Source organism: Arachis stenosperma, chromosome 6, assembly GCF_014773155.1.
Source record: "Arachis stenosperma cultivar V10309 chromosome 6, arast.V10309.gnm1.PFL2, whole genome shotgun sequence".
Taxonomy (NCBI): domain Eukaryota; kingdom Viridiplantae; phylum Streptophyta; class Magnoliopsida; order Fabales; family Fabaceae; genus Arachis; species Arachis stenosperma.
The window spans coordinates 20,192,285-20,264,373 of record NC_080382.1 but is presented as its reverse complement, the minus strand read 5'-3'; the positions used below and the strand labels follow the sequence as shown (position 1 = coordinate 20,264,373).

The following is a 72,089-nucleotide window of genomic DNA, read 5'->3' as shown; positions in this document are numbered from 1 at the left end:
ATGTTAGGAAATTATTTAATTTTCTAATTTATTTGTGGTGTAATACATATATTAATTACAATCACAAATTATACCATTTTAAATTAAATGACTTATATAATGGTGATCTCATTTATTGTTATAAATGCTAAATTGAATAAGTCATAATTACTTTTGATTTAGAATTAAATAAGAATAAAACAAGATATTATCTTTTGGACTTTAGATGTATTATCTTTTGGATTTTAGATATATTATTTTTTGGACTTTAGATACTATTTTATTTGGGTTTTAGGGTTTAATAGATGCCATACTCAAATATAAATAGTGCCTTCAGGGTTTCGGTCTGCAACACACTAAAGTTGCTTTTGTCGCCCTTTTCCCATAAAAGAAAAAAAAATCACAATTAAGCCCTATTAGGGATAAAGAAGGCTTTGATTGAGGAAGATCGAAAGAATCACAAGATCCAAACTCTTCCAATCATGATTCATATTTATGAATTCAGGTACGCTTCCGCATTCAAATACTTTATTTCTTAATGATTTAACATGGATAATCTTTGAGTTAAGGAATTCTGAGAAAACTCCAACAAGTGGTATCAGAGCCAATATTATTCGAATTATAAAAGAGACTGACTTTATTATTTTTGAACGAACAAAAAATAACCTGATTTGTCCAAACGAAAAACAGAAACTTAATTCCGTCAAAATGACGGTACATAAAATGTGTCTAATAAATCCAAGTAAAATTCACTTGTGGAACATAATCTAAAGATTCCTATAGCTTTGACTGCAACTATATTGCCGTCTGCCACATAGATGTATCTTTCAGCATCATTTGGCGGTCGACTCCACATGCAATCCTGCATAGTAACACTTACATGAGTAGTAGCAGCAGAATCTACCCATCAAGTATCAATAGGTGCATAACTTAAACTAGCCTAAGAACAAACAAAAGTAAGAATCATACCCTTCTTTACACGCTAAGTGGCATATTTGGTACAATCCTTCTTCATGCGTCTCACCTTTTTACAGAAGAAATAGATTAAAACTTGATCCTGTTTCTTAGCCTTTTTCTGCTGAGAAGGCGCATCCGCAGTAGTATCACGCTTTCTTTTATACTGAGGAGATGAAACCATGTGAGTACTTTCAGTCTTATATTGCTGCAACCTCTCTTTTTCTTGCACACAGTGAGATATAAGCTCATTTAGGGACCAAGTATCCTTTAGAATCACTTTGAATTGCCCAAAGTGTGCAGGAAGATAGATCAAAATGAAATACACGAGTAAATTTTCAGACAACTCTAGTTTTAGTGCTTTCAATTTAGAAGCAAGATGAGACATTTCTATAATGTACTCCCTTAAGTTCCCTTTACCTTTATACCTTATGGAGACAAGCTTGCTCAAAAAGCTACTTGCCTCCGCCTTTTCATTCTTAGCAAAGAATTTTTCAACATCTTTTAGGAACTCTTTGGCATCTTTACCCACATTAATTGAGTCTTGAAATGCCTTAGGAATTGAGTGTTTCATAATCATAATGCTCATTCGATTAGATCTCTCCCACTTCTCTATTTTAACCTCATTGAGATTTTTTGGAGTGGAAGTGGGTTTCTCCTCTCGAAGAGCTATATCTAGATTCATACAAGCGAGGAAAATTTTTATGGTATCCTTCCAAACCTTAACGTTTAAACCATTAAGCATATGAATACTTCTAATTTGTAAAGAAACATTGGAAGCTGAAAGGGGTTAAGTACTTTTTTCGTCCCTAAGGTCTGAGGTCAAAATCAAAATTGTTCCCGACCTTTTTTTCTTATTAAAATCATCCTCAACATTACAAAACGTTATAAAATCATTCTTTTTTACTTTAATTCAATTTTATTGACCAAATTATCCTTAATAATTAATAAAAATAATATTAAAAAACAAAACCCCCTTCACCCCCCATACCTACCCTCACCCCGTCCCTGTATCTCTTCACTTTCTTCCCTCCCATCCCCTTCTTCCTACCCTTCTCTTCGGAACCCTCCTGCTCAACCACAACCCCAATTCTTCTCTCTCTTTCCACCACCGTACCATCTCCGCCCCCACCTCCTTCTCCACATTCTTCTCCCTCTCCATCACGAACCTCAACCCTTCCTCCATTGACGTTGGCCTCACCTTCTCCCACGACGACCACTTTCTAGACGATTCCGACCTCTCCTTAGCCCTCAACAGAGTCATTTCAGCTCTGGCCGCCGCCATCACGTCATTCTCCATCACTGTCGTTCCTATCCTCAACCACGATGGCGACGGACGGCAGCAACACCACCCCTCTTCTCTCTTCTCTCTATTCTCTCTTCTCTCTTTTCTGCATTGTTCTCTCTTAAATTTTCTGTCTTGAATTTGAATTGGTGTTATTGTTGTTGATTCTGTGTTAGTTTTGCTTGATTTTTTTAAATTAAAAAAATAGTTGTTGCTATTGAAGATTTGGATGAAATTTGAATATACTATTGTTGATGTTACGTTATTCTGTGTTAGCTTTGCTTGATTTTTTTGAAATTAAAAAAACATAGCTGTTGCTGTTGAAGATTTGGGTGGAATCTGAATATATTGTTGTTGATGTTGCGTTAGCTTTGATTAATTTTTTGAAATTAAAAAAATAGTTGTTGTTGTTGAAGATTTGGTTGGAGAAAGTGGAGCAAGGAAGAGGGAGGAGCCAAAGAGGGAAGCTGAGGAGCTAAACAGAGGAGAGTAAAGGGGAGAGATGATGATAAAGGGTAATTTAGTTTAAAAATTTGAAATGGGATGATTTTAAAATGTTTAGTAACGTTAAGGATGATTTTAATAACGAAAAAAGGTCGGGGACGATTTTTATTTTCACCCAAGATATTAAGGACGAAAAAAATATTTAACCCTAGTTATTACTACCTACAAGAAGACATTAATATAAACGCCAACAATGAGCTAAATGGTAAGGAAATAAGGACCAATATATATAGAAAAAATATAAGAACCAAGTGTTTAATCAGCTAAGAAATAAACAACTCAATTAATTATAATTATTTTAATTTATTTTATTAAATTATAATTTTAATAATTGACATTAATGATTTGTTTGAAAATTTAGGTTTTGTAAAACAACCCCCATAATCCTGTATTCTTCTCTCCTACATTGCGATAATGCTCTGCGATCGTGTCCCACCCTACTCGAACTACTCTCGCCATCACCATCCCTTGGGAGTGCAATCTTCCCTCGTTATTTACACCGCCGCCAAACACCACAGCGCCTCCCTTGCGATTTGCAAAGCTGTCCACCACCGCAGTGCCGTTCTTGTCGCGATTCACAACGCCGCAGACCACTACAGCGCCCTCCTCGTCGCGATTTGTCACCACCGCATTGCTGTTCTCATCGCGATTCGCACTGCCACCACCACCGCCACAGCCCTTCCCCTCATGATTCGTAGATTGTATGTTCCATTGAGACCTCTAAAGTTGAATAGTCCTTGATCATCAACACAACCATGGCTATGAGACAAGCACTCTTGTTTAAGACAAAGTAATCTTTTTCTATCTTCAATAACATCACCTTCTGCATTCACCAAGTGGGAATTCTCCCTACTCATAGACATTTTCCAGAATCCCCAAAGCATTATGCCATCTACTGAAGGGCGTGTCATGGCTTCTCTCATCATACTTCCAAATTATTAGCTCTAACATACTCATTTCTTGAAGAAACATCAAGATCAAGTAAACCATATTGGTAAACCAAGAGTCCCTAATTTATCAAGTGCAGAACAAAAATAGGCCCCACAGGACTCTCCATATATCCTTGAATTCCAATTCCACCAACTGGTGCACCCTGATGTTGCAAATCAAGAATCTATTGAATGTATTTCTCTGGTGTTTATCTTGTGTCATTTTCATCTTCATTGTGATAATCATTCACAAAGAGAGTAGCTGATGAGTTTAATTGGTGTGCTATCTTGAACATGTTTGATCTTATGTCCCTACCAAGCCTGTCTTGATAAAATGAACCATGCAATATTTCACTGTTAACATCCTAGTGCCTGAACTTGCCCTTGTACCGATTCAAGAGGTTGCTTAACCAAATTTGGACCGCTTTCATCAAATCATCTTTATTTCAGAGATTTGATCCACTGTTGAACTGTGTCTTCTACTTCCCAGAAGATGCAGTGGCCGCGGGTTTCTATCTTGTTCTTGAGGCATAAGTCTAATATTTCATCGGCATCTTTGTAGTTGATATTCCCCTGTTGTGGTTCCGTCCAATACGACTTCAACTCATTCTCAAACACAACTTAGTTAAACGCAGATCACTGCCGCAGCCCCTCCTCCCCTTGTGGTTTGCAATCACCGCCACAACCCTCATTCCCTCTCGATTGCATATTTGTCGATCCACAATGTTATATATGCAGGACTATGTCTGAATCCCCAGTACCGTCAACAACTTGAAGAAATGCTAATAGTTATTGAAATATATGGATGTTTTTTGGTATAAATTTTTCTTAGGTGAATTTCTACACAAATATACCAAGCATTCCTCGCATGGGAAGTGCATCAAATTGGGCGGATACTGCTATAATCAATGGATAATAAAAGCTTTGATCATTTGTCAAACCAATGTCTTTAACACATGTGATGACATCACCGTTTGAGACACTTTTGATATATTTTAAGATTTTTCTTGAGTTACAGTTGTGGATTTTTATAATACTTTAAGAATTAGATGTATTTTATTTTGGTCCTACTTAGTATATTTCTTCTTATAGGCAACTTGAATGTTTATGCAAAAATTTACGTCACATGTTTCTTTTGTTAAACAAATAGATGTTTCTTTTCATACTAAATGGATGATTCTTCTTGTATTACTTTTGGTCATGATGAATTTCTGTATCTATAGTGTTGTAAATTATATGGATAAGTTGAATGAATATTATGCTTCCTTTCACTGCATCTTAGCATGATGACAAATTTATAGTTACTTATGTATAAGCTTTTTTTATTTTTTATTCACATGGCTTCTATTAAAATAACATCTATTTAGTATGAAAAAGAAACATCTTGATGCTTGACAAAAGTAACATCCACTTAGATCTTTGTAAAAATAATTAGGTATCTAACATAAGTTACTTGTATTTATTCTTTATTGCAGAGATAATTCAGTTGATAGTGAATACAAGTATCACATAAGAAGAAAAAAAATTTTGTATTCATCCTGTTGCTTGTTTAACAAAATTTAAAGAAGAAGAAAAAAGAATAAGAAAAAGAACAATAACAATATCTGATTTTCAGACTTAAAGATATATTATACCAAACATTAGTACCTTAAATAAACAGAGTAATTTAGAACCTCCACACAAATAGCATTCTAATTTTGCATTTCTTGTTTGAACATCTTAAATTTTTCCGGGTTCAGAAAGTCCTTCTTTTGAGTTTTGAAATTATCATCCAAATCAAGAAAATAAAAGCCAAAAGATTGACTAAAATCAAAAGAAAAAAGAAATGATTTCTTCATGCTATACTTGGCTTCTAGTATCTAAATAAAAAGGTTTTCTTTATTCTTTATCTTTCCTCTTGAACTCAATGAAAAATACAATCACTTCCATTGGCGTGGCTTTAACACTAAAAGGTATGCAGTCCAGTCTACAATTGTTCAAACACATACATAGAGATACAACAATAATTGAAACTCAAAGCCAACATGCACAAGCCCAAAAAAAATAAAACCCGAAAAGGGTAGAAACTTAAACCACTATTGCCAATTTCAAAATCAAATGCATTTTCAACCCTCAATCAAAGCATAAACGTAGAAAGAAAGAAAGAAAAAAGAAACTCTTTTTTTCCTCCCTTTTATACACCCCATCTTTGTATTCGAAGAAGGCGCCGAGGAAGTAGTCTGTTGCAGTTGATTTTGTACTCAGTTTTCTATTCAGAGTTGTATTCAATATTGTATCTTATATTTAGATGATTCTGTTTATCATTATTATTATTATTATTATTATTATTATTATTATTATTATTATTATTATTATTATCATCATCATCATCAAGCATTGTTCTCGTATAACTCTGTTTGAGATTATCATATTGCACTTTTGTAACGAAATATTAATTTATTAAAAAGTTACATAACGAGGTTAAAAACTTTATTTATTATAAATTGTTAACTAGGTTAACAAAAATGACGAGGTTACATAAAAAGTTACATATAATTGTGAAGTAGGTCATAACAAGGTTACATTGAAAAGGTTAATCACTAATGACCTCCGGCGGTCGATATACCTGCGCGTTAAGGACATCGGCTGTGACTATGTCCCTCGCGTCCACAAACAGTACACCGGCAAGGACCACGCATATCCCGCGAATCCATATCATTCAAGTAGCGGGTTGACTTCGATCTTCCTTTTGCCACGCGCCTCAATGTCTAGTTGGCAATCACCTTCGCTCCTTCATATCTATCCCACGTAGATGGGTCACCCATCGGAATAAACTCGCCTCTGTACACCTTGCAAATTTCAAACATCTTGTACATGTCGTGCACATATACTTGCCAATCAAGACGCTGGTTAGCGCAATACGCAAGAACGTGGCAACATGGGAGTCGCTCGACCTGAAAATGGCCACAGTCGCAGTGTCGTTGCGCAAGGTTAACAGTGTAAACGGAACCATCTTGCATTTAGCGAACCTCAAACATCTTATTGCGCCTGTTGAACCAGTTGACCATAATATTTTTCTGCACGTTGAAAGCTTTCTTCAACTCTCTTTATTGCAAATTCTGAATACGTGAATCTGTTACGGACACGCTCATGAGCCTCGGCGCTCTTCCAAGTAAACAATTCATTCACCCGATAGAAAGTAGACCTAACAATAGCAGTCACAGAAAGGTTGCGTGCACCCTTCAGGACAGAATTTATGCACTCTACCAAGTTTGTCATCATATGTCCCCAACGATGACCCCTATCGAATGCCAACACCGATGTCATCGCACCATTGAGTATATGCTCACACCGCTCTTCAAGCCTCTGATATTTTTTGTTGTATTTTTGTCCCATCCTAGAATAGCCTGTTGAACAATTCATTTAATCGTAAGCAGATACCACTATGAATAGGACCATAATAGCGAAATGAAATACGTGTTAACCACCAGTTTATGCAAATACAGAGCCTTAAACCTCCTTAAGAAGTTGGACTCGATGTGCCTGATGCAGTATATGTGCCACGCTCTTGGTGGTGACCATGCACCGTTACTGCGAGCTACTGCAGCGTCGATAGAGGTATGACGGTCAGAAATAATGCCCAAGCCATCAATGGTAACAACATATCTCCGCAAATTAGTCAGGAAAAACTCCTACGCGTCTGCCGTCTCACCCTCGACTATCGCAAATGCAATGGGCACAATGTTTTGGTTCCCATCCTGTGCAACCACAACCAAAAGGGCACCTTTATATTTACCATACACCTGCGTGCCATCAACCTGTACCAGTGGCTTGCAGTATCTAAATGCTACAATACATGGATAGAAGCTCTAAAAAATGCGGTGCAGTACTCTTACACCTTGAACCTCCTCACTCTTACGGTAAACAGGGATCGTTTTAATTTGCACACGAGATCTTGGCATCTTCACAGTCATTGCTTTCAACTATATTGGCAGAGTCTGGTAAGAAACTTTCCAATCACCGAAAACTTTTACGACAAATTTCTACTTTGCCAACCAAGCCTTGCGGTAACTTGCAGTGTAATTGAACCTGGATTGAACTTTTGCAATAATAGACTTCACCTTTATCGACGGGTCTGTTTGCCATTGTATCTTCTGATCTCCCAACAAGCTTTCTTTTGAATCAAGCTAATTCGGATAAGCCATTCACAACCTGCACCATAACCCTTGCATTTCGCATAGAATGTCTGCAGCTCAAACTGATACACAGTGTAATTAACTCCTCTAGAGATAGTGTAACTTTTGATTGCAGATATCACCGACTCTATCGAACCAAATTCCATTCCAACACTAAACTCACCATCTTCCACCGCAGCGTTGCCTTCACCTACGACATGCGCACCACCATCAGTCAGACAAGGCAAATAAAATAAACACCGTAGGTAACTCGAATTAATAATCATAACATACCCATGTTCACATACTCAGAAAATTTCGGGACATGCATGGCTTCGAGATCTAGAGTCCGCATAAAAGATGGAACACCAAATGGGTGCTGCCTTACAATTCCATCCGCTTCATTCTGCACCGCTGGATTGCCTGCCAGATCTTCGTCATCGTTTTCGTCATCGACTTCATAGTTGGTTTCGAACTCCTCTTTACTGTCGTTGTTAGCTTCTTCCCAATATATATATCCCCGAGCTCGTTAACGTTGATCTTCTCGTCAAACGCGTCCAGCCCCGTATGTTGTTCGAACTCAACGTACAGCTCTATCAGCGGCACGTGAAATCGGGTTTGTCGATAAATATAGAACATCTGTTGCATGCTTGCTTCGTCAGTGATGGAGATTATTTGAAACTGTATCAACCCACCAAATACTTGTACAGGATTCCTGTACAAAATGTTGCTCACCCTTTTCGAAATGTGACTTTGTATGTTCACACAAAGACCATTTTGCAACTCTACAAAACTCGTGGTGTATGGAATAGAAAATAAAAACAAACATTCACAAACAAAAGCCACTCCTTCATGTGTGTTCGGTATAATCTCACCGTTATAATACACTCGTATATTTGTAATATCTTCCATATTCTCACTTTTTTTTACCCTTCTAATAGCCAAAAATCTCACAAGCATGAGATACATGAAAGAAAGGAGAATGGGAGTACAAGTGATGGAGCAGAAGTGAGGTGCAAGTTGAAATTAGTTGTGTTAGCAATTTATAAGCAAGGCTCTTTATTAAAATATTATTTCGCATATAAAACGTAAGTTGTGTTTTGGAAATTTCAAAATTTTTTTTTGGCCCAAATAAAACGCAACCTGCGTTTTTCTTCGTCCAAAAAAATTTAAATAAACCCATCTAACAATTTCAACTTACGTTTAAGTTTTAAAAAAAATAAAAAATTTCCTCTGACAAACGCAACCTGCGTTCTTGCTTTTCTCAAAAACAAAAAAAAAAATTCAAATGCTACAGGCTAAAAAATGCAAGTTGCATTTTGTTTAATTTCAAAAACAAAAAAAAGATAGAAAATGGTGAAAAATGAAAAACGTAAGTTGTGTTTTTTTGCTAACACCCATAGCAGTGAATATTTTTGCCAAGCTTTTATTTCATGGTGTTACATCATGCTTTTTTCCATTTGCAAAAACTGAGCCTTTTTATTTAGCTTTGAAACGTGATGACATCAAATTATAAATTTTTTGTTCATAAAATTCTTCGTATCATATTATTAAATTATTTATCTCAAAAACTTAAAATAATAAAAAAAATACATATATAAATAATTATATTTAAAAAAATTATATTTATTTTCTTAAAATATACAATTTTCTTTTGTCAAGTTTAGTAAAGTAAAAAAGAGAATGCCAATGAGTTTTAATTCAAATGGCATAGTCTTCCCATATTTAATTAAAAGGTTGCGGGTTCGAGTCTCCTATTTTTGATAAAAAAAAAAAAGAAAATTTTGAACACACAATTTCAAACTCAAATAAGATATAAAATATTTAATTTCTAAAATGTATTTTAATAGTTCTCTAAAAATATTTAATTTAAATGTTTCTTTAATTTCTACTTACTAAATAAAAAATGAATTAATAAGTATTTTATTTGAGATTTCAAAACGTTGATTTATCTATTTTTCATTTGATATTTAGGAAGTATATTTAGAAAGAACAACTTGGTTATTAGCATGCATGGCTTTAATTTTTTCGCATTACCAACAACTTGATATATATATAGTGCTTCATATATATGTTGTATTGTATGCTCCTATTTACTAATTTACATAAAGAAACGGATGAACCATATATGATATAGTACTTAGTATATAAATAATGACATTAGATTAGATAGATACTTAAGCTATATATATACCAAGTAATAATAACTACGAAAGTGAAAGAGTGATTTTTGTTTCTCATTTTCTTTTATATGTTGTTTTTGAATTAAAATCCACACTAAATACTTATTCCTCTGATTTTTAAAATTTTTTTTGTAACATGTGCTTATGACTTTTTCTTTGTAACATAAAAAGGCGAGTGTATATATATGTTTATACCCTGATCCAATAGTGTGGCATAGGTTCAAGTAAGACAAAAATGTTTAATCTAAAGGTTGGCCTTTACTATCTACCCGTCTTCTACAAAAAGGTCGGGTGCAATATAAGCTTCTTCCCAAAGAGGTCAAACTCGACAGTAACTGGTAGATAAACACTTATTCAAATAAGTAACTGCTCTCTAAAATTTCTCATCCACTTCTAGAAGAAATATCTGAACAACCCTAAGATAAAGGGACGGTTATCCACCTTCAAAAGTGGAACTACTCCAACGGTGGTTATTGGATCATCACCTATAAATACACTGATACACTCAGGTAAAGTTAAGTTCCAATACTCTTAAACCTGGTTACTCCCTTGCTAACTTAGGCATCAGAGTGTCTTTGCAGGTATCACCCCCCATTCCTTCAAGCATACAACACGGACGGTGGCTCCCGAACGTGAACAAGTCAGAGACCACCTTCCACTAACATTTGGGCCAATCCTTCAAGCCCAATCCACCTATCTCAGGTTATCCACGTAACATTGGCGCCGTTGTTGGGGATCTGGGAAAACAACCCACAATGGCAGATGACCAGAATGAGGACGGACACACTGTATCAGAGTCTAAGCAAGAGCAGCAAGATACAGTTAACAATGACAGGGCGATAATCTCTCTGCAGGAGTAGACAGACAACACAGAGAAGGTCCCTCAGGCATGCAAGATTCAAGAAGAATCCCTCTGAAGTGCACGAACCAAAGAAGGAGGGGCAACCTCACGCTTCTGATCTTATGGGACTACTTCACAGCCACCAAGGACGGCTAGAACAATTGGAACAAGAACTGGAACATCAACAAGCTTGAAGAAAAGCTCTTAAGATTAGAATCCAACCTCCGAGGTAGGGGATCTTGCGCTGACCAAGAAGATACCCCATTGAGGGGAGAAGACTCGTTCAGTGAAGACATCATGAGGGCAAAAATTCCAAGGAACTTCAAAATCCCTTATATGGATCTGTACGACGGGACTACTAACCCAAAGCATCACTTCAACAACTTCAAAAGTCGAATGTACCTAGCCGACGCCTCTGATGCTACCCACTGCAAAGCTTTTCCAATGACTTTGACAAAGAAAATGATGAAATGGTTTGATAGCCTCCCCCAAGGTCGGTCACTAGCTTCGACGACCTCGCGTGTAAGTTCCTTATGTGATTTTCAATTCAAAAGGACAAAGTCAAGCATGCGCCTAGTCTCCTGGGAGTAAAACAGGAGATCAGAGAACTCCTGAGAGACTGCAAGAAAAGATTATACAAGGCGTGCCTAGAAACTCAAGACTTGCCTACAGAAGCAGTAATAATGGGTCTCGTTAATGGACTTTGAGAAGGACCTTTCTCGCAGTCCATCTCTAAAAGACACCCGACTTCTTTGAGTGATGTACAAGAAATGAGCTGAAAAGTACATCAACATGGAGGAAAATTCCAGGCTATGAGAACCGAGCTGGCAACTTGGGCACTTTCACCCATCAAAGGAAAAGGAGAGGGAGCCCAAGAAAAAAGAAGAAGTCGGGTCTGAAAGGCCCAGTAGATATCACTCTTATACTCCTCTGCGGGTTTTCCTAGTCGACATCTATAGAGAAATTTGTGACACTGAAAAGCTACTTCCTCCTCGACCCATCAAGAACAAAAAAAAGGGAAAGTCGTAGCGAATACTGCGAGTACCATAAGTTGTTTGGCCATTCTACCAATGATTGTTACGACCTAAAAAATGTGAAAGAAAAGCTGGCCAGGAAAGGTCGGCTTGACAAATATCTCATGAAAAGGTCAGATAATCATGGAAAAAAGAAACGAGATGAAGAAAATTGGAGAGATCCACCACCACGAACCCCGGAGCGACATATACATATGATCTCGGGAGGGTTTGCTGGAGGAGGACTCACAAAATCATCTCGTAAAAGATACCTGAAGGAAGTTTACCAGGTCGGGGACGAACTACTCGACCTCCCTACCATCTGTTTCACCAAAGAAAACGAGCAGGGTATTATCCCCAGACATGATGATCCGGTGGTAATTACCATAATTCTCGCCAATGCTCACCTACACAGAACCTTGGTGGATTAGGGAAGCTCAGCAGACATCCTGTTCAAACCAGCGTTTGACAAGCTGGGATTGGATGAAAAGGAGTTAAGGAGATACCATGACACCCTCTTCGGACTGGGGGGATACACCAACAAAACCACTGGGATTCATACCCCTACATACCACTTTTGGAAAGGGAATGAAATCCAAAACTCTAAGCATCGACTTCATTTTCGTTGATGTGGGTTCGGCCTAAAATGCCTTGATAGGAAGAACGACCCTAAATCAACTTGGAGCAGTGGTATCTACCCCCATCTTTGTATGAAATTTCCAACACCAGAGGGAATCACAACCATAAGAGGAGATCAGAAGATGGCAAGAAAGTGTTACAATGAAAGCCTAAACCTGAGGGGGTAAAGGCAAGGAAGTAAACACTATAGAGCTCGAAGGCATCCGAGTTAAAGAAGAGTTGCGACCACAGCCCAGAAGAAAGACCGAAGAAGTTCAGATCAGGCAAGAGGACGAAAAATACCAACATAAGAGCTAACTTGAAAGGAGATTTAAAGCAGAAGCTGATAAGGCTCCTACAAAAAAATTCTGTCCTCTTTGCTTGAAAAGCCTTCGACATGCCTGGGATAGATCCCGAGCTCATGGCGCACAAATTGTCAGTATACCCAGGATCTCGACCTATTCAACAGAGAAGGCGAAAACTCAGTCCTGAACAGGCTCAAGTGGTCGAAGAACAAGTACAAGCCCTTTTAGAGGTCGGCTTCATCAGAGACATCAAATATCCGGTCTGGCTGGAAAACGTAGTGCTAGTCAAGAAGCAAAACTACAAGTGGAGGATGTGCGTCGACTACACTAACTTGAATAAGGCGTGTCCAAAGGACCCATATCCTCTTCCAAATATTGATACCTTGGTAGATTCCAGCTCGAGATATCAATACTTGTCATTCATGGATGCGTACTCGGGATATAATCAAATCCCGATGTATAGGCCAGATCGAGAAAAAAACATCTTTCATCACGCCTAGAGCGAATTACTGCTATGTGGTCATGCCCTTTGGGTTAAAAAATGCAGGGGCCACATACCAAAGGCTGATGAACAAGGTGTTTGCACCTCACCTTGGGAGTTTAATGGAAGTATATGTGGACGACATGTTAATAAAAACAAAAAATGAGGCCGACCTCTTAACCGACCTCTCACAAGTCTTCAGCACCATAAGGACGCACGGAATGAGATTGAATCCTGCAAAGTGCACCTTTGCAGTGGAGGCTGAAAAATTTCTAGGGTTTATGCTAACACAAAGGGGGATTGAAGCTAATCCCGATAAGTGTAAAGCAGTCATGGAAATGAAAAACCCGACCTGTTTAAGGTAGGTCCAGCAGCTGAACAGCCGACTTGCAGCTCTCTCCAGATTTTTAGCAGGATCAGCATTGAGATCCCTACCACTTTTTTCTCTACTAAGAGAAGGATGCCAGATCGAATGGACTCTTGAATGAGAAGAAGCTTTCCAGGAGTTCAAAAGGTTTTTGAGCCAACCTCCCATTCTGACCCGACCTAAAATCGGGGAAGAACTCGTCCTGTATTTGTCTGTAGCCGAAAAAGCTGTGGCATCAGCACTAATACGGGAGGATGAGGTCGGACAGTGTTCATACCCTGGACCGAGCTGTACGGTCCGGGTTGGACGAGGACAAAGCGGTCGACCTCTTGTAAGGCGTGACACCAGTCTCTTCCCAAAGAGTTCGGCCAAATCACCATAGAGGCCCAAACAGGCCCAAAGCAGAAGATCACAACCGACTTGAAGGCGGCTGGTCAAAAGATAAGTGATCTTATCCACAAAAGATAAGATAAAGATAACTAACTTATCTCAAGGAAGGTCACTTTACACTAATATAAATACATTGGAGCGCCCAGGTATAACTTATACTCTGATTCTACACAAAAAAAAACCTGTCTAAAGCCCGTACTAACTTAAGCATCAGAGTCTCTTGCAGGCACCACCACCCTCCGGTGGCCAAGGATCAGCAGTATCTCAAGATCCAGCAAGTCAGACATAACAGCTCCGATCACATCATAAGATCTCATCTGAGATCGACCATCAGTTTCAGGTAACCCTCGGAACATTGGTGCTGTTGCCGGGGAACCTGGAAGTCATCCCATCACCATGGCAAACAACCCTGCCAACGACCTTAACTCTGGACTAGAAGAAGGAACGCCACTCAATAACACAGATGCCACACCAACCTCCCCTAAGGACACACAGCAATCTAAGGGAGACAAGAAAACCCCAAACACGGAGATCTTAGATGCCATCCGTGAACAACAGGAGCACCTCAAACAGCTCGAACAGGAAGCTGAGCGGCAGTGAGAGGCCGAGCGAGATCTTCGAAGAGAAACAAGAAGGCATCGAGAGCTGGAAGACAAGCTCCTCAAACTCAAAGCAAATCTCAAAACTAAGACTGCTCGACCCAATCGCGAAGATAGCCCCCACAGGGACCAAGACCCGTTCACAGAGGAGATCATGAAAGGTAAAGTCCCAAAAGACTTCAAAGCCCCCGACATGACCCTGTACGACAGTACATCCGATCCAAGCCATCATCTCAGCAATTTCAAAAGTCGGATGTATCTTACGGATGCCTCAGATGCAATCCGTTGCAAAGCCTTCTCGACCACCTTGACCGAGATGACAATAAAGTGGTTCAACAACTTGCCACCGAGGTTGATAACAAGCTTCGACGATCTAGCCAAGAAATTCTTAGCTAGATTCTTCATCTAGAAAGACAAAGCCAAGCACGCTCCAAGCCTGCTAGGGATTAAGCAAGGAGAGCAGGAAAGCCTCCGCAGCTACATGGAGAAATTCAATAAATCGTTCCTGGACATACAAATCTCCCAACAGAAGCAGCCATCATAGGACTTATCAATGGTCTACGAGAAGGACCCTTCAGCCTCTCCATATCCAAAAACATCCAACATCTTTCTCAACGAGGTTCAAGAACGGGCAGAAAAATACATTAATATGGAGGAGAACTCCCGATTAGGAGAAACTTTAAAGACCGGATTCTCCTACCCACCTCGGGACAAGGATAAAGAGTCCAAGAAGAAAGAAGACCAACCTACTGAGAAACCGAGAAAGTACCACAACTACACCCTCACCTTCGGGTGTCTCTTGTGGACGTTTACCGGGAGATATGCAACACTGAGAAGATCCTACTACCTCGCCCGATCAAACACAAGAGAGGAGGAATTCGGACAGAGTATTGCGAATACCACTAAATCTACGGGCATTCTACCAACGAGTGCTACGACCTAAAGAATGCCATAGAAAAATTGGCACGAGAAGGGCGATTAGATCAGTTCTTAGCCAATAGAGCGGATGAACCGAAAAAGAGAAGAAGGGATGAGGAGGTCGGCCGAGCTAAACGTCCTCCTCACACCCCTGAGAGACATGCTCACATGATAAATGGAGGATTCGCAGGAGGAGGGATATCTAAGTCATTGTTCATATCCTGGGTCGAGCTATACGATCAGCAGCATCTCAAGATCCAGCAAGTCAAACACGACAACTCTGGCCACGACAGAAGATCTGATCCGAGATCGACCTCCAGTTTCAGGTAACCCACGGGACATTGGCGCCGTTGTCGGGGATTCTAGAAGTCATCCCATCATCATGGCGGATAACCATGACAACGATCATATCTCTGGTTTTGAAGACAGAACGCCGCTTAAAAACACGGATGCTGCATCAAAGGACACACTTCAATCCAAGGGAGATAAGTCAACCTCAAACACGGAGATCTTAGATGCCATCCGTGAACAGCAGGATCGCCTTAAACAGCTCGAACAGGAAGCTGAACGGCAGCGAGAAGCCGAGTGAGATCTTCGGAGAGAAACAAGAAGGCGTCGAGAGCTGGAGGACAAGCTTCTTAAACTCGAAGCCGATCTCAAAACTAAAACTACTCTGACCAATCGCGAAGATAGCCCCCACAAGGACCAAGACCCATTTACAAAGGAGATCATGAAAGCTAAAGTCCCAAAGGACTTCAAAGCCCCTGACATGACTCCCTACGATGATACCTCCGACCCAAGTTATCATCTCAGTAACTTCAAGAGCCGGATGTACCTCACAGATATCTCAGATGCAACCAGTTGCAAAGCTTTCCCGACCACTTTGACCAAAACAGCAATAAAGTGGTTCGACAGCTTGCCACCAAGGTTGATTGCAAGCTTCGATGACCTCGCCAAGAAGTTCCTAGCCAGGTTTTGCATCCAGAAGGACAAAACCAAGTATGCTCCAAGCCTGCTAGGGATTAAACAAGGAGATCGGGAGAGCCTCCGCAGTTATATGGAAAGATTCAACAAAGCATGCCTTGACATATAGAATCTCTTTATAGAAGCAGCAATTATTGGACTTATCAATGGTCTGCGAGACGGACCCTTTAGCCACTCCATATCCAAAAAACACCCGACATCTCTGAATGATGTACAAGAGCGGGCGAAAAAATACATCAATATGGAGGAGAAATCTCGATTAGGAGAAGCATCAAAATCCGGATTCTCCTACCCACCTCGGGATAAGGATAAAGAGTCCAGAAAAAAGAAGAACAACCCACTGACAAACCTAGAAAGTACCACAACTACACCCCTCTCCGGGTGTCCCTTGTGGATGTCTACCAAGAGATATGCAATACTGAGAAGGTCTCGCCCCCTCGTCTGATTAAGCACAAGAGAGGAGAAAGTCAGACAGAGTATTGCGAATACCACCGAATCTATGGGCATTCTACCAACGAGTGCTACGACCTAAAAAATGTCATAGAAAAGTTGGCACGAGAAGGACGACTAGATCGGATCCTAGCCAATAGACATGATGACCCCGTGGTCATTACCATCATACTCGCCAACGCTAATCTACACTGAACATTGGTAGACCAAGGAATCTCCGCAGATATCTTGTTCAAATCCGCCTTCGACAAGCTCGGCCTACAAGAGAAAGAGCTCAAAGCATATCCAAATAGCTTATTCGGGCTCAGTGATGCCCCAATCCAACCACTTGGGTACATCCCATTGCACACAACCTTTGGGAAAGGAACGCAATCAAGAACGCTGAGCATAGACTACATCGTAGTCGACGTGAGCTCCGCATACAACGCCCTCATAGGTCGGACAATGTTAAATCAACTCACCGCGGTGGTCTCCACTCCACACCTATGCATGAAGTTCCCAACTATAGAAGGAATCGCTACCGTAAAGAGGGATCAAAAACTCGCGCGACGCTGTTACAACGAAAGTCTGAACCTTAAATGCGACCCCAGAGGAAAGGAAACCAATACTATAGAACTCGGGGGAATCCGAGCTCATGAGGAACTCCGCCCTCAACCGGAAGGTGAGACCGAAGAAGTTCAAATCGGAGACACTCGAGACAAAACAACAAACATAGGGGCAAACCTACGAGGAGACCTAAAGGAGCTGTTAACAAAGCTCCTAATGGATAATTCCGACCTCTTTGCATGGAAGGCCGCCGACATACCCGGTATTGATCTCGGACTAATGTGCCATAAGTTAGCCGTATATCCTGGGTCTCGGCTAGTGCAACAAAAGCGTAGGAAGCTCGGCCCGGAGAGGTTGCAAGCCGTAGAGGAGTAGGTAAAAGTCTTGTTGGAGGCAGGGTTCATAAGGGAGGTAAAGTACCCATTATGGCTAGCCAATGTAGTATTAGTCAAGAAGTCAAATGGGAAATGGCGGATGTGCACTGATTACACCGACCTCAACAAAGCCTGCCCAAAAGATCCCTACCCACTCCCAAACATAGACACACTAGTTGACGCTTCATCAGGGTATCAGTACCTTTCCTTTATGGACACTTACTCGGGATACAATCAAATCCCAATGTATCAACCCAACCAGGAGAAAACCTCATTCTTAACCCCAAAAGCAAACTACTGCTACATAGTCATGCCCTTTGGACTCAAGAACGTAGGGGCTACATACCAGAGACTGATGAACAAAGTTTTTGCCAATCACATGGGGAAGCTGATGGAGGTTTATGTGGATGACATGCTGGTAAAGACACAAAAAGAGGAAACGTTGTTACCCGACCTCACTGAAGTGTTCGACACCATAAGAAAGCATGGGATGAGACTTAATCCCGCAAAGTGCACCTTCGCAGTAGAAGTTGGAAAATTCTTGGGCTTCATGCTCACCCAAAGGGGAATTGAAGCGAACCCAGATAAGTGCCAAGCCATACTTCGCATGAAAAGTATGACCTATGTCAAAGAGGTCCAGCAGCTCAATGGGAGATTAGCGACTCTGTCTAGATTCCTAGCTGGATCAGCTTTAAGATTTCTCCCCTTCTATGCAACATTAAGAAAGGGAAAGAGGTTTGAATGGACCCCAACATGCGAACAAGCCTTCCAGGATTTCAAAAATTTTTTGGGGCAACCACGCATCATTACCCGACCATGGGAAGGTAAAGAACTCATACTATATCTTGCCGTAGGAAGTCGGGCAATAGCGTCAGCACTAGTCAGAGAAGACGAAAGTGGGTAACAACCTATTTACTTTATCAGTAAGGCTCTACAAGGAGCTGAACTAAACTATCAAAAGATAGAAAAGTTTGCCTACACCCTTATACTCACTTCTCGATGACTCTGTCCATATTTTTAAGCTCACACTATCAGAGTACGGACCAACCAGCCTATAAAAGGTATGTTACAAAAAACAGATCTAGCTGGAAGAATCCTACAATGGATAGCCAAGTTATCCGAATTTGACCTCAAATACGAAGCTCGGACAGCCATTAAGTCACAGTATCTGGCCGAATTCATTGGAGAATATACCGACACCCCGGGTACCCTCATAGAGTGGAGCCTTTATGTAGATGGCTCCTCGAAAAAAACCAGAAATGGAGCAGGTGTAATCTAGAAAGCGACCAGAGAACCCAAATCGAGCTCTCATTAAAATTCGAGTTCCCTGCCTCCAATAACCAAGCAGAATACGAGGCCCTACTGGCTGGTTTGAAGCTGGCTAGGGAGGTGGGAGTACAAAAGCTTACCATCTCTTCAACAACTCACAAGTGGTCACCTCACAAATAGAAGGGAGCTATCAGGTTAAGGACCCCACCATGAAAAAATATTTGAACAAAACCAGAGAATAACTCAGACAAATTAGTGGATATGAGGTACGACATATACCTCGAGAACAATACGCCCGAGCTGATGTACTGTCGAAACTAGCCAGCACCAAACCAGGGACAATAATAGGAGCCTCATTCAAGAAACACTGCAAAATCCATCAATCTTAGAGGAAGGGAAGATCCTAACCATATCAGAACAGGACCAAGGATGGATGACTCTCATATTCAACTACCTCAAGTTTGACACACTTCCTGCAGATAAAAAGGAGGCAAAAAGGCTAGTGCGAGAAGCACAGTACTACACCATAGTGCACGACGTCCTATATAGGAGAGGAATCTCTACACCCCTGCTAAAATGCGTTTCGACCTCTGCTACAAGTGACGTCCTAGAGGAAGTCCATGGAGGCATATGTGGCAACCACCTCGGGGCAAGAGCTCTTGCAAAAAAGGTACTCCGAGCTAGTTTTTACTGGCCGACTTCACAAAAGGAAGCAACAGAGTTCGTTAAGACATGCCCACCATGCCAGAAGCATGCCAACTTCCATATAGCTCCACCCGAAAAGCTCATCTGTGTTACCTCACCTTGGCCATTTGTAAAGTGGGGGTTCGACCTCCTCGAACCCTTCCCCCAGTGGATCAAGACAAGTCAAGTTTCGCATTGTAGGTATAGACTATTTCACAAAATGGATTGAAGCAGAGCCATTGGCCACGGCCACCACCTTACGAAACTGGAAATTTCTATACAGAAACATTATCACAAGGTTTGGGATTCCATGCTCCATCACCATAGATAATTGATGAGCGGATAATTTATACGCTTTTTGGCATTATTTTTAGGTAGTTTTTAGTATGTTCTAGTCACTTTTTAGTTTATTTTTATTAGTTTTTATGCAAAAATCACATTTCTGGACTTTACTATGAGTTTGTGTGTTTTTCTGTGATTTCAAGTATTTTCTGGCTGAAATTGATGGACCTGAGCAAAAATCTGATTCAGAGGCTGAGAAAGGACTGCATATGCTGTTGGATTCTGACCCTCCTTCACTCGAAGTGGATTTTCTGGAGCTACAGAAGCTCAATTGGCGCGCTCTTAATTGCGTTGGAAAGTAGACATCCTGGGCTTTTCATCAATATATAATAGTCCATACTTTTCTCGAGATTTGATGGCCCAAACTGGCGTCCAAATGCCAATCAGAGACTTTTTTTGGCGTAAAACGCCGAAACTGGCACCAGAACTGGAGTTAAACGCCCAAACTGGCATCCAAGCTGGCGTTTAACTCCAAGAAGGGCCTATGCACGTGAAAGCTTCAAAGTTCAGCCCAAACACTCACCAAGTGGGCCCCGGAAGTGGATTTCTGCACTTAGTTACTCATTCTCTGTAAACCTAGGTTACTAGTTTAGTATAAATAGCACTTTTTACCATTGTATTAGACACTTGAGCTTTTGACACTTTTGGATCGTATTATGCCATTTGGGAGGCTGGCCATTCGGCCGTACCTAGACCTTCTTTTCTCTTATGTATTTTCCAACGGTAGAGTTTCTACACCTCATAGATTAAGGTGAGGAGCTCTGCTGTTCCTCATGAATTAATGCAAGTACTATTATTTCTCTTTCAATTCACGCCTACTTCTTCTCCAAGATATACTCTCGTACTTAATTCAGTTAAGTCAGAATAAAGGGGTGACCCGTGACAATCATCCACTATCTTCATTACTCGCTTAGCCAAGATTCGCGTGCATACATGATGTTCAACGTAGTCATTAGACGACAGCTAGAGTATATTCTCTTGGGTCTCTGATCCACGAATCGAGTCCGTGAGGTTAGAACCTTCATGGTATAGGCTAGAACCAATTGGCAGCATCCCTGAGATCCGAAAAGTCTAAACATTGTCTGTGGTATTCTGAGTAGGATCTGGGAAGGGATGACTGTGGCGAGCTTCAAACTCGCGAATATTGGGTGCAGTGACAGTGCGCAAAAGGATAAATGTATCCTATTCCGACACAAGTGAGAACCGACAGATGATTAGCTATGCGGTAGCTGTACCTGGTATTTTTCATCCGAGACGAGAAATCCGACAGTTGATTAGCCGTGCAGAAACCGTAGAGGACCATTTTCACTGAGAAGATCATACAACTTGCCATGGAAGGGAGCACCCATGATTGGATGAAGACAATAGGAAAGTAGAGGTTCAGAGGCAACAAAGCATCTCCAAACGCTAATCTGAAACTCCCACCAAGGGATTACATAAGTATCTTTATTTTATTTTGCAATTTATTTATCTTTTAATTATCAAAACTCATAACCATTTGAATCTGCCTAACTAAGATTTACAGGATTGCTTCAAGCCGGAAATCTCCGTGGGATCGACCCTTACTCACGTAAGGTTTATTACTTGGACGACCCAGTGCACTTGTTGGTTAGTTGTGCGGAGTTGTGAAAAGTGTGAATCACGATTTCGTGCTACCAATAATGGTACTCAATTCACTGACACTGGTTTTAGGAACTTGGTAGCTAACCTAAAGATAAAGCACAATTCACCTTTGTAGAACACCCACAGGCCAACAGACAGGCTGAAGCCGCCAACAAAGTCATATTGACCGGGTTAAAACGGAGACTACAAGACGCAAAGGAAACTTGGGCTGAAGAGCTCCCACAAGTCCTATGGGCATATCGAACAACTCCACACTCCACTAACGGAGAATCACCATTCCAACTTGCTTACGGAATAGAGGCAATGATCTTCGTGGAGGTAGAAGAAGGATCCCCTAGAGTGATCCTCTACAACGAAGACACCAACTCCCAAGCTCAAAGGGAAGAGCTCGACCTACTTCGAGAAGTCCGAGAAAAAGTTCGGATCAGAAAGGAAGCCCTAAAGCGTTGAATGGCTCTGAGTTATAATCGGAAGGTAATCCAGCGAAGCTTCGCCACCAATGATATCATCTTAATCCGAAATGATATCGGAGCAGGTCGTTCAGGCGAAAGGAAGCTAGCAGCCAACTAGAAAGGACCATACCGAGTTGTAGAGGTACTGTGGAAAGGTTACTATAAGGTGTCCGACCTCAAAGGGCGAGAGCTACCAAGGTCATGGCATGCCTGTAACCTAAGAAGGTACTATATCTAGAAAATAGTAAAGATCTTAGGTCAAGGCGCACTCTTTTTCCTAAAAAAGTATTTTAATGAGGCGCCAGGCCGAGATCTAAAAAATGGCCCGACCTATAAGGGTAAGCACTCACATGTATACATTTTTACTTTTATTTTTATCTCTTTATTATTTAAATGAAAGTTATCAATTCCCTAAAAAAGTTTCCTACCAAGACGCGTTAAACTACGCTCATAAAACGCAAAAATTCATCGCCCGATTACAAAGAGGTCAGCAAGATGAAGCAATAGAAGCGAGTTAATGCAAGAAGTTATAAAAAGTAACCCACAAAAAGTGACCTGACGAGGTCTAACTAAAAAATGGGATTACTAAAAATAACTTAAGAAGTCCTGACAAAGAAGTCGGACCAATGAAAGGATCACTGAAAAGGGACACAAATATCTCGCAAAGGCCTAAGAAAGGCAGAAGTGCTTAGCTAAAAGGTACAAAGTCTCTAAAAAAAGACATTACTTAAAAAGCAAAAGCACAACTCAGAAGAAAGCCAAAAAGTTGTCCAAGCAAACTATAAAAAAAGGTTTCCTATCGGAACACTACCTAAAAAGTTGTTTGGAATCCGACTAAAAGGCCCGAATAACAAAGGCCAAGAAAGGTCGAAAAACCTAAAGGTCAAAATGCTCAGCTAGAAGGTACAAGTCCTAAGAAAGGATGTTACTTAGAAAGCAAAGGCACAAGTCAGAAGAAGACGAAAAGTCGTCCAAACAAACTAAAAGGAAAAGGTTCCCTATGAGAACACTACCAAAAAGGTTGTTGGAATGTGACTCAAATATTCAAATCAGCCAAAGAAAAGGCATAATATCAAAAGTTGAAGACTAAACTCCTCCAAACAAACGTTGAAGAACAACGCCCAAATACAAGCACATCAAACAAAATCAACGCATCATCCAACACAAAAACATTAAAGACTCAATGGCCGCCTAAATGGCAGCCCAAGAATTTAAAGTGTTTGTTTTTAAAATAAAAGTTGCAAGGAAGCAACTAAGTGCCAAAATTCATCCACAAAAACTTATAGAAACCGACAAAGTTCAAAGTCCACAGATCGGACTATACCAATACATAAAACAGATATATAAAAAGAGAATATCACAAAGGGGTCAAGTCCGCCCCGGTAGCAACATCCTTAGGAGAAGGCGGGATAGTAGAAATCGGGGTAGCATTAATAACTCCGCCTGACCCATTCAGAACTTCTACCTCGGGCTCAGGACCAGGAGGAATCACCTCAACAGAAGAGGCTACAGTAGTTGAAGCCGTAGAAACCTTAGCTGGCGGCACAAGAGGAGGACCCTCATCTTCATTATCTGGGGCAGGCACGATCTTGCCATCCTCCACCACATTGTCCATACTGAACAAGGAAAGGTCGAACTCGGGAGCAAGAACCCAGACTTGAGCCTTTAGATCTTCATACATCTCGGTCATACTGCTCACCATATGACCTTGTAGCTCGACATAGTCATCCTGTGCAGATTGTAGCCTTTCCCTAGTCTCCAGTAGCTTGCCATAGGTGCGGGTATAGCTCTCCTTGGACTTCTTAGCCATCTCCTCGGCCAGGTTGGCAGACGCCTCAGCAGTAGTAGCTCTCGACTTCTCCTTCTCAACATCAAGCTCCAATTTAGCCACCCTAGCATCCATCTCGTCTTTCAAAGCCTTAATCCTATCATACTCAGACTTGGCATCCTCCATAAAGGCCTTGGTTGCACAAATTGGGGACTCTTGGACAACTCGAGACAAGGTCGCACCAAGATTGACCATCCGAATACTATTGCTTGTTATGAAGTTAAGGTGGTGAAGGATCAACACGTCGTCAGTCGAAACCTGGCCATGAGGAGCAATCAACTCCATGGCAAAGGCCACACCATCAAACTCTTTGTCATCCAGGTTGTAAGTCCCAACAGTCTTTTGCTTTTTTGGAGGGGGACCAGCAGTATGGGAGGAAGCAGCACCAGAGGTTGGTTGAAGAGGGTCGGTTGATCTTTCTCGGACCCTGAGACTCAGCTTGCGGCTTCTTGGGAGGTAACTGGTCTGAAGAACCCTCCCCCCAACGTCTTATTTGATAGATTCTGGGCAGCCACCACCTTCTTGGCTTTCCAAAAAGACTTCATAGAGTCTGAAGATTTCACCATTTCTGAAAAGGCAGCTGATGCACAAAAACTTATCTCTCAACAAATTTCCCTTCGACAAGTATACCAAATTGTCGTCAAGTAAAAACTCACAATAGAGTGAGGTCGAATCCCACAGGGATTAACAGATTAAGAAATCAATGGTTAATTGATTATCCTAGTTAGACGAATTATATTGGAGTGATAAGTAACAAGGAAATGTAAATGGCATATAAAAGTAAAGAAAGCAATAAAGTGCAGAAAAGTAAAATAGCAAGAAAAGTAAATGTAAGAACTAAAAATAAAATAAACATTGGGATCAAGAGATATTGCAATCCTCCGGATCAAGTTCATTCTCATCTCTTCCTCAATCAATGCATTCATTGATCTCCTTGGCAATCTTAAGTGATTGGATCCCAATTCCTTGGTAATCTAATCTCTCTAAGCTTGAACAATTTCCCAATTCCTTGATTTAATTGCTCATGGGAAGAGATAAAGTTTGGTCACTGATTATACCACATGCATTTCCAAATCAAAGTGTTGGGAGGATTACATGTCACTATATCCGTCCAAACCCCAATTCGATCCAACATGAGAAAGCATTTCTAGCATGATCTCCTCATCCCTTTTCCAAGGCTCAGAGGAGATCCAATTATGGAGAGTTTCTTTTCCAAGACAACTAACCAATTGAATTAAGATCAAAAGCTCTCTAGTAAAATCAAGAGAAAAGAAAGAAGAAGAAGAATAAGAACTACAATTGATCCATTGAATCATAATAGAGCTCTCTAACCCAATGAAAAGAGTTAGTTGTTCATTGCTCTACCAAAATAGAAAAGAAAGAAAATGCAAAAAAGTAAAGATGAAGATTAAAACTGAAATTGAAACTTCCAAGTTCATAAATGAAAATTACAACTAGAACGAAACTACTCCTAAGGAAGAAAAGAAGAGAAAAGGAAGAAGAGTGGTTGAGGGGAGGGGTCCGAAGACCCACTCCCCTTGGAGTGTGCCAATTCACAGAAGTTCGAATCGGTCTTCACTCTCTCCCCCTTCCTTCAATTCTTCGTTCCAGAATATATTGAATGTAAAAACTAAGGCCTTTATATAGGCTCTCTAAATTACAAAATGAAATTAAAAGCAAATTACAATTAAATGAAAATTCCTATTCTAGATGCTTCTTGTGGCCTTGATTGGTTGACAATTGTGGACTTGCTTGCTTGAGATTTGAAGTGGACTTGAGAGAGAAGTGAATCAAGTTGAGGTCCAGGTGCTTAGCGTTAGTGCTGCCGTTAGCCATACTAACGCTACAAGTGTGGCGTTAGTGCTGAAGTTATTGTGGCTAACGTTACACTTGCTACCCAGTTGGTGTTTTTGGGGATTAAAAGATGCCTCTTGTTTGTGCTCCAGTTTCATGCCCACTATAGACTATTATATATCTTTGGAAAGCTCGGAATGTCATCTTTCTAACGCAACTGGAATCACTTCAATTGGACCTTTGTAACTCAAGTTATGCTTCTCTGAAGTGGACAAGGTCGCTGGCATAGTCGCTAGCGTTACTGGAAAAAGTGAGTCACAATAACGTTAGCGATCAGGGGCTTAATATTGCCAGGTTCTGGAGCTCAAAATTAATGTCTACTCCATACTATTATATATTTTTAGAAAGCCCTGGATGTCTACTTTCCAACGCCTTTGAAAGTGCATCATTTGGAGCTCTACAGCTTGCGTTACACTTCTTGGAAGGTGAAGAGGTCAGCTGGCCTTACTACAGGTTGATACCATGTTCATCTTTGCACTTTTGGGACAAGTTTTCTCCCTCAAATTCAGTGTCCACCATGTAGTTCCATATATGCTTGGAAAGATCTGGAATCCTATTTTCCAATGCCATTGGAATCACCTCATTTGGAGCTTTGTGGCTCAAGTTATTTTTGTTTGAAGAAGGCATGGTCAGGCTGCCAGGTGAGACTTTTGCCCACGTTAGTGTAACTAACGTGGCCACTAACGTGGGTCTTCCTTTGTTTCGCAAACGTTAGTGGCGTTCACCTTTTCCACTAACGTTGGCGTTTCCCTTTCCTTCCATGTTAGTTCCCACGTTAATGTAACTAACGTGGAAGCTAACGTGGGTCTTCTTGCTTCGCAAACGTTAGTGGCACTCACTTTTTCCACTAACATTGGCGTTTCCCTTTCTTTCCATGTTAGTTCCCACGTTAATGTAACTAACGTGGAGACTAACGTGGGTCTTCCTTTGCTTCGCTAGCGTTATTGGCACTCACTTTTGCCAATAACGCTGCTCCTTCTTCAAAGTTAATGCCGTTAACGTTCCTACTAACGTTCCAAACTTTCCTTCCTTCCACGTTAGTACCCACGTTAGTAGCACTAACGTAGCCACTAACGTGGCTCTTCTCTACTTCTTTTGGTCTGTAATCAAGCAAACAAAGTGTATCAAAGTAACATACAAGACAAACTTCATTTTACTAAGTGTGCTAATAATGCCCAAAATCAAAACTTCACTTAGTGTGATCTATTTTATCATATTTACCCTGTATATTAGCTAAAATTCACCTATGCTTGAGATTTTGTTTCATGCAGAGATTTTTCATGCTATTACTCATATATTGGAAAAATTTGTATAAAAACTAAACAAAAATCTACTGAAATAACTACTAAAAATAGGCAATGATGCACGCGCATCAGCAGTCAGGAAAACAGTTACAATAAATAGGTAAGGGCAAAATCCCAAGTCAATATAAAAGGACACTTCTCACAAAAGAGGAGCTCGGGCACTACCTAGCTCAGCACGGAGGAGGAAAGGATCTCTTAGAAATCTCTTTGTATCTAGATGTGGAGGCTCCCCCCAGTGCTCCTCTAAGACATTCACAAAAGCTTGTTCCACCTCATCTAAACTCTCCAAAGGATATTTGAGGACTATAGGCTCTTTTTGCCACCATAAAGAAAAGGTTGGCTCATTATTTTCATTTAGAAAGAAAGGGCGAGCGCCCTCAACAGATCAGACCTTAAAGTAGTAGTTCTTAAAGTCCCGAAAGGACTCATCAAACATCGAAAACACTTTCTTCCCCTGGGTAGCTCGGAAGGAGATCCAAGAAGCCTTCTTTTTTGCCACCCGGGTTTGGTCAACACAAACAGGTACAGACAAAGGTTCAAGGTAGGTCGGACACCTAGCTCTTGGCACAATAACTGAAAGATCTTCATGAAGGCCCAAGAGTTCGAATGAAGCTACAAAGGGGCCACATTACAGTTCCACAAGAGCTCGGTTTCGAAGGAAGTAAAAGGAAGGGTAATATTCAACTGGGAAAAGAAGTAATCATAGGCATAGAAGAAGGGGCGATCTTCCCGACCTAAGGGAGGGAAGCTAACCCTCTCGTCAGGGTCAGGCAATACTAATTCATAATTCTTCTCATCCTCCCTATGCTCACAGATCCTATGAAATCGCCTAAGTCTCTCACAGTACTCAGGGTCGGCTACGGTGACACACATAAGGACTATGGAGTCTAGCCAATCGGTCATACCAGCAGGGACCTTGGTGGACATCTCGACAATATTCTTACGGGAAGACATATAGCAACTACACCTACAGTAAGAAAAAATAAAGGGGTCACTACCAAACAACTCGGACAGAATTGGAAAGAGAAGGAATAACCAACAAACAATAGGTACGGCAACAAAAAGGGCACCCCAGGATCTACAGAAGCAAGAAATCATCAGCAAAGACTCAGGGGCACCCTTTGGAGGCAACAGAACAAGAGTACAGAAAATATCGCAAAAACATACAACCCTAGACCTCCCAAATAAGACTAAAACTCCTACATTTCCCCCAAAACAAGATATCAGAGGAGCAAGAGCCAAAGAAGAGAAATTCTTTTTCAAGTTTGAGACAGAAGGGAGAAGGAAACTGAAACTAAGAGCAAACCATCTTCTTTTATTGCAAAAAATGTTTAAAGAGGGAAAAGAAAAGACAAAAGGAAAGCCCAATCAATAAGCATTAAAGGCGCGTGCGTATTCCCAAGAAAGTAACCCCCTCGAGAAACAAATGCGGCAGTAAAGGAGTGAAAGCAAAAAACGCTTCGCATTTAAAGCCAACATAAAACTTGCGAACAGAAGAACAGATAGGACCGAGATGCTTGAGCACGACTTCCCCAAAGAGATCGAAGCTTAGAAAGCAGACCTCATGGAAACGTCTGAGCTCAAGCAGGGGCACTGTTCATACCCTGGGTCGAGCTATACGATCCGGGTTTGACGAAGGCACGAACGACCAACCTCTTAAAAGGTTGGCTCGTCACCGACCTCTTCCTAAAGAGCTCAGCCAAATTATCTGAGGCCCAAAGCAGGCCCAAAGCAGAAGGTCACATCCCACCTAAAGGCGGCTGGCCAAAAGATAGGTGATCTCACCCACAAAAAGATAAGATAAGTGATGAGCAGATAATTTATACGCTTTTTGGCATTATTTTTACATAGTTTTTAGTATAATTTAGTTAGTTTTTAGTATATTTTTATTAGTTTTTAAGCAAAATTCACATTTCTGGACTTTACTATGAGTTTGTGTATTTTTCTGTGATTTCAGGTATTTTCTGGCTAAAATTGAGGGACCTGAGCAAAAATCTGATTCAGAGGCTGAAGAAGGACTGCTGATGCTGTTGGATTCTGACCTCTCTGCACTCGAAATGAAATTTTTGGTGCTACAGAAGTCCAAATGGTGCGCTCTCAATTGCGTTAGAAATTAGACATCCAGGGCTTTCCAGCAATATGTAATAGTCCATACTTTGCCTGAGTTTAGATGACACAAACTGGCGTTTAACGCCAGCTTTCTGCCCTATTCTAGCGTTAAACGCAAGAAACAAGTTGCAAAGCAGAGTTAAACGCCAGAAATAAGTTACAAACTGGAGTTTAACTCCAAGGAAGACCTCTACACGTGAAAGCTTCAATGCTCAGCCCAAGCACACACCAAGTGGGCCCGGAAGTGGATTTTTGCATCATTTACTCATTTCTGTAACCCTAGTAACTAGTTTAGTATAAATAGAACTTTTTACTATTGTATTAGAGATCTTTGGATTATCTTTGGATGACCTTTTGATCCTTTGATCACGTTTTGGAGGCTTGCCTCTCGGTCATGCCTAGACCTTGTTCTTATGTATTTTCAACGGTGGAGTTTCTACACACCATAGATTAAGGTGTGGAGCTCTGCTGTTCCTCGAGTATTAATGCATACTACTATTTTCTATTCAATTCATGCTCATTCTTATTCTAAGATATCCATTCGCACACAAGAACATGATGAATGTGATGATTATGTGACACTCATCACCATTCTCACTTATGAACGTGTGATTGACAACCACTTCCGTTCTACATGAAAACAAGCTTGAATGTGTATCTCTTGGATTCCTGGTCCATGTGTTTGATTGCCTCTCATGACAATAGAGCCTTCAATTCCTTGCGATCAGAGTCTTCGTGGTATAGGCTAGAATCCATTGGCAGCATTCTTGAGATCCGGAAAGTCTAAACCTTGTCTGTGGTATTCCGAGTAGGATCTGGGATGGGATGACTGTGACGAGCTTCAAACTCGGGACTGTAGGGCGTGGTGACAGACGAAAAAGGATGGTAAATCCTATTCCTACACGATCGAGAACCGACAGATGATTAGTCCTACGTAATCAGTAGCTGGACCATTTTCACTGAGAGGATGGACGGTAGCCATTGACAACGGTGATCCCCCTACAAACAGCTTGCCATGGAAAGGAGTGTGAAGGATTGGACGAAGGCAGTAGAAAAGCAGAGATTCAAAGGAATGAGGCATCTCCATACACTTATCTGAAATTCCCACCAATGAATTGCATAATTATCTCTATCTTTATTTTATGTTTTATTTATCTTTTAATTATTAAAACTCCATAACCAATTTAATCCGCCTGACTGAGATTTACAATATGACCATAACTTGCTTCAAGCTGACAATCTCCGTGGGATCGACCCTTACTCACGTAAGGTTTATTACTTGGACGACCCAGTGCACTTGCTGATTAGTTATGCGAAGTTGTAAGAAAGAGTTGAGATTACAATTGTGCATACCAAGTTGTTGGCACCATTGTGTATCACAATTTCGTGCACCAATAAGATAACAAACTTATCTCAAGGGAGGTCACTCGACACTACTATAAATACACTGAGCACTCAGGTATAACTCATACTCTAATTCGACAAAAAACCTGCCTAAAACACGTGCTAACTTAAGTATCGGAGTCTCTTGCAGGTACCACCACCCCCGGTGAGCGAGGATCAGCAGCATCTCAAGATCCAACAAGTTGGACATGACAGCTCCGGCCACGACAGAATATCTCATCCGAGATCGACCTCCAGTTTCAGGTAACCCACGGAACAGTCATCCCGTAAAAAGACACCTCAAACAGGTATATCATGTTGGAGATAGGGACAGGTCACCCGGCCTCACCACTATTACTTCACTCAAGAAGACGCCACAAGCATCATCCCGGGGCATGATGATCCTGTGGTTATTACCATCATACTCGCCAATGCCAATCTCCACCGAACGTTGGTAGACCAAGGAAGCTCCGCAGATATCCTGTTCAAACCCGCCTTCAACAAGCTCAGCTTATAAGAGAAAGAGCTCAGAGCTTATCCAAATAGCTTGTTCGGACTCAGAGACGCCCCAATCCAACCAATTGGGTACATCCCATTGCACACAATATTTGGAAAAGGATCACGATCTAGAAAATAGTAAAGATCTTAGGCCAAGGCGCATTCTTTTTCTTAAAAAGGTTTTTTAATGAGGCACCAGGCCGAGATCTAAAAAACTGCCCAACCTAGAAGGGTAAGCACTCACATGTACACCCTTTTATTTATGTTTTTATCTCATTATTATTTAAATGAAAGTTATCAATTTCCTAAAAAATTTCCTACCAAGACGCATTAATCTACGCTCATAAAACGCAAAAATTCATCGCCTGATTACAAAGAGGTTGGCAAAGTGAAGCGATAGAAGCAAGTTAATGCAAGAAGTTATAAAAAGTAATCCAGAAAAAGTGACCTGACGAGGCCTAACTAAAAATGAGATTACTAAAAATAACTTAAGAAGGCCCGACAGAGAAGTCGGACCAATGAAAGGATCACTGAAAAGGGACAAAAACATCTTGCCAAGGCCAGAAAGTGCTTAGCTGAAAGGTACAAGTCTTTACTTAAAAAGCAAAGGCACAAGTCAGAAGAAGGCTAAAAATTCATCCAAACAAACTATAAAGAAAAGGTTCCTCATTGGAACACTACCTAAAAAGTTGTTGGAATATGACTGAAATCCCGGATAGTAAAGGCATACAGGTCTACACCAAGAGGGGGGCTAATACAACCTCAAAAAAGAGAAAAGGTAAGAGTCCAAAAGCTCAAAAAAGCCTAAGTGTCGAAGCTCCTAGCTAAAAAGGGTACAAGACTCCTAAAAGGAGATATTACTCAAAAGGCAAAAGCATAAAAAGTCATCCAAACATACTAACAAAGTTCCACACAAGAACACTACCTAAAAAGTTGTTTGGGATTCGACCAAAGAGCTCGAACGACAAGTCACAAAGGCGATACAGCCGAGGTAGCCACAACAAGGGAAACCAAGGCAAACCCCACCTCAAGGGATGTCAGACCAAAGAGACCCAAAGCGCCTATAAAAAGGTTGAAGAACAACCCCCTCAAAACAAAGGTTGAAATACAAGAGAAGGGGCTGCAGTGGCAGAGGCAGCAGAAGCTTTAGCTGGCGGCGCAAGAGAAGGACCCTCATCATCATCTGGGGCAAGCACAATCTTGCCATCCTCCACCATATTATCCAGGCTGAATAGGGAGAGGTCGAGCTCGGGAGCAAGAAATTGGACCTGGGCCTTCAGGTTCTCGTACATTTTGGTCACGCTGCTCACCATATGGCCCTGAAGCTCGGCATAATCGTCCTGGGCAGACTGAAGTCTCTCTCTAGTCTCCAACAGCTCGCCATATGTGTGAGGATAGCTCTCTTTGGATTTTTTGGCCATCTCCTCAGCCAGATTTGTAGATGCCTCTGCAGTAGTAGCCTGAGACTTCTCTTTCTCAACATCAAGCTCCAATTTAGCAACCCTAGCATCCAGCTTGTCTTTCAAAGCCTTAATCCAATCATATTCAGACTTAGCATCCTCCATAAAGGCTTTGGTAGCACGAACCAGGGACTCCCGGACAACTCGGGATAAGGCCGCACCAAGATTGGCCACCTGAATACTATTGGTCGTTATGAAGTCAAGGTGGTGAAGGATCGACACATCGTGAGTCGAAACCTGGCCATAAGGAGCGATCAACTCTATGGCAAAGGCCACACCATCAAACTCTTTGTCATCCAGATTATAAGTCCCAACAGTCTTTTGCTTTTTTGGAGGGGGACCAGTAGTATGAGAGGAAGCAGCACCAGAAGCCATTTGAAGAGGGTCGGAGGGAATTGTCCAAACTCGCAGGGTCGGGATAATCTTCCTCGGACCCTGAGACTCAGCCGCCGGATTCTTCGGAGGCAACTGTGCTGAAGACCCCTCCCCTGAATTTTTCTGTGACAAGTTCTGGGCAGCGACCACCTTCTTGGCCTTCCTAAAAGACTTCATAGACTCCGAAGACTTAACCATTTCTGAAAAAAAAGCCAGGAAAATAGTTACACAATAGAAAAAAGGACAAAAGACCACGAATAGTAAAAAGATAACCACTTCTATGAATAAAGAGATCGGATACTACCTATTTCAGCACGAAAGAGGGAAGGATCTCCTAGAAACCTCTTTGTATCCAGGTGAGGAGGCTCCCCCCAATGCTCCTCCAAAACACCCACAAAGGCTTGTTCTACCTCGTCTAAACTTTCCCAAGGGTACTTGACTACTACTATGTCTTTTTGCCACCATAAAGGAAAGGTCGGCTCATCATTTTCATCCATCATAATTATGAGGAACCAAGCTCATTAAGTCTATCTCCAAGAAGCTTTAAGTACGTAATGTCTATTCCTAAGCTTGAGGTACGTCAAATGGCTTGATCAACATCAACTCATAAGTCTCAACCTATCTACTAAGTAGATTAGTAGCGGGTTAGTGTCAATGGGTATCAAATTGATCACCAAGGGTTCCCAAATCACCAAATCATTGAGACCCAATGACTCAAGATCACTCAATTCCCTTAGCCTAAACCAAGAGTAAGGAAAACTACTCAAAAACTAGAGAAAACATTTCATCAAACACTTAGAGTGCAATATAAGTAAACATCACAAAATGTAAAAATTAACACAACCCATAACTAACACAAACAAGAGATCATCAATAACAATAAAGATAAACATAAAAGAGACATGGAAACATAAAATTGCATTAGAAGAAATCAAGATCCAACAATGGTTCATCAACATAAAAGTGAGAAAAATGAGAAATTAACATGAGAAACTAAGAAGGTCAAGACCATAGAACACTAAAATATAAGGAGAATTAAAATCAAAACAAGAATTGAAAGATGAATTTGAAAGAAATTAACCTAACTTTATCCTAATTTCTATCCTAAATTCTAGAGAGAAGGGAGAGCTTCTCTCTCTAGAATTCTACCCTAAAACATGATGAAAACTAAAAACTATGACTACTTGGTTCATTCTCCCTTCAATCATTCGGTTTAATAGCATCAGAAATGAGTTAGATTGGGCCCAAAATGAGCTAGAAATCGCTGGCCACGTTTTGCCCAAAATGAGTCACGCTGGTCCACCGATGCGTGCGCGTCATGTGCGCGTATGCGTCCATATACACTAGACAACTATGGCAAATTTTATATCTTTTTGAAGCCCCGGATGTTAGCTTTTCAACGCAACTAGAACTGCCTCATTTGAACCTATGTAGCTCAAGTTATGGTCGATTGAGTGCGAAGAGGTCAGCCTTGATAGATTTACGGTTCCTTCATTTCTTCATGAGTCCTCCCACTTTGCATGCTTTTCCTTCATTCCTTCAATCCAATCTTTGCCTTCTAAACCTGAAATCACTTAACAAACATATCAAGGCATCGGATGGAATTAAAGTGAATTAACTTTAGCTATTTTAAGGCCTAAAAAGTATGTTTTCACACTTAAGCACAAATCAAGGGAGAATTACAAAACCATGCTATTTCATTGGATAAATGTGAGAAAAGTTGATAAACCCCCCCCCCCCCCAAATTAAGCACAAGATAAACCACAAAATTGGGGTTTATCAGCTAGCAGTCGAACAACTCTGTCAAAGACAAGGACAATCTTGGAAAGAAAAAGGAATCCTCTTCAAGAAGATGGATGAGCAATTAGAGCAAATGAGAAGAAACTTAGAACTGCTAAGCAAGGAAGGTGAAAACCAATCTGTGGGTATAAAAGAAGTGGAAGAGCAAGATGAAGAGGACCATGTATCAAGTGAAGTCTCAATGAAGAATGAGGTGGTGGAGGTGTATGAGCCAAGGATTTCATATCCACAGAGGCCACTTGAGATGACAAAGGAAAATGAAAACTCACAACCCCCACAAACTTTTCTAAACCAAAGACTCTCAACACTTGAATCTATGATTGAAAGATATGAAGAGGAGATGAAGAAATCTTGGAAAGAACAAAAAAAAAAGTGGCCCCAATTCCAAATGAAACTTCAATGGAGAAGGAGGTTGTGGAGGTATTTGAACCTGTGGCTCCATATTCACATAAGCTAATTGAGGTGACAAAGGAACAAGAAAGCTTACTCCCAAAGAGCTTAATGAAACATCATGCAGAAGAATTGGAGGAAGACAATAAAGAAAGTCCATATTCAATTAAAGCAGAGAGTTACATAGATGAAGGGCTCGTTAAACCACCAATTCAAGAGGCTTTTGGCGAATAGAAAACTCCAACAATCACACAATTACCAAGTCTTGGAATCCAAGAAGTGAAGGCAACTGACAAGAGCACCAAAGAGAGGATTGTGACCAAGATACAAAGGACAACATGCATAAAGAAGAGAAGGTCAACTGCAAACAATCCAACCCCTGAACCACCAGCAAGCAAGTTCAATCAAGCAAATAACCAAAGGAAGCTTGCTGAGAAGAAGCTAAGAAAGGGGGCACTAACTGGCTCTTCCTTCTACCAGAGGTCATTCCTCTTAACAAACTGGAAGAAGAGGAAGAAAGGTGAGCACAACATGTCAAGCTAATAACACTAAAAGAGCGTTTGTTGGGAGGCAACCCAACCTTAGGTAACATTTCATTTCTCTACTTTGTTTATTTTCTGTCTTTGCTTTGTTTATTTTCAATAATTTAGCATGTGATTACATTCTAAGTTTGGTGTTGCCCTGCAACAATCTGTTTTCAATCTTTCTGGATGATTGCATCAATTTTCAAGAGAAAGTGTCACACTAAATTTGGTGTGCCACTTATTTTTTTTATGCAATGAGTCCAGCAACACCACTTGTTTGTATAATCATAATGCCTCTGCAGTGTTATATCTCTTTTGATGTGGCACTTTTTTTTTCTTTTGGTTTTAGTCATTATTTTGTTTTTGATATTTTCTTTTATTGTGCTCCTTGACTGTTTTTGTTAATACCTCACCAAGACATCTTTACTCGTGATAAACTCTTCGCTTGGTGATTGTGTTATTAGCATAGAACAGTTTCCTTTGTTTGGTTTTAGTTCAAATAAATTGACATGTGATTGCATTCTAAGTTTGGTGTTGCTATGCAACAAAAATTGATTCCCAATCTTCACTGAATACTTGCATCAACTCCAAGTGAGAGTGTCACACTAAGTTTGGTGTGCCACTTATCTTTCATGCAATATATCATACACACCACTTAGTCATGTAATCATATTGTCTCTGTTCTGTTTCTTGTGCCTTTATGTACACTTAATTTTGCTTGCTTAAGCACATGCATTACTCACATTCCATTCTGTAAGACACTCATGATCCATCATAGACCCCATCACCACTATTTTTAATTGTTTCTTGAGGATAAGCAAGCATTCTATGTTTAGAATGGAAAGGGGAAGAATAGAGGAAAAGGACAACAACAATAAACTACAAGGTGGTAAAGTTCTTTTTTCTCTTATTTGTTTCCAGTACTTTAAATTGCATGATTGTCTTTTATTCCTTTCTATGCATGTGTGACTGCTCCTTGTGAATAAAGCATGGCTTGAATTTGGAATTGTAACATGCTACTGTGACATTATAACTACCATCTTGAATTTTGTGAGTCAAAGTAATTAAGAAATCATGATCATAAACAAATAAGGTCATTAAAGAAGAACTTAGCATGGGCATGTAAATATTGGAAGGCTAGTATGATTAACTGTTGCTCAATTGTATTTGAAATTTGTTTAATTGAAGTTTGCATCTAGGATATTTTATGAAATCTTTGAAATCATGAAAACCTTGAAAAAGCAAATACAGTTAAAGTAAGAAAAGAAAAAGGGAAAGAATGAGAAAGTTGAAGGCTCTGAGTACCAATGACAATTCATTTGTTAAGTACTTGTGGTGTTTATGCATCAAGCAAAAAGCTTGAAGACAAAATACTTAGAGTCAAGGCTAGGCTCAAGTGCAAAAGCACTCCCTCAAAGCTCAAGGCTCTAAGCATCACTGATTAGAGAGTAAAAGAAAAGAAACAAATGAGCTTAAAGAAGTCCTCTAATTAAATGCTTGTGGTGCTTATGTATCAAGTGGCAAGACTTGAAAACAAAGCATTTAGAGTCGTAGCTTTGTTTTTAACTCATGGTGCAAAGCACCCAAAAGGAGAAGCTAAGAAAAGAATGAAAAGCTTGTTTCAAGGAAAGAACATAAAGAAAAGGTTTCATAAAATGAGCTAGATAGAAGCATCAATCATTTAAATTTCTTTTGTGATTGTAGCATGTATAGAAAACTAGCCAGCCATGAACATTAAGTTGCTATTCTTCTCACCTTGGATTTTCAAACTTTATTGCATGATTCTTTGCTTGCTTGGGACAAGCAAGATTTAAGTTTGGTGTTGTGATGACACATCATCTTATACTAGTTTCACAAGCCTTTTTCCTTCATTTTCACCTAGTTTTCATACATCTCTTAGGCAATAAGTAGGTGTTTGAATAAGAAATTCATGTTTGTCTTGATTCAATCAAACATTGTTAATTTTATGCATTATCATGAGATTTATGCAAGAATTATGTGATTATTATGAATGATGCAAAACCTTATGATTTTGGTGAGACTTTGATTGTATGTTTGATTGATGACAGATGAAAAGATGAAGGAAATAAGCAATGCAGATGAACGCTGCGTTCAATTGGGCTGCGTTTGTTTACAGAGACAGGACACTGAGACATGGACACAGAGACATAAAATTATGTTTGACAGAAGAGACATAGACAGAGACAGGGTGTTCAGAGACACTAAATTAGTGTATTTTGTGTCCATCCTGACAGGAAGGACACAAGGACACTAACGAGGGACACAACTTATTTTTTATTCTTTTTTTTATTATTTTTGTTAATTTTTCATAATTATATTTTTTTATTATTATATTTTTTATCTCATTTTTTGAATGAAAAAAAATGAGAATAAATTAGATTTTCATAATTTATTCTAGTTTATCACCAAACAGAATACAAGAACACAAAATTTTGTGCCTCTGTCCATCATTGTCTTGTCTTGTCCTGTTCTCAGTGTCTTGTCCTGTCCTGTTCTCAGAAACAAACGTAGCCTTGAAGAACGCTATGTTCACAAGTGACACGCACGCGTACAAGGCGCTTACGCGCAGGATGACACTTTTGGAGATCCACGCGTACACATGCATGGCGCGCACGCGTGGATGGAGGATAAGCGTCCACAAGCAAAGAATGCTACGTTCTTCAATCAAGAACGCTTGCGATACTAAGGCGGGAAAAGTCGCTAGTGACGCGTACGCGTGCATGACGCGAATGCGTCGATGAGACATTTCTGAAGAAGTATGCGTACACACCCATGACGCGTACGCATGGAAATGGCATTTTGAAGGGCGACGTGGACGCACGCATGACGCGTACGCGTGGGAGAGCATTCATTTGGCAAACGCTACGTTCTCAAGGAGAACGCTGCAAGGGACGTGTAAGCGTACAGCACGCGTACGCGTCGGTGGGCCAAAACACCAGGGACGCGTGAGCGTATAGCACGCGTACGCGTGGGTGTAAAAGCGTTACGTTGTGTTCAAGAACGCTACGTTCTCCTCGAAGCGGCTTTTTTGGTTCAAGTACTCTCACCCCAAGCCCACTTGTACTTCAAGCAAGCAAGCAAGCCCACAGTTAACACTGAATCAAGCCATAAGATTCATCTAGAATAGGAATTTCATTTAATTGTAATTTGTTTTCAATTTCATTTCAATTTGTAATTTAGGAAAGCCTATATAAAGGCATCAGTTTCATTTCATTGAGCAGGCTGGTTGGTGAAAAAAGAAGAGGCTGGCTCTAATAGAGAGCAGTAGAAGTAGGAGTAGGAGTAGAATAGAAGGCTCTTGTAAACACTTTATTTTTCTGCACTTTACCTTTCAGTATTGAATTCAATTTAGCTTATGCAATTTCCATTTCTACTCTACTATTCTGCAATTTACCTTTCTGCAAGTTTACATTTCCGTTGATATGAAGTTTGATTTACTTTCTGCCAATTTGGATTTCCTGCACTTGTTCTTTGAGCTATGATCCACTAAACCCCAATTCATTAGGGGGAGGAGCTCTGTTTTAATTCATATGATTAATTGAACATCTTCTTCTTCTCAATTCATCTGGGTAGCTAAGAAACAACTTCTGTTTTGATTGAGTTTTATTCACTCTGGAAGGGGGTTTGAATCTGTGAATTTCCATGTGAGCCTCGGAAGGGGAATCATGGAAATTAGAATTGAAGCTCTGTTTCTCACAAATCTCTTGACCAACACTACTCGGGAGGAATTGAGGTCTTGAGAATTTGTGTGGCTTATGGATGAGAGAACATGCTTAACCTCTTCTCATGACAATTGGATCAAGAAATTGGCAAGATTGATTTTGATTAGAGAGAATGGATCACCAAGGAATTGGGATCCAATCAATTTCAATCTGCCATAGATCTATTCATATAATTGAGAAAGAAGTTGAGACCCATTTGATTCATTGTGGATTATGATATCTCCAATTCCTGATGAATCATGCTCTCTGTTTCTTTTCATTTTGCTTTGAACTTTCTTTATTTGCCTTTGCTTTACTGCTTTATTTCCATTCTGTTGATTTAACCACACTCTTTGCACTGTCAGCTTAACTAAACTAATCACTTAACTAAAGTTGCTTGATCCATCAATCTCTGTGGGATCGACCTCACTCACATGAGTTATTACTACTTGATGCGACCCGGTACACTTGCCGGTGAGTGTGTGTGGAAATCTAATTTTTCCGCATCAACATTATCTATTTTGTTTTTATAGTTTCTAATTTCATTTTTCCTCTTTATAGAGTATAGACTTTAAACATATATTTGTTCTGCAGACCGAGTATGCATAGTCTGCTGAAAGATTGCACTCACCTTCTTGTTTCTATTCCTCCTGTTGCGGCCATTGGCGACCCGGTATGATGTTACTCTATTGATTATTATATCGTCATGAGTCCATGGATTTTGTATTCTGAGGTACTCTCTTTCAGAACCTACATTACGATTTATTGATTTGTAGATGCTTCAGCATGAAGAACTTCTAAGAAGCTCGTTAGTCGATGGGAATCTTCAATGGCTCTGTTACTTGTCTTCAACTAGTAAGTCTTCATTGAACTTAGTAACTAGTTTGATGTTGTTGTTCCTTCATGTTCATGAATAAGAGAATTGCAAGTTGTGCTTTTTCAAAAATAAAATCACTTGTGGGCGAGAGTCGCATTATCTGGTACATAAATCTTTCCACAAAACATAAATCACAAGACATCTTTGTTGTTCTGATTGAAAATTTGAAATTCTTATGAAGAAATCATACTCTCAATGGGCATTACAAGTTACATGTTTTAAACCAGAAAAAAAAAATGCATAGAATATCCGTTTCATGGTAAGCTGATAAGGAGAAACATATTATATCTTTCACATTCTTTCTTTAAGTTGATCTTGCAAAAATGTTGTGTAATGTTTAAGTAAAAACATATATGAGTTATGATAGGACATTTTGGTGTCACTCGATCCATGCATAGTTATTCTTTTCTAGTTTGACTATTTTCCATGAATACCAGGGATCTTGCATAAACATAAAAGAAACTAATTTGATTTAACAATATTGAGTTGCCATTTTAGTTGTCTGCTTATGCTTCTGACTTTCTAGAACCAGGTTTTCCGGCGGCAAGTAATGTGCTACTGCTGCTTAGAGATGAAGTTTTCTAACGCTTTCGAATGCAAATATAATCTCAGAGATGCTTCCTGTCTAGCAGGCGTCTACGGAGACTGTGGCGGTGAACTAGTGGATGAGGAGTGAGTGTAACTAAACAAATCACCTTCTTTTTTTTTTTCAGTTTTTCCTTCAAAATTTGTTAGACTATCCTCTTAGTTGGTTATGAGTTTGTGCATCGCGTTTCGACAGTTACCCAACAAACCCGAAAAGTGGTCGAATTTGGCTCACCATCTTGGGTTTTCACCGCAAGTATTCCGCCTTGGAGGTATCTATGGCCCTGGTAGAAGGTAATTTCCTGTTTTACTGTAATTCATTTTATCTTTCAAGTAAGGTTTCTCTTATGAGTTTCTTTGCGGTTTATGTGAATAAAAAATTTGTTCAGGAACTGCATCACTGTCTGCCTTGACAGTTAAGTAAACTCACCAATATAGAGAAGAGATCTTATCGGCAATTTAAATTATAAATTTCGGATTATGTTTTTATGGCAGTTAGCGCATTCTGTTACTTTCCATTTACTACTTCATATTCTTTTGTTTTAGTGCGATCAATACAATACTCAAGCAGGAGCCTTTGTCAGAAGGGCAGGAGATGAGAAAATACCGAAGATATACGTCGAGAGTTCACGTTGATGATATTTGTCAGGCGCTTATGGCTGCTATTCACACAACTCCCCCAAGGTTAGTTTTGAGTGTAATCAACTTTCTAAACTCTGCAAAATTTTGCAAGATTCTATGGCATTTCACTTGCAGGGAAGTTTACAACATCGTTGATGATGATCCTGCTCCAAGAGAAGAAGTATTTGAATATGCAAGAAAATTGGTGTTGAAAAAGTGGCCAGGCTTGAACTTAGAACATCTAGAGCTGGAAGAAAGCTCGGGTGCGAAAACAAGAAATCAAAGTGGCTAGAAGCGCGTGTCGAATACTCGAATGAAGAAGGAACTTGGAGTGCAGCTACTTTACCCTGATTACAAATCAGGATTGCAGAGCATAATTGACCAGATAGAGAACCCTTTTTTCCAATGTAGTTGATCATTGATCATACTTACAATTTGAGTTAAATTCTCTGCAAACACTATTGTAATTCTTTTTAAGTGTTAGAAGTTGAGACATGAAAATGTGGATAGTGAATTACCGAATTTTTTCTGCAAATCTTGCCATAAACTGCTGCAACTAATGTAGTAGTTTTTTTCTTTTTCAGTTTATTTACAGAAACCATAGGTGGTTAAAAATTTTGAAGTCTTTCAATCATAGTTTTCTAACATATTTGTGAGATTATTATTTTGAAAAAGTCTAGGGAGCCAATGGCCTAAGCGTACAATGTGTACAATGGAGGTTTAAGAAGTATTAGAGATATGACCATTAGTGTTACATTGTCCTGTCAGGTTACGTTTTTTGGGATGAGTGGTTTCAGATATGGTATTAGAGTTCTAGATTCGAAAGGTCAAGAGTTCGATCCTTGGTGAACCCCAACCCTATTATTTTTTATGCAATGATCAAAACAACTACACGTGTGCTTTGAGTTCATATATTATTGGATACAGTTAGATATGTTTCCTTTTTCAAAATAAATAAAATTTTAACTATTGATTAAAATTTTTCATTAAAATGATTTGTTGTTGCTCTTTTTGTATATGACTGTTTGGTCATAATTATAGGATTAATATTCATAAAGTCAATATCGGTTACAAATTCAAAAATAAATAAATAGGACTTGTTCATAGTAAAATTATGCATAAATATATTGTGATGTAATTTCACCTTTGTTAGCATATTTTTCCTCCCTCTCTCCCTAAATTCTTCCTTTTAGTGTGTTTGTATTTCTCCTACAAAGGTCTTTTGATACAAGAGTGAATGTATTTTTTTGGTTGCAGTGTGAAGCAAAGAATTCTTCTAAAGTTAATGGTTGGTAAGTTTTTCTTTTAATTACAATTTTCTTAATTTTATTCCTTAGTGATATCTCTCTATATAGGGTTTTGCTGCTTCTTATTTGTTTATCTTCATTGGCAAACATCTAAATATTTTCCAGTTTTTTTTATCGATTTTATTTTATTAACGTTGTTCATGTTTTGTTTTCTGTTGATTTCAGTTTTTTTTTTTTTTACCAAAGATAGGAAGACTCGTACCCGCAACCTCTAAGTGAGTACGGAGAAACTATACTATTTGAGTTATAACTCGTTGGTTATTGATTTCAATTTTTTATCTTGGAAAGATGAAACATTTTAATAATAGGCAATTTAATCAATGTTTGATGTTTCGTATTTATTTGGTTTGATTGCATAGAGAAATAAATTAATAAATATTTTCAATAAAAAGAATACTTTCCTTTCTATTCTTCATATCCCAGTTTTTTATTACCATATATTTTCTATAATAATTCATTGATTCTTATAAGTTATATCATTTGCTTTCTTTTACATTTTTACTTGTTTCAAAATATTTTGTTATAAACTTATAATACAACCTATCTTATGTTTGGTTGAAAGGAAAGAAATAGAGAGGAAGGAAATAGAAAGGAAAGAAAGGAAAGGAAAGAAATTGAGTGGATTTTTATTTTTTTTAGATGTGTTTGGTTAGAAGAAAAATAAGAAAGAAAAAAATGTTATAAAAAGACAATTTTACCCCTATATTATAATATATATTGAAAAAAGTGAATGGGTAGTATTGAAAGTAGAGAGAGAAACATTAGTTTTCTCTCCATTTTCTTTCCAATGTTGGAGAGAAAAAAAATTGGTGGGTCCCACTAGTTTTTTTTTCCATCCATTTTCTTTCCCCTCAATTTTTTCTCTTTAACCAAACAATAAAAAATAATCATTTTCCTTCTCATTTTCTTTCCTCCCTTTTCTTTCCTTCCATTTTCCACTCAAACAAACATATAGTGTTTGATCCCTTGTTAATACTATTTTGTTATTTTAATTTTGTTTTACACCTTTTTTTTAAACAATTAAGGCATCTTATCTTAATTTTTAAGTTTATCAAATAGAAAACAATTATATATTTGTTTTACAAAGTTTGAAAGCAAGCTTAAAGTGGATAATTTTGCTATAATTTGTTAAGATAGAGGCACTACCTTTGTTAAGAAATTTTCTACAATCATTCTCCTTACCCAGAAATTAAGGCATTATTCCAATCACCCTTTGGTATAGCATGTCATAAATTAATAGAATTAAATGCTTATTATTACAAAATTGAAAAGATAATTGATGTTATGTTAAATGGTTTCAAATTTGAATTTTTAGGTTGATTCCCTTCCATTATGAATGTTAAATGCACTTCTAAAATAAAAAACAAAAAATAATTATGATCTATTGAATTTTACATGCTTGTTATATTCTTTTTTTTCTTTTCTTTTCTTTTTATTTGAATTTTACATTTCATTGTTTCAATTTCACAGTAGTAATAATGCTACTTTCTTGTTATTGTCTTTCATGTAAGTTGTAATAACATTCTTTTTTTTTTTCCCCATTCATTAGAGATCATGCATGTTTTGTTAGAATGACCCTTGAAATTGGAACATAGTATATATGGTGCATGTTTTCTTACAAATTAGGAAAATAGTTTAATGTTTTATTTTCATTGTTGCAAGATCAAAGCTATGGCAAACAAATGCAAAAACCCAAAGGATCAGAAGCAACAAGAGGATTTCTCACTGAAGGAGACAAATCCAAACATCAATGCAGGAAGAGCCACAACCTTGGACCTTGTAGAACAAATGCAATTCCTCTTTGTTAGGGTGGTGAAGGCCAAAAACTTGTCATCAAAAAATAATAGTTGTTGCTGTAACCCTTTTGTGGAAGCAAGGATTGGAGCTTTAGTGGGAAGAACAAGGTCCCTCGATAAAACAGAGAATCTTGAATGGAACCAAGTCTTTGCTTTCGCGAAGGACAAGATTCAAGCACCTATGTTGGAGATCTTGGTAAAGGACAAGAAGTGTGTTGAAGACAATAATAAAGTGTTCATAGGGAAACTTGTGTTTGTAGTTAATGATGTTCCTATGAGGGCTTCTCCTGATAGCCCTTTAGCACCAGAATGGTACAAACTCGAGGATCATAACGGATCAAAGCTAAATCAAGGAGAGTTAATGGTGTCTGTTTGGATGGGGACTCAAGCAGATGAGGCTTTTCCTCATGCTTGGCATTCAGATTCTGCTAGTGATTATGAGCATAGTACTAATACTTGTTCAAATGTATATCACTCTCCAAGGTTTTGGTACCTTAGAGTTAATGTGATCCAAGCCCAAAATTTGAAGCTCAAAACCACGAATGGAGGAAGCAGCTTGGAGTTTTATATTCAAGCTTTTTTGGGAAACTTGGCTTTGAGAAGTAGACCAGTTAGGATTAGTCAGAACCCTGTTTGGAATGAGGATTTGATGTTTGTTGTGGCAGAACCTTTTGATGAATCATTGATTTTGAGCATTGAGGTAGGGAATCAACATAAGCATGAAAGTATGGGAAGGTGTGTGATTCCTTTGAAGAATGTGGAGAGAAGAATAGACGATGCATTGGTCGAAAGCGTGTGGTACAATCTTGAGGATCCGAATTCCCCTGAGGCTAGACTTCATGTGAGAGCTTCTTTAGATGGAGGATACCATGTTCTTGATGAAGTTACTCACTATAGCAGTGATTTTAGGCCATCATCTAAGTCTTTGTCCCAACCCAATATTGGTGTTCTAGAATTGGGAATTTTGAATGCTGTAGGACTCTCTCCAATGAAGAAGGAGAATCGTGCTGACGCCTATTGTGTCGCTAAGTATGGTCCGAAATGGGTGCGAACAAGGACTATTGTTGATAGTCTTTGTCCAAAATGGAATGAACAATATACTTGGGAAGTGTTTGATCCTTGCACTGTGATCACAATTGTGGTTTTTGACAATGGACAATTATTGCAAGAAGGAAAGCCTATTGAAGATAAGAGAATTGGTAAGGTGCGAATTCGGCTCTCCACGCTCGAAACTGATAGAATCTACACTCACTCTTATCCACTCATTAACTTGACCAATCAAGGAGTTAAGAAGATGGGAGAAATTCAGTTAGCTGTGAGATTTTCTTGTTCATCTTTGTTGAATGTTTTGCAAACTTACACACAACCTTTACTCCCAAGAATGCACTACATATCTCCATTGTCTATATTTCAGTTGGATAGTTTAAGGAGCCAGGCTGCTGCTATCACCACATTGAGGTTCAGGCGAAAAGAGCCTCCATTGGCGAAAGAGGTTGTCGAATACATGCTAGATGTGAGGGAAAATGTGTGGAGCATGAGGAGAGGAAGAGCTCAATTTCGAAGAATTGCTGATCTTCTAAGTGTTGTTGTTTTCATTTGTAAATGGATTAATCATGTGCATAGTTGGAAGAGTTCGGTTACCACAATAGCAAGTTACATAATCTTTCTTGGTGTGATTTTCTGTCCTCAAATGATTCTGGTAACAATGTTTTCAAGCCTTCTCTTGCTTGGAATTTGGCGATACAGAACTCGGCCGAGGCATCCTTCTCATATGGATATCCAATTCTCTTATGCTCATACAGTTACTAATGAAGAACTAGAAGAAGAATTTGATACATTTCCAACAAAGTTTACCGGCGACAATCTTAAGAAGAAGTATGATAGATTGAGAGGTATTTCAGGAAGGGTTTTAGCAGTGATGAGTGACTTGGCAACTCAAGGAGAAAGGGTGCAATCCTTGTTAACTTGGAGGGATCCAAGAGCAACATCTTTGTTTGTGATTTTCTGTTTTGTTGCTGCCATTGTGACTTATAGTGTTCCGTTTCGCTTCTTAGTCTCTGGCTTGGTTGCTTACTGGTTAAGGCCTCCGAGGCTTCGCGGCGTTGCTGGTATTCCTGCTGTTCCACAGAACTTCCTTAGGAGGATGCCTGCCAAGTCTGATGGCATGCTTTGAGTTTTCTATTCTTGTTTTTGTTTCATTTTAGAGTAGATGAAACTATCTTCCTATGCAATAATCTTTTTTGAGTGTTTTAAATCCAGTTTTCTTGCCTTTATCTATTGATTAACAATTTAATCTTTCTGAGACAATTATGCTTATGTTAGACTTGTTGGATTAAGTCTTGTTCACTTCATTGCAAGTGATTTTTACAATCTACTTTTTGTGTATGTAGTTAAAGCTGATAAGGTGAATATAATACTATTTTCTCAGTTTCATAAGTTAGCTATTACTTCACTAATAGAATTGAATTATATCAGAATATACTACTTCCATCAAAATGGTGTTGTATCACATAAATCAATGGATCTTTCCTTTCAATTTTTTTTTTTTTTTATCTTATATGTTACTTGAATATGCTATGTTTCAAATACTGTGTCCGTTGATGTGTCTATCTATATATTACTTTGACATTTTTTTAGTTTGAGGAAAAAAATACAAAAGCCTCTTTAGATACACATTTATGTCGTCACGGCCATTGGTTCTGAATTCATCTTTGAAAAAATATTTTAAAAAAAAAAATGTCAAAACCCACTTCAAACATAGTATGAACAACCCAGTTTTATTTTTAAAATTAAAATAAAGTAAATAACAGTATTGAAAAATTAGACGAACTTAAAAATTTTATTGCTAACTTATACTGTTGGAATAAATTTAGAAGTAGCCAATATTGTTGATTATTGACAAAAGAAAAAAGAAACTCTACAATGCTTTGTAATATTCAAAAGATCAAAAGCAAAAGCATTGATAATTTTTAGTTTGTATTTTGATGATATTAACAGAACATAAAGATATATTATTATGTTAAAATAATTTTAATATTTATATATACCCGTAGCTAATAGATTTTCAAAATTAATATTTTTGCATATCTCCTTCTTATGTCGCTTCGTAGGTAAGATAATGACAGTAAAAATATCTTCCTTCTTTTTGGATAGCTCTTCAATTCAGTTAGCATGCTCTTTGTGTGTTTGTGCGGGGTTTGTTTCTTGTTCAATGCAGAGACATATGACTTCATTTGTAACTATATTTGGTCCTGTCTTATTATTAAAATGAGCAACTTCACAAACTTCATTCCATTCTAATAGCTTGCTATCAACTTTTATATAACAGATTTAAAATCATCAGTGAAGTTAATTATGTAAAAAATATTGAAACTCAAAAATCAGATGGGGTTATAATATTACTCCTATAATTAGCTGCCGACTCGCAAAGAAATGGGAACCCATTCTTTTTACTGCCTTTCATTCTTTTCGGTGTCTTCCCCAAAAGCCCTTTGTCCTTGCAGTATCATTCTCCGGCAGGGTTCGATTTGATTTGGACCACGAAAAGTGCTTCTTCAAGAACGGCTTTCCATGTGTGCTCCTAGTACTTGAGCTCGGCTCCATCTTTGAAACTTTTCCTATTCTTTCAATGTCTTTCTGTGGTTCGGAAACATTGACATCAGATTCAAGGTAGCTATCAGCTACACGGCTTCGAGATATCTTCTGGTGCTTTCCCTTAGAAGTCTCTGATTCGACCCTAATATCTTTTCTGGATGACTTTGACGAGTGATTATCTCCGACGATACAAGCTGGACATGCTGGATCAAACTTGTTTGCCTCGGCAGTTCTAGATTCTAAGCATTCGGCATGATATGCATGGCCACACACAAGGATAGCAACACATGAGACATCACTTCTGGCAACAAAATTTGGTAGTTCGGTCAAAGGCCTCGCGCAAGCTGGACAAGATTGTTGATCCATTGAGGGAGAATGCAAGAACCTGCTGCTACTGGATCCAATTATCTTGTGACGACCAGATCCTAAATATTCACTGTCGGAAGAGCATATTTCCCTTTGAGAAGAAACCACCATCTCTGAAAAGGTGGGCATGGACCAGCCATCGGATGATCCATATAGGGATCCTGTTGCCATTTCATTGCTACAGGGGGAGAATACAAATGATGGCCTTCCCTCAGAAATCGAGTAGCCCGGTGATTTCAGACCCAAGATCTGACTATCTGAAATCTGTCTCAATAGTGGATGACCTGGCGATCGATGTGCCCGTCTTGATGGTGTAGAATTAGAATGATGATCTAGTGCAGGCACCGAGAAAACCGGAGGAATTGGAAATGAATGATTCAGAATTGAAGAGTCTACAGAATTCTTCACCAAAAGAGAAATATAGACTAAGTGAGCCAAGTAATACAACGGTAAAAAACCTAAAAATTACATCCTGCATCATAAAGATCATTATTCTAATTCAGTTCTGCAAAACTAACCATCATAGAAAATTTGCTTGATATGGACAGATCTGCAACGAGTACATAGAAAAAGAATAAAGAAAATATCAATGGACAAAATAGCAACTGAAACAAAAATGTATAAATGGTGAATACACCAGTAGAGACGTTAAAACAAATTTCGAAAACTTTAGAGCAAAATGGGAAACATCCAAAATAAAAGGTGAAGAACAAGGCATTGTACTTAAGTAAGAACCCATAAATTCCAAACCAGAGGATGATGAACATAAATATTTTAATTGAGTGAGTCCCCATAAGCATTGTGCTTAAGGTAAAGGACAAAACCAACACTAGGTTGGTCATGTGATAGGCAAGCTCATCCCCATGATCTCGGGTTCTAGGGAGGCAAAGACCAAAAAAATAAAGGGTGAAGTACAAAAGTGTCACTAAATTTTGAGATTTACCAGATGGAGTAGCTATCAGATTTGGAACAGATGTGTCATCAAAAGGGGACTTCTGAGATATTGGAGTTGCAGAATTCTCCAGGGTGCTTCCTCCATCTGATAAATGACCTCTTTCAGAACTTAATGGACCTTTAAATTCCATGCTCACATTTCTGCTAGTCAAGTGAGAGTTCTGACAGGTGGGATTCTCGTTCTCCCTGGTGATAGGCACATGATTACCATTCAATCCAGAGCCACATTTCGGTGAATATCCAGCTCGATGCAAACCTTTCTCTCCAGTTCTTTCAGGTACACTGCGACCCTTCGCAGCAACACAGCAAGCTGATCCCATTATTCATACACTCCTGTAGAAATACACAATGGCCAATCTAACTTGCGCACAAAAAATTATCAATGTATAAATTATTTATTTATTAAAAAACGTATATTTCAATAATGTACCAGAAAATTGCAATAGAAAATTCAGGAGCTGCCCCAGTTTTGATTGAGAAATAGTTATTCTACCTTCTCCTGAAGAATAAGCAAAAGGAAAGAAAGTTAAGTTAATATGTAAATTGAATAAAAACCATCGAATAACTTAGATGCCAAATCTCTGATCTAAAAATGCACGCAATAATCTTCTGAAGTTTCTGGTGCTTACTGGTTACTTCCAAACCTAATTCACTAATTCAGTGAGCTCAAGCCATTACAATATTTAATGATCAAATGCCACTTCAATAACACAAAATAATAAGAAATTAAATATGAATAGCCTCTAAAAAACCTCAACCATCATTGGTAAGTCAACAAAAAGCTTATAAACTTATGCCATCCATAAAATAATAATAAATAAATAAAAAAGAAGAAGAAAATTACACCAAACACCACGAATCCTCATAATCATAACTGAGCTCAAAGCACAAGAAATCAATAGCCAACGCTGAAAGTTTCCAACATTTTTTTCCAATTTAAAAAAATTGATTAATCACTCACTCATTCAGTAGAATCACCGACCTTGTAACACAACCAATAGTGAAAAAGAAAACATCAAAACAACAACAACATGAATGAGTTGCCTAGGGTTCAGAATGTTCTCACTAAATAGCTCGCTTACAAATTATTATGGCGCACAATCAATCCAACACAACAGAACGAAGATTTAAATCAAAGAATAAAATCTATTAACGAACATAGAAGAGTGTAAGATTAAAGAAGCATTTTCGAATGGCACCGACCTCTGAGCAGAGAATTCAAGTGATGCTACGACGAACAGAGAAAGAGGAATTTGAACTTTGAAGCGAGCATTGCATTGTGGTTAGAATAAATTGGAAAAGAAGCTTTATTTTATTATTATTTTATTTTCTTTATTAAAGTACTGAAACCGACATGAAAGAAGAATTCACTTTAGATAGAAAATCTTAATTTATTTTTTTAAATTATCTTTAAAAAAATTACTTTTTGATATTTCAAAAATATATATATATATATATATTCATTAAAATATTAAAAGAATTATTAAAAGTTAAATTAAGACTCTTAATTATTTCTCATTGAGTCGTTGTCAAATAATATGATTTGATTGGGGAATTTATTTAGCTTGTATTTTTATTTCTAACGTAATAAGATTTTAGTAACTTCAATTCACTATTTTTTTATAAAATTTTAAAAATAAAAAATGCAAACAATATAAATTATAAACCTTAAAAGAATTGTATGATGATGTAGCTAACAAAAAACTAAAAGAATAATATTTTAATTAATATTTAAATAAAAATTCATCAATTCAAAAAACAATTCAGTAAAAATAAATTATATATTAAATTTTTATTTTATTTTTTAAAAAAAAAACAAAATTCATTATGTTTATCTTTTTTTTAAGTTACTTATACTTTTATCTTTTTTCAACTGAATTATCTAGAGAATCAGGTTGTTATAATTTATTTTAAAATTTAAAATTAGTTTAATAATTAGTATAAATAAATAACATTGTTTTTTCTATAATACAACAATAACATAATAATAAAAATTCTTCATATCTTCTTTTCTTATTTTTTTCATAATTTTATCACTATAAAAACTTTTTAATCTAAATAGTTGCCATAGTTTAATATTTGTTTTTCTTAAAAAAGAATCTTGAAAATAAGTATTCACTAACTTATATTATTTAAAAAAACCTAAGCGAAAGGAACTTTCTATAAAATTTAATAAACTTTAAGCTTTAATTCTTATTGGTAATTTTTACAATATCAGAAGCTAATCTACACGACTACACCACCGTTTTCTATTCCTCTTTTTCCAGCTTGATTTATAAACTTCTTAGGAAATTAGTATTTACAAATAATTTTACTCATAATTTTTATCTTTTAAAACATATAAAGTGCCTATAATTTTTCTGTATAGTTCACCACCACGTGGATCCCACTGAAGTGGAACAAATAATTTTCTCATCAAATTCGTCGACTATATATATGATTACTTTGAAACCATTGTCATTTAATTTGAGATTTGACTATGATGCACGGTTTCTAATTGTGGTCAATTTTGTACTCAATTACTCATGGTCATGGTTTTACGTCAAATTGTGTTGTTTAAATGCTCAAAATTCACGAAAAAAATCTAAAATTTAAAATATTTATAGACAAAATTTTTATAAGGAATAAGAATTCAATTGTTAAAATAACAACACTTTTATTATGTGTACAACTAAAATTGACTACTAAATTAATTATTTGTATATAATATATATTAAAATACAAATATATATTAAAAATAAATTAAATAATACATATATTTATAATTTTTTCATACACATAATTCTATTATATTAAAATTTAAAAATGATCTTCATGTGAATGGGATGAACTCCGACTATGACCATATTAATGCACAATTTAAGTCAGAAGTGGAAGCAATTATAAGTTCCAATTTGATATGCTTTGTGGGCCTCTTTGGAAGCATGTTGCTTGAAACATTACTACAACTTTGACTTTTGTTACTTTGACATTTATTATTACATGAGTCAACGAAATCAATGAGGTAGGTTTCAACTAGAAATGCATTGATATTTATATAAATTTGATTTTGTGATCCTTAACTAATTGGCATGTCAACCATAAAAATCACTCTATTCTCTCAAAGTGTAGAGGGAGTATTAATTCTTTGTTTAGATCTAAATATGATAACTTATAAATCTTAGTCATAATTATATAAAAAAAATACTACTTGTACAATAAAATTCAGTTTTTGGTCCATCTTTAATATTATTTAATTATTTTTTAATTAAAACATATTCCTATTTTTTAGAATACACATTTATAATTAAGATTAATTTAAATTTTAAAAACTAAAATTTCTCTAACTTTTTACCCACTTCATAATTAGTTATTATTTCCTTCTTTTAAATTCCTTCATAGTTAGTTAGAAAAAAATTAATCCCTCACTTACTGTACCTTTGATAAAATGCAGGATCTATTTTACGACTTTCAGTAATGAATGATCAATATAATTATATACGCAAAATAAAATATTTTTAATTGTAGTTTCTTTTTTAATTGTAACACATATAAAATTATTAAGTTATAAAAAAAATTTTTAAAATACATCCAAAATCATAAATCTAAAATCTAAATTTAAACATTAAAAATAATTGTAACACATCTAAAATTATGAAGTTATACAGAAAATATTTTTGAAACACATCCAAAATCATAAATCTAAAATTTAAATTTAAACATTAAAAAACAATTGTAACACATATAAAATTATGATGTTATATAGAAAATATTTTTAAAACACTTCCAAAATACAGAAATTGCACATGCAAAAATAATTTAACATTGCAATATATATGAAAATCTCTTTAAGTTATTTTATTCTTTTTTTATTTAAAAAAAATAAAAAATTTATACAGAATAATAAAAAAAGTAATGGTGTCAGAGCAATTCATGTAAACCCTGGTTAAATTAGTAGATAATTAGTCAATAAATTATTTTTTTAATAAGAAAGATTAGAAATGTAAAAATTATATTAAATTAGGATAGATCTCGTTGAAACGAGAATTTTGACACCAATTTCGAAGAAAACGGTCCAAGATTGAACCGAACAAGTTGAACCGGACCCAAACCGAGCTGTCGATTCAACCGGACCAACTCATTAAAAGAAGCCAAACTCCTTTCTCTCCCTCAATTGGATGCAGCAGCGTGAAACACTTCTAGGGAGGGGAGAAAGCTTCCGTAACCTTACGGTAAATTTCTGATCCCCGTAACTTCTCCGTCCGAGCTCTAATCGCCACACCGTTTGCGGCCACGCGTTCACCGCGTCGAGCTCTACGTTTCTACTGGAACAATTTCACTGGTAACTTATTTAATCACTCTCAACCTTCTCTTCTCCCAATTTTCAAATTTTAAGTGGGAATGTTAAATTTTTTTTATTTCTGATGTTTTAGGATCCAATTAGCTTGAGGGAAACATTCACTCTTGCTTATGTGAAGCTTGGGTAAGGTGAGGATACGATAATTCTATTTTATTTTCTTTGAATTTGAGCTTTGAGTATTAAATTGGATATATATGTGTTATGAATGTGTATTAGGTTGTGAATAAATAATTGGAGCTTGAAATTGTAAATATTGAAACTTGGAGGAAGCTGATTAGTTGAATTTTGAAGGGGCTGCCTTGGTTTTAAATAATTTGCTTTGGTCGTTACGTAGAAATCAGCCAAGGTATGGTTTAGGTTTCTTGCATTTAATATATAATGTTCTGTGAAAACTTAGGCTAGACGACCATGGGATAAGTTGGAAAGCAGGTGTATGTTTAATGTTTAGTAATTTGTCGATGAATATATTTGGTTGAAGTTTATTGGATAATTAGTTATTAATTTTGGATGGTGAATGTTGTTATGTTAATTTGGAGAGAATCATGGTTGAATGTTATTGTTGATGAACATAGTTGGTTAGTTACTTGTTGATTAACTAATAATTTGGTGAATTATTGATTTGAGGTATTTTGTGTTAGAAGCCTAGGATTAGTGAACTATGATCCTTAGTTGAATTTTGGTTGTTGGATTTGAATATTGTATAAGTATAATTGTTGATCTGAGGTAGATTTATTGTGGTGACTGTTATGATGATGAGGAAGGGTATGTTGAATTGAAAAGAAAGCAGGTTTAGACCCGAAAAGGGTGGCAAAGTCCGAATTATAGAGGAGGTGCTACCAAAATTTTATAAAAATTAGAGATTTTGTTTATATGATTATCTAAAAAGATTTAGATTCAAATGTTATATGATTTGATTTAGAGTTATTAAGAAAATGAATATGTTTTAAGTTTGAAGTTTGATTCTTAGAAAAGAATGAATTATGTTTTGAATTGAAACTATTGATGGACGGAATGAGAGGAGTGATAATGAAGGATAAGGATTGAATATGTTTAATGTATGATGATGAATGAGATGCAATTGAGAATGATGGGGATGTAGATGAATTATAATTGAATTATTTATATGGCTTATGAATTTGAATGATCTGAGATACGAGATTCCCTGGATAAAGTGCCGTGGCTTGCCACCACGTGTACCAGGTAGAAAACTCGATACTCTGTTGACCCTACGACGTAAGTGTCACCGGGCACTATATAAATTCCCGGGAATGTTACTCCCATTGAGCAATATTGATTATTTGAGATAAAGCTATGCATAGACTCATGGGGATGCACGTCGGGGGACAGTCTAAGTACAATTCAGACTTGTCGGGTTGGCTGGATAACCGACAGATGAGCCTCATCAGCCATAGGACAGGCATGCATCATATGCATATTACTTGAATTACTTGCTTGTGATTTAATTGGGTGTGTCTAAATGTACTTGCCATGTTAAATGTGTATTTGTCACCTGCAGTATTTGTAACTTTATTGTGCTTGCCTTTATCTGTTTAAATGTCTGTGAAATGCATGATGGAATTGGAGGTATGGAGGAATGGCAGCATGAGATTTAGATGTAAAATTAAGCTAGTTAGGCTTAGATACTTATAGAAAACCATCTTTTATGGCTTCTGTTTAATACTTTAAGCTCTACAATCTGAGTGTCGGCGTTCTAGGATTGCCTCTGGCATTCTGAGGACCTTATATATTATGTGTGTGGCACATTTACCATACTGAGAATCTCCGGTTCTCATTCCATACTATGTTGTTGTTTTTCAGATGCAGGTCGAGAGACATCTCGTTAGGCGTCTGGACTCTTGAAGCGGAGTGGTTACTGGGTTATTTTGTTATGCTATGATGTATATATATGTACTTAGCTTTCTCTCCACACAACTTATTCTTTTTTATCCTCCTAGAGGTGTATGGAGAGGCATGATTTTGTTTATGTACATTTGAGTTTTGGATATGTATATATATGTATATATGTGTGTATATTCTCCGACCAGTCTTGACTTCACAGGCTGAGTCAGGAGCTCGTTATTATGTATCTTTGACTCTCTGTTCCTATTTTGGGTTACTTTACACTTGACAGATGTAGCTTTCTTAGCACGCAAGTTAACTCGTTCCTTGAGCGTTGCGCTTTTATTTTTGCTATTTTTATTTCCTCTATTATTCAAGGCTCCTAGCATATTATAATTCTTCTGCTATTATGAGTACTCATTTTATTTTAGAGGTCGTAATACTATACCACCTTTGTTTTACGACTTAAGCGTAAAGCTTAATGTGGTAGGGTGTTACAATTCAAACCTTAGGTAAGTTTTTAGCATGGATGAACGTCGACATTAATGCGGACGAACGGTGACGAGGAGGAGGAAGGCGGCGACGAAGATGAGTGTTGACGACGGGGAATGCGGCGTTGTGAATGAACGTCGAGAAGGAGGAAGATAGTGTCGAGGATGAGCGTGGAAGAGGAAGGTGGCGCGGATAAACGCCGACATAGAATGACTTCTTTAGGTTTTCTATGTGTGCCTCTAAGTTTTGATGTGCGCTTTTAGGTTTTCGATGTGGGATAAACGTGACTTTCTACTACTTTGTTTTGTACGAATTTACTTAATAATTAGATGGTTTGAGGTTTATTTTAAAATTTTAAAATCAAAATTTTAAATTTTGAATAATTTTATTTTTATATATGTATTTAAATTATAATATATTAATAATTAAATAGAAACATAAATTTAAAATTTAAAATTTTAATTTTAATTTTATTTAGTTTGTATTTTAAATATATATTTAATTTTAAAAAAATACTAAATTTATTCATAATTTTTAGATGTGTTTATTTTAATTTTTTTAAATTATTATAATAAAAAATTAAATATTGTACTATTTTTAAAAATATCTAGTTGAATTGATAATGTGACGTGCTAATCTTACCTGACAAAAACATATAATTGTCACGTTGACATCTTAGTGAAAGGTGTTAACCACAAGTAAATAATCGTTAAAAGTATGGGTCCATCTACTGTACAGATGCATCTTTGTACAGATTTACAGATTTTTTGTTTTTATTGATTTAAAAGCGTATCACTAAAAGTGTTGCTTAAAGAGAAAGTGTTACTCTTAATCGTTAACTTGACTCTGATACCAATTTTAATTTAGCAATTTTTTTTTTTTAGTGTACATTGATGATATACTAATTTTTACAAAACAGGATAAAGAAGATCATCTTCAAAAATTATTAATAGTTTTAGAAAGATGTAAAGAAAAAGGATTAGTTCTTAGCAAAAAGAAAGCAAGAATAGCAAAACAAGAAATAGAGTTTCTTGGATTAATTCTATCCACCCAAGGAAAGCTAAAACTTCAACCAAATATTCTAGAATACTCTACTTGTGTCCAGTAAAAGAAATGAAATTGAAGAAAGAGAGATGAGACTCTTGGTAGAGTTTGAATCTGCATTCTACAATACATACTAAGATAATGATTTTTATCTTCTTCTTTTAATTTGTAATAATGTATTCTATATTCACACATTTTAATTTAGCAATTTTTTTTTAACTTCGACTTTTCTTTTATTTTTTTTACTTCGACTTTTCTTTTAATTTCTTTTTCGAAATTTCTATTAACTCTTCATATTTTACTTTGAATAAGTTTATAATTTGTATATGTGCTTTATTTAAAGGATTTTGATAAAAAGTATTGACCATTTCTACTATTTCTCTTGCATTTATTACTAGTCTTTGATGTATATTTATAATTTTGATTTATAACTTTTCAATCTTGTTTTAGTTTATAATATTCTTTTTTGCATGAATTATTGTATATAAAATCTTTTATCTATTTGTCTTTTTCTTTAATATAATTTCTCAAATCATCAATAACTTCTTTTATTTCTACACTTTCTCCTGTTTCTAAATATCTGTTTAATTTTTCAATTTCATTCTCCATTTTTTCTTTCAACAGCTTTAATTCTTTTAAGTCATAATATGGTTTTCCAGGCATTTATAAATTTTTTAAGTTTAATTCCAACTTGTTTATATTTATTCTTATTTCTATCCTTTTTATTATAAGATCATCAATTTCAATCTGAAGATTATTTAATTCCCTTTTATACTCCTTTATTTTACCTTTTAATTTTCTCGTCCTATTTCTTTTTATTTTATTTTCTAGTTTTTCAATCTTTTTATGCTTCATTATTTATTTTAAAATTTCTACAAACTCTATCATTGATTCATCACTATTTTCTAGAGATTCTATTAATTTCTCTAGCTCTTCAACTTCTCTTTTCAACTTGTCATAGATTATTTTTAGGGCTTCAAATGCTCTTTGATTTATTTCAGAAAACTGTAAATAATTCAAATGATTTTCTCTTTCAAAGAGCTCTTGTTTCTTGTCTTGATAAGTTACATATATTTCTTCTTTATTTATTGTCATAATTTAGTGTTTAGCATTTCATTTAATTTTTCGACCTTTTTTGTTAGTTCTTTTATTTCAGAATTTTCTTCTTTAATTTTCAGTTTAGATAAACTTAAAGGGCTATTAATTTTAGATTCTCTTATTTGAAAATTCGATGAAACTAGTTTTCCTGATGGTTCTTTTAATAATAGAACTGGGTTTTCAATAGCTTTATATTTTGGTATTTCTGTTTTTACAATTTTCTGAAATAATTCATCAACGTAAATTCTTTCTCTGTTTTTAAATATTATACTATGATGGCTATTTGTTAAAGCATAATTTATTGCATATGTAATTGAAAATGGTTCATCATCTTGTTCTATTAGATTCTTTCTGTGAAATTTATAAGCTAAACTTATAGATCTTCCAAGATTTTCAGTTGATAAAGGTATAGCGTATCCAAGATGGGCATTGAATTTAACATTTACGTTTGCCAAGTTTCCATGAACAATTCCAATTATTTGATCTATTGGGTCATCAGTAATTCTTTTATCACAGATTGCTAAGCTTATTGGTGAATTAATTCCTTTCATATATGTAGATTTGATTAAAACATGTATGGTACTAATATGAATCCATCCAATTTTAGATCTTTTTTGTTGATCCTTAATTTTCTCAATCTGTTTACTCAACTCTTCATCATTTACCAAAGCTATTTCAAGTTCTCCATTGGTGGATTTTATCTTTATAGGGGCTTCAAGTTGAATTTTTTCATAGTATATTATATTTTTTCTATTAAAAACTTCTTTTAAAAGATTTTGTTTATTAAAATTTTCATTTGATTTGAGATTTAATTCTATTTTTAGAACAGCCTATTTTTCATTATCTAATAAGGAAGATAATCTATAATAATCAGATTCTTCCGTTAATTCTAAACTTTCTAAATAATTCATAACTAAGAGATTAGGATAAAGGCGTACCTTTCTGGAGAAAAATTTCTTTTATTTAGTTTATTTTACATAAGACGTTTTTATCTCCAGAGAGGAGATGATAGATATTAACTCTAGAGGGGAGTTTAAAACTATTTTTCCTAAGGGAATTCTTTTGTCAGACTACAGAATCGCCTCGGCAGCTTCCTCCTTGCTCTCCTAGCATATGAGTACTCTTAGCATTCTGCTTTCTGTTTTCTGATGCCTTCTACAATTGTCTAAGCAATCTATTTATAATGGTTGGGTTTGATGGACAATTCCCATCCTTACCCTTCTTATGACGTCATTGCTTACGTCATTGTTTATTATCTTGCACCAGCTACATTGTTGGTGCTCTATGACCTAAGCGCTTACGTCATTATGCAATAATGTCGAGGGATGCTTCAGATGAGCTGTCCTCTTCTTTTATGTGGGTAGATGCGCTGTCTTCTTTTTTTATCATGTGGGTGGATCCCATTTCATTATTGCTTTCTTCAGATATTTCTGAGACACACAGTTGGCACTTGTGGTCTTCTCTATTTTTTATCAAATGGCAGAGATTCCTTTTTATCCCTTCAGGGAGCTTTTCTAAGAGTCCGGATAGATTGTAGAATGCAGATTCAAACTCTACCAAGAGTCTCATCTCTCTTTCTTCAATTTCATTTCTTTTACTGGACACAAGCAGAGTATTTCTGCTTTTATAATTGATTCTTGTGTGAGATTCCCTTGTTATCTTTTGAGTTCTTTCGAAGACCCTTGCTAGTGTGCTGGCTAGTCTACCTTCATGACTGTAGATTGTTAAATCTTGAACTTGATCAATTGGTTGAAAATTTCCTGGAAAGACGGACATGAATATTACTTGATGTGCTGGAACCAAGCATTCTTCTTCTTCATTAAAAATAGGTTGACTATTCGTAAATTTTAGGGATATATCCCTTGGATTTACATTGTCAATCATATTTTTAAATCTCTTTACTGCATCAACGAATCCTGCAGGAAACTCACTAATAATTTTTAGATCATTAAAAATTAAAATTGTATCAATTAATCCATACTGGAAAAACTGATATGTGTCCGATGGGGAAGCATCTGGAAATATAACCAGCTTTGTTAGCTGTTCTTTGGGAATAGGATAATATCCCAAAATTGTCCTTTTTTCTTCAGTCCAATTTAGGACTATGTTAAGGGTTTCTCTGAGATTTGATCTACAGACCCTTTTCTTTTCCTTGATTTCAGCTCTTGTAGGAATATTTCTCATTATTCCTGTTCTCTGCGCTTGAACCGGAGCTTTATCTGTTCTTTTTAGAGTTTGTTCTGGATGAAGAGCTTCATATTCCCTGAAGGATTCCTTTGCCTCTTCTAGTGTTGAAAATCCTCCTTTATGAACTATTTTTTATTGATGCGTGAATGGTGCTGCTTTTTTCCAAGCATCATATACTCCTTTCATGGGGCCATTATAAATCACATAATATTTTTTGTCTTGTGTGGATTTTTTAATAATTTCAGCAATTATTTTATTTTCTGAAATTTTTTCTTCACCTAGTTTGTCCACCATGCTTAGCTGGCTGAACTCTGATGGTTTTGCTTGTTATGTTGATTTCATTGCTTCAATGGCCTTCTTGAGGGATTGGATCTGTGTCCTTATTTGCTGGCAACGCTTGCATTTTTCGAGTTCTTGCTCATATTTTTGAATTTCTTGATCTAATGCATTGTAGACGAACTCCATTCTCTTGTTAATGTATCTTCAATAACATTTTTGTCACCCTTAATATATTCAATTTTTATTGGATATTGTAACAAAAATAATTGCCATCTTACCAATCGTCCATGATTATAATCAACTTTTAAATTATATCGTATGAAACCTGTTAGGTAACTTGAATCTGTCCTTAATGTAAATTCTCTGGGTAGTAAATCAATTTTCCATTTCCTAAGAGATTTAATTGCTGCTAGAGTTTCCTTTTCATGAGTGGTATATCTCTGTTCTGTTGGAGTAAAAGTCCCTGAAATATACCTGCAAAGTAATTCCTTTGGGGAATATTTAGAATCTAGTGATTCTTTTTCTTGTTCCAAGTCTTTTATAGCTTTCTTAGCTTTTAGACATCCTGACCAGGTTATGTCTGAAGCATCTGTTTCTACTATTAAGTAGTCATTTTTTTCTGGAATATAAAGTTCTGGAAGTTTTTCGCATAATTCTTTAATTCTTTGAATTTGCATACTATCTTTTTCATCCCATTTCCATTCTTTTTTAGTACTTATTTTTGGAAATAAGCTTTTAGTGTATTCTGTTATATTCTTTAAAAATCCTTGATCAGAAATATAATTTATACATCCTAAAAATTTTTGTAATTGTTTTCTATCTTCTATTTTATTAGGAAATAAATTTACCTTTTCTAGAACATTTGGTTGAAGTTTTAGCTTTCCTTGGGTGGATAGAATTAATCCAAGAAACTCTATTTCTTGTTTTGCTATTCTTGCTTTCTTTTTGCTAAGAACTAATCCTTTTTCTTTACATCTTTCTAAAACTATTAATAATTTTTGAAGATGATCTTCTTTATCCTGTTTTGTAAAAATTAGTATATCATCAATGTACACTAAAACAAATTCATTTAACTCTTTTAGATTTTCTTCCATAAATATTTGATAAATACTTGGGGCTTGTTTTAATCCGAATGGTAATACATTCCATTCATAGAGCAACACACTTGTTGATTCTTTTGTTGGGCAAGTAAAAGCAGTTAATTTCTTTGTTTCTTCGTCTAAACGAAGTTGCCAATATTCTGATTTTGCATTAAGAGATGAAAACCAAGTTGCTCCTTTGATTTTTTCTAAAATAGAATCTTTTCTTGGAAGTTTATGAGCATCACCAATAGTTGCTTCATTCATCTTCTTATAGTTAATAACCATTCTTCGTTTTTCCCTTTTAATTTCATTATTGTTTTCGACATAAAAGGCTGGAGCCGCATGAGGACCTTTACTTAATCTTATAATTCCTTTTTCCAAAAGATCTCTACATTCTAATGAGAACTCTTCTCTATCTCTTGCGGAATAAGGAATTCTATTTGGAACATTTATCTCTTTAGTAGGATCTTTTAATTTAATGCTTACTAATTCGTTATTTGTGTTTTTAACATCTAAAGGATTTTCAGCACAAATTTCATCCAAAAGTTCTTCTATCTTTATTTCAAGATTATTTTTTGGAATATTTATCTGAAAGTATAAATTTAAATAACATGTCTCTAAGATAGAAAATATTTTAAATTTTAGAATCTTATCTATAGTAGTAGTTGGTATTTTTATACGTTTTGATTTTTGATTTATTGAAGAATCGTGTGGAGCTTTTAAAACTATATATGTTAATTCTTGAATGAATGGATGATATAGCTTTAAAAAGTTATTTCCTATAATAAAATCCATTCCAGAATCTAACATATATATAGATGGAACAATGAACCTATAATTTTGAATAAAAATTTCAGCCATCTCTGCTTTTTGGTCAATTTTATGTATTGATTTGTCAGCTATTCTAACTCTTAATGGTTTCTTTAATTTTTTTCAATCAAGTTTTATATTTGAACTAGCAAAGTATTGTGTTGCTCCAGAATCTATGAAAGCATTTATAAACTTTTCTGTTATTTTTATAGTAATAAATGTGGCATTATTACTCAATCTCTGAGTCTGTTTCTGAGACATATTCAAAAATATAGTCTAAGTTATCATCAGATTCCTCTAATGGTTCCATGAAACAAGACTTAGCAATTTCTATTTGCTTAGTAAGATCTTTTTTATCCTTCTTTTTGGGACATTCATTTGCATAGTATCCTTCTTATTGGCAATACCAACACTTGCAATTTTCTTTTTTATTCGAGCAATAGTCATTTTTTTGTCTTTTGTTTTTATTGTTATTTCTTTTTCTAAAGTACCTCTTTTTTCTCCAGTTTGGATAGTATTTTCTTTTTCTAAATTGATATTTTCTTTTTCTTTGAAAATTTTTATGAAGACCATATTTTTGGGGTATTTCTTCATTATCCTGACAGCAAATTCTAATTATATTTGCAAATCTTTTTTGAGTCGCTTCTTGCATACAACGTTCTTTTATTTCCTCTCTTATTGCAGAGGTTGCTCCACCAAAATTATTTTCAATTGTCCCTCTATTTATTTCTCTTATAAATCTTCCTATTATAAATTCATTAGCAGGATATGGAAGTTTTGTTATATACATACTAAGATAATGATTTTTATCTTCTTCTTTTAATTTGTAATAATGTATTCTATATTCACATATATAAGACTCTACATTACATAGATCATATATCTGAATATTAGCTAAATGATTTTTTGCTTCTTGATATTCTTTATTATAGACTTCTTGTCTATGATCTATAATATTTTTTCCAAAAAATTCTTTATATAGAATCATCATTATATATAATATTTTATCATAAGCTGTCGTTTTTGTTGCTAATTCTTCTATTATTTGGTTCTCTATTGATGTCATATAATCTCTTATAGTTCCTTTAGTATGAAACCCTATGTAATTCCAAATATCTCTTCCAGACAATTCACTAAGTTTTGGATTAGTAAAGGCTTCTAATAAAAAGGAATTCAACCAATTTTCGAAAATTTCTTTTTCATTCTTTTTACAGTCTAAGTCAAGCATTCTTTCTCCTTCAATTTCCTGGATTTTAGGAACATATTTTGATGGTATTTTTGTATATTTTGAATCTTTATTTATAAACCCTTTTTTAAAAGCATAATTATCAAAACATGTTTCTCATTTAAATTGAGATTGATTATCCTTAGATGTTCCAACTTCATTTTTTATTTGTATTGGAATTGCTGGTTTTTCGTCACTTGAATAATCTAGAATGTGTTCTTCATTTTCTATATTTTCAGAATTTACTAACTCTTCTTCTATTTGAAAACCATGTTCCATAATATTATTTTCTTGAGCCATTTTTAATTGTTTAAAAAGCATTGTAACTTCTTCTAATTTTTCTTCAATATTCATAATTTCAATAGTGGTTTTACTTTTAGATCTGTTATGTTGATTATATTTTGAAATTTTTCTTCTTTGGGATTCTCTTTTTCCTTATCTCTTTGAAATTTTATGGATACTAATATTTCTTCAAGCATATCTACTATAGAATTTAATTGTGGGTTGAAAGTATGATAAAGATGTGGGGAATCATTTCCATGGTAACATCTTTTAGAAATTTCGTGTGAAAAATAAGTTTTTTCAGGTTTTTGAAGTCCTTCAATAAAACTTATGGTAAAATAAAGATTTTGAGAAAAATCATTTTGTATTGATTTTAAGAATTCGGTGTCATTACAATTAACATTAGTTAAAATCATTAATTTTTTATCTATTAATTTTGATAACTTAATTATTTCTTCTCTTAAATCTTCTAATTTACTTTTTTCCATTAGGTGACGCTTTTCTTTGTGAAGAGTTACGGTTTTGAGTGAAAAGTGTGGCTTTAGAGTGTATGGTTTAAATTTTGCCACGTAAGCATATCTTTAAACTTTGCTCTGTATACTATAATTCTCTTAAAAGTAAAGCGTTGGGTAAAAAAAATATATTTTATTTTTATATTTATGTAACAAAATTTAGAATTATTTTTTTAGTTAAAAATTTGCTAAAATGGACTACACCAGCCAAAAGTTTTGTAACTCTCAAACTAAAAGGCCTATTCTAATTTGGGCCTAAACTTTTATATTATGTTATGTCATATGTGTTCTTATCCAAGTATGACGATTTTCTCACCTAAAACAAAAAATGAAAAGGCAAGAAGATTTATGTTTGGTGATCATCGAGTGTGGGCAAAAGGCTATGAGAAATTATTCATGAAAAAAAAAAGAAGAGCGTTTCATCCAAAAAAAAAAACGTGTAAGAAATTAAATATTATTAGAGTTATTCTGTTGGTGTAAAAGCTCAAAATAAATTCTAAATATCGGTAGTTGAAGAAAGAAAATTGTCTTAAAAGAATAAATTACATCTGCACCTGAGAGACAAGATTTGTATGTTTTGAGTGATTGGAAAAGAACAACGTTTACTCCTTATTTGTAATTTGGATCCATCTTTTTTGTTTCATTTGAATTACATTTAAACATAATTTGCTTAAATTGAACTATATGTACTATTTTATGAACAAATTTAAATTGATCGAATAATTAATTTATTTATGTGTTTAAGCAAATATCAAAATTTTGAATTCTTTATTGTGTATGCATTTTTTTTTCGTAGGTCGGATTGATCAGATAATAAATTTGTTCAAATCCAATGAATAGATGAAATTCATATACACTCTTAAAATAATATTGAAATTTAAACCCCTACACATTTTTTTTTGTTAAATACTACACATTTTTTATTACAAGTTTTGTTCCTTTATAGCTTATGCCCCACTCTCACTTACGCCAAAGCCTAATTAATTTAGGCATTTGTTTTTGGAGCCTAATTAAGTGGACCCCTAAGTAGTGGGTCTTAGAAGAAAAAAATAAAACAAATCATATTATATGGACATTAAAATTAAAGACAAATATAAAATATATATTGGAAATGATGAGTTAAATAATATATGTATATAATATAATAATTAATTTTAGTAGTTAATTTTAGTATATAAATAATATTTTTAAAAATAAAAATAAAATGCACAATTATTTTGGGAGCAACAAGAAGAGTACCATTTTTACAATTCAAAAGCACATCCATTCATACATTTACATTCCCTATTGCAAAAAAAAAAAAAAAAAGAAAAATAGTACAACTACACCGACACCCTTTTTTGTTTTTTCTTCTTGCAAAACATTAGAAAATGCTTTGTATTATTTGGATTCATTTTTATTTCGTACATTAAATAAAAACACAATTTTTCAAAAAAGGAAAAAATGTGTTTGTGCACGAAACAAAATGAATTAAAAAAAAAACACCTCTTGCAACTTCTTCCACTTAATATAATAATATCTTAATATATATAATTATTAGTGCCTCACCCTAGCCAGGAACTAATATTCACCCCCCTCACTCAATAATTCCACCTATGATGACTCAACTCCAACAAAGACTAGTACAATAATCAATCATTCAATCAAGCACCTTTTTTTTTTCATTCCTTTTTTTTTTATTAGAGTCTCATCTCATAACTCACCACTCAAACATGTGATTTGAAGATGCCATGATGGGTTGGTTAAGGCACATGTTAATGTGATGATGATTCATGAAATTATAATCATGGTAGAATTCACTATCAAAAATTGTACTAGTGCTTGTGATGGTGTTGTTATTGTTGTTGAAGAAGCTAAGCATATGATTGAGTGATTCAAGCCTTTTGGTAAGTTCACTCATTTGGACCCTTAAGATGGAATTTTCTCCCTCAATATTCAGAAACTTTTGTGTTGTGATCTTAACTCCGGTAAGGATTTCATTGTTCTCCTTTTTAAGCTTCTCAACTTCAGCAACTAGGTCATCCAAGTGCTTTTGCTTCCTCATTCTAGATCTCCTCGCCGATTCGCGGTTCGACTGCTTTCTCTTCCTCTTCCTTTGATCCATCAGAAGTTGCAAATCTTCTTCAGAGCCGCAAAATTTGGTGGATGTAGACGAGTTTCCACTCGATGAGGCCATGATCAAAATATGTTCAGCAAAATTAATTTTAGTATCTTTTGATCGGTCAGATGATCAAATTATCTTGATTTTAATATAAACGAAAAAGATCTATGTAATTTTCTTTTACTCTGTTCAAAAATAAAAATAGATTTCAAAGAGACACAATACTAATAGGAACTTTGAACAAACATGGACAATTAATGGCTAATATACTTAGCTTACAATGATACTATATTATTTATTACTAGCTTATAATAATGATATAATATAATGTTGCAATGGTGTTAGGGGATTTACGAAAAAACATAGAACCAATAAAGGAAGACAACAGAGAAAGATTGAACAAGATGAGTTCTACGCCTTAGAGAGGAATTTATCATAAAACCGGAACGAAGGATTTCACTAAGAACTGGAGACATGAATGTCAAACATGAACAAACAAGAATAATTCAGCATCAAGTTTCAAAGAAAATGAAAACTTTCTGCTGAAAAATAAGGGAGGAACAATAGAAGAGAATTCATGAAAATTATATTAACCCTTTTAATTAATAATTAATTAATTAATTAATTAACCAAATGGGTTGTGGACTGAAATCAAAGATGAAAACAAAAGCCACAAGAAGGGAAAAAAGGAGAGAAATGATGATAGCACAAATTATTAAATCTATATGGGAGAAGAGGAAGAAAGGGGAAAGGGAAGTAGTGAAGTAATTGAAGTGCCAATTTATAGAACATAAAAGGTGGAAATAGTTGATAGTGGATATTATATTTAATATTAAATAATTCAATCACATACGTATATGGACCCAGAAAGGTTGATATGGACCAAAATAATCAATTCAATCACATTCTTAATTAACATGATAATTTAGTTGAAAAAAATGAGAAATAAATTATATGTATAAATGAGAATGTGGTGTTCTAGAATTATTTTAATACATCATTATGTGATATTAAAAAATATAAAATATACACTGCATGAATTTCATCCCAATTTGTGCATTTTGACACTCTTATATTATTTTTCATAACGTAATATAAATGCTTATATAATATTTACATTTTCATATAGTAAATAATAGTATTAAATAATAATATATTTTCGCTTAAAAAATTGTCATGAATTACGACGCAAAAAGGGAGACTGGAAAAAAAAGGAAAATTAAAAAAAAAAAGAGAAGCAAAAGTAAAAGCCAAAGGAATCGGAATCTCTTTGAAGGGTTTGGTAGGACAGAGAGAAAGGTGAGATTGAGCAATGGAAACTGTAGATTATGGAAAACTTTAAGTTAGTGCAAACATGTCTCTTTGCTTCTAAATTGGCTTGGCCATGGTCTTTTGTAAAATATATAATATAATTGGTTCAGAGAATTAATGAATTATAACTAATAATGGGTATGTACAAATTATCAATTGGAGTTCTAAGTAGAAATTAAAATAAAATCTAATTATATGAATAATTTTAATTTGAAGAATGACAAAAATGGTGGAGAAATTTCTTATTCTTTGTATATGATATATGCTAGCTTTAAACCTCTGATTATCTATCTGTAATGTTTGTTAATATTAAGAATTGTTAGGTCCTAGATCAATTGTATTACTTTTTTTATGTATGTAGGGGCTGAAAAAATAAATTTTCAAAATTATAAATTAATAGATCTATGGGGCTTTTAATATATATTTTTAATTAACTTAAATATGTACTATAATTTATTTGATCCAAATTTAACTGATGTCAGATTAAATTATTCTCATTTAAAATTCGAACGAAATATCACTTTAAATTAAATTAACGATCATAATTCACAAGAAATGAGATTTAATTTACATATAAGAGATATCAAAGTTTTCTCAGAAAGAAAAATTATTAATGGATAATGAGTGAGTTAATGAATAAATTATGGTGAAATCAAAATCTAGAGAAAAAAACTATTTATCTTTTTTTTTTTTTGGTCAAGTGGACACTCACACACACTACATGAGAGTACACATAAATGGTTTTCGGCTGCAGAAAACTATTTATCTTAAAATATATATTTGGCATATTCCATGCTTTCCAATATGGAGCACCATGGACCTAACTTTCTAAACTTCTATTAATTGGCTTGAAATATCTTTTACTTCCAAAAAAAAAAAAAAAAAACCTCAAAAATCATTTTAAAAAAATGAAAAGGTATTATAGGCAATTTACATCATCACCATCGTCATCATCATGTAAATCAAATTCAATTAAAAATATATAAAGTGATGTAAATGCTTATCTAATTCTAAATGTCTTAAAATGATGATGTTTATTTTGAAGTTATTTTCCTAATAGCTTTTGGAAACTTTTTATACAGTTCGCGTTTTAATTAGGTGGTGCATTGTTAATTTTTTAGCTCAACTTGATTTTGACTTTTTGGATAGAGTTTTAATTATTTCTTTATTACATATTTAATTTTTAGTAGTAAAATACTAGTTAGTAAAAATATTTAGTAATATTATATAAATTTATTAACTTTTTTTTTAATTAAGAGTGAGGCTCGAATCCGATATCGCTACATAAAAATAAAGATATTATGTTATTTGAACTAATCACTACTCATCATCATATTTGTCATAGTATTTTTTTTTATTTTTTTTAGGTTTAATTAATTTCGGCCTATTTAAAAGCTAAATAAATTCACGAGGTAATTTAAAAATTTGCTTCATAAATTACAATTCAAAACCATACATTTTTAAAAGACTCACATTGACGTACTATAATTTATAATTCATAATTATTGATATATCAACAATAAGTTATAACTCACAATTTTATTTACAACCATAGTCTACATATATAAATGATATCCATAATTATACAAAAAAAAAAAACTATTATACTAGGAAAGACTTAATCATATATAAATGATTATTGAGAATAGTTTTTTTTTTCATAAATAAATTAAACAGATCGATCAAGCAAAATTTATGAATTTTTTCAAAGTCTTTTATCAGATTTACAAAAGACTCAAACATGATCTATTTAATAAAATAAACTGAGTTACGAGCAAATCGAATAATTTGACCTACTTTTACCTTAGAGACCTCTAGCAAAAAAATTGTTTAAGTTGGTAAATAAATCTTATGTTGTTACACGTGACACGGAAATATTGTTATAAATTTATAATAGCTTTTATAAGTACTTGATCATTTTTTTTAATTCAATTTTTAAAATTTAAATTAGGTTAATTCAATTTTAATATGATATTAAAATTTATATTGTTTTTGTTATTCAGTTATTTGGGAGCTCATAAATAAGGTAAATAGGCGTGAAATATGGGTCCAAAATTTAGTTATATATAAGATGGTGGGATTTATATTAGGTTAAATTACACAGTTGGTCCTACACTTTAAAAGTTTGTAATTGAATCTCTAAAGAGAATTAAAATTTAGAATTTAGTCTTTGTCAATAAAAAAATATTGATTTAACAGAATATTCTCAGAATATGCTAAGAATATTCTGTTAAAATAGAAAATATGCTGATAATATTCTGTTAAATTAAACGTTTTTTGAACGACAAAGACTAAATTGCAAATTTTAATTATCTGTAGGGATCCAATTATAAACTTTTAAAATATAGAGATTAATTTGTAATTTTACTGAAAGTGCATGGACCAATTGTGTAAATTAATCTTTATATTAATAAGTAGCTATATTTAACAACTTCCCTTTCTTAAACTAACTTTTAATTTATAACTTGAGTTATATATATGTTTATATAATTCTAGTAGCTTCTTCCATGTCTATGATATTATATATGAATCTTTTTGTTTGAACAAGTCCCAAACCTCCATGTGTCTTCTTTTGCATTTTCGGATTGCAAAAATCACTATATATAGATATATCACATTCATGGAAAAATAAAAGCACTTGAATGAAATTAAAGCTTACCAATTTCAAAAACTTGAAAGCCTAAAAATATGCCTAGCTAAGAGAAGGTTCCTTCACCTCAATTATTGTTGGTAAAGTGTAAAGTTCCAATTAGTGTTTTCCGATGTTTTGGTAATACAAGATTGGATACTAAATTAAAGTGTGTGGCCCCTCCAAATTAAAGATAGGAACAACACAGAAGAATTGCAACTTTGCGAGAGATTTTAATCCCCCAAAAGTTCAATTTGTAAACAACTTGATGAAAAGCAATACTTAATTGATTTTAGTGAGTAAGTGAAAGAGTCACTATGAGAGAGCACATGCACAAAGAGCTACCAAGCCTTATAGTGTGTGTATTTGACATATGTATGGTAGCTATATACAAAAATTAAAATCTTAATTTATACTCATTTAAGGGTTTTATTATATATAGAGACATAATAAATTAAAAAAGAAATATATTATTATTATTATTATTATTATTATTATTAAGGTTAATTAGTTTATAGATCTCTATAATTTTACTAAATTTTTAATTAGGTCTTTGTATATTTTTTTTTAGATGTCTATACTATATTAGATTTTGTAACTAAGTCTCTACTATGACAAAAATATTAGAATTAACGAAATATTCTATTAAACTATACAAAATATCTAGTTAAGTGTAAGGTATATTCATTTTGTTTGATAAAATATTCTGTTAATTCTAACGTTTTTATCACAGTAAAAATTTAATTATAAATTTAATATAATATAGGAATCTAATAATTAAAAAAATAATTTAAAAATCTAATTAAAAATTTAGTAAAATTATAAGTTCATACAGAATAATTAAACTTTATTTTTATTAAGCGGGCAAAATAACAATAACATTACTTAGGTAGTAGCTATGACCAATAGGCCTACTTTAGCATTCCACATTATTTCCACTAAAGATGTGTATGTTTCCGCTTTTCGTATGTAGACTTGTCAAAGTGTTTCTTCTCATAATAGGTTAGGTACTACAGTTATATTATGATACTTCTTTCAAGACAAATCTGTTTTGCTCTTCAAAGTTTTCAAGCTAAGTAGCAAATCGAACTTGAAGATGAAGCCTCCTCATCATGAAAACCACTTTCTCTTTCCATATAGATCCTCCATATATTTGTGTTGTCAAGCTTTCTATCCTTGTCCACCTCGTGAGTCATTTTTTTTTAAGTGACAAAAAATATGTATCCAAATTTTAGAGCTAAAGGGGGGTATTTCTCTTAAAATTTGTA

General features: G+C 35.7%; 3 protein-coding genes and 1 pseudogene across 3 annotated transcripts; 2 read left to right on the top strand and 2 right to left on the bottom strand.

The window, feature by feature from the left end:
* Nucleotides 1–40,092: 40,092 nt before the first annotated feature.
* On the top strand, nt 40,093–41,989 carry LOC130933833 (uncharacterized; annotated as a pseudogene).
* Nucleotides 41,990–44,552: 2,563 nt separating this feature from the next.
* On the top strand, nt 44,553–46,850 carry LOC130932775 (FT-interacting protein 3-like). The gene is made up of 2 exons (XM_057862189.1): nt 44,553–46,425; nt 46,528–46,850. The coding sequence occupies exons 1-2, from the start codon at nt 44,553–44,555 to the stop codon at nt 46,848–46,850; spliced, it is 2,196 nt and encodes a 731-aa protein (XP_057718172.1).
* A 1,055-nt stretch (nt 46,851–47,905) lies between these two features.
* On the bottom strand, nt 47,906–50,885 carry LOC130932832 (uncharacterized). Its single transcript, XM_057862263.1, has 5 exons — nt 50,795–50,885; nt 50,022–50,090; nt 49,581–49,924; nt 49,156–49,187; nt 47,906–49,039 (listed from the first exon to the last, which is right to left on the bottom strand). Exons 3-5 carry the CDS (start codon nt 49,909–49,911, stop codon nt 48,137–48,139), a joined length of 1,266 nt encoding a protein of 421 aa, XP_057718246.1. The 5' UTR covers nt 49,912–49,924; nt 50,022–50,090; nt 50,795–50,885; the 3' UTR covers nt 47,906–48,136.
* A 15,156-nt stretch (nt 50,886–66,041) lies between these two features.
* LOC130932785 (bZIP transcription factor 11-like) lies at nt 66,042–67,588 on the bottom strand. Its single transcript, XM_057862198.1, has one exon. It carries the CDS (start codon nt 66,954–66,956, stop codon nt 66,480–66,482), a length of 477 nt encoding a protein of 158 aa, XP_057718181.1. The 5' UTR covers nt 66,957–67,588; the 3' UTR covers nt 66,042–66,479.
* Between the last annotated feature and the right edge of the window lie 4,501 nt (nt 67,589–72,089).

Excerpts from the sequence above, each read along its gene's own strand:
- LOC130932775 (XM_057862189.1), top strand. The coding sequence starts at position 44,553 with ATGGCAAACAAATGCAAAAACCCAAAGGATCAGAAGCAACAAGAGGAT. Across the intron at positions 46,426-46,527 it reads TGGAATTTGGCGATACAGAA|TTACCGGCGACAATCTTAAG; the intron begins CTCGGCCGAGGC and ends TTCCAACAAAGT.
- LOC130932832 (XM_057862263.1), bottom strand. The coding sequence starts at position 49,911 with ATGGGATCAGCTTGCTGTGTTGCTGCGAAGGGTCGCAGTGTACCTGAA. Across the intron at positions 49,188-49,580 it reads TCTGATAGCTACTCCATCTG|ATCTGTCCATATCAAGCAAA; the intron begins GTAAATCTCAAA and ends TACTCGTTGCAG. Across the intron at positions 49,040-49,155 it reads CAAGCAAATTTTCTATGATG|AATTCTGTAGACTCTTCAAT; the intron begins GTTAGTTTTGCA and ends CTTTTGGTGAAG.
- LOC130932785 (XM_057862198.1), bottom strand. The coding sequence starts at position 66,956 with ATGGCCTCATCGAGTGGAAACTCGTCTACATCCACCAAATTTTGCGGC.